The sequence below is a fragment of the Electrona antarctica genome, assembly GCF_951216825.1.
Source record: "Electrona antarctica genome assembly, chromosome: 12".
NCBI lineage: Eukaryota > Metazoa > Chordata > Actinopteri > Myctophiformes > Myctophidae > Electrona > Electrona antarctica.
The window spans coordinates 24,039,162-24,100,109 of NC_136793.1; the positions used below are offsets into that span (position 1 = coordinate 24,039,162).

General features: G+C 44.2%; 2 protein-coding genes across 12 annotated transcripts in view; one reads left to right on the plus strand and one right to left on the minus strand.

The window, feature by feature from the left end:
• Window positions 1–13,736, plus strand: part of sh2b3 (SH2B adaptor protein 3) — a 71,317-nt gene extending 57,581 nt beyond the window's left edge. Inside the window, exons 4-8 of the mRNA XM_079515382.1 lie at window positions 2,868–2,962; window positions 9,002–9,093; window positions 9,931–10,145; window positions 11,246–11,423; window positions 12,347–13,736. Of these exons, the coding sequence (XP_079371508.1) occupies window positions 2,868–2,962; window positions 9,002–9,093; window positions 9,931–10,145; window positions 11,246–11,423; window positions 12,347–12,750 (984 nt within the window). The 3' untranslated portion in view covers window positions 12,751–13,736. The remainder of the gene's footprint in view (window positions 1–2,867; window positions 2,963–9,001; window positions 9,094–9,930; window positions 10,146–11,245; window positions 11,424–12,346) is intronic.
• Window positions 13,737–18,108: 4,372 nt separating this feature from the next.
• atxn2 (ataxin 2) lies at window positions 18,109–55,781 on the minus strand. 11 transcript variants are annotated; one of them, XM_079515220.1, is made up of 26 exons: window positions 55,156–55,780; window positions 53,614–53,644; window positions 51,937–51,996; window positions 51,423–51,494; window positions 48,682–48,832; window positions 47,860–47,883; window positions 47,252–47,379; window positions 45,512–45,603; window positions 42,413–42,610; window positions 41,239–41,411; window positions 40,660–40,905; window positions 38,321–38,506; window positions 36,668–36,841; window positions 36,319–36,426; window positions 36,059–36,129; window positions 35,350–35,714; window positions 35,176–35,239; window positions 33,343–33,489; window positions 31,954–31,971; window positions 30,989–31,058; window positions 29,329–29,525; window positions 28,672–28,795; window positions 27,171–27,371; window positions 26,638–26,849; window positions 21,216–21,393; window positions 18,109–19,043 (listed from the first exon to the last, which is right to left on the minus strand). In XM_079515220.1, exons 1-26 carry the CDS (start codon window positions 55,275–55,277, stop codon window positions 19,015–19,017), a joined length of 3,441 nt encoding a protein of 1,146 aa, XP_079371346.1. In that variant the 5' UTR covers window positions 55,278–55,780; the 3' UTR covers window positions 18,109–19,014. The 11 variants fall into 11 exon arrangements, with proteins under 11 accessions (XP_079371346.1, XP_079371348.1, XP_079371350.1 ...); XM_079515222.1 differs by having other exon boundaries at window positions 30,995–31,058; window positions 55,156–55,779; XM_079515224.1 differs by having other exon boundaries at window positions 35,350–35,675; window positions 47,237–47,379; window positions 55,156–55,779.
• Window positions 55,782–60,948: the final 5,167 nt, after the last annotated feature.

Below are 60,948 nucleotides of genomic sequence, written 5' to 3' on the forward strand. Positions count from 1 at the left end.
CGGCATGGTGGACTCTTAGTCGCGCAGGAAACAGCGTCTGGAACCTTGTGTCGTTTGTTTTTAGGACCCTCCGTGCCTCAGCATATTCTTTTCTTTTGGCCAATATTTCTGGTGCATAATCATGATCGAGGCTGATTTTACAGTTTTGCCATGTAAAGCCCTTCTTCTCCCAGGTCTGCTTAAGCACTTCCTCTTTCATGGTGAAGCTCAGGAACTTTACCACAATCGATCTGGGTTGGGCTCCATTTGGGGGCAGCGGTGCCAGGGCGCGATGCGCTCTTTGTATCTGTAGTGGCGTCGCTGCGGGGATATTCAGATTTTCTCTTAGCATCTTTGCCACAAAGGGGATAAGGGACCTAGCTGTCCCCTCTGTCCCCTCAGCTATGCCGTATATTCTCACGTTGTCCCTCCTGGATCGCCCCTGTAAATCAGTTATCTTCGTTTGGAGAGCCTCCTGGATCGTTATCATCTCTGCTAGTATCTCTTCCACGTTCCGTAGCCTTTCCTCGCTCCCTACGATCCTAGCTTCGGCCTGGTCCACCCTCGCGTTTGTTTTAGCTATTTCTCCTGTCAGGTCTTGCATCTGTTTCTTGTTGTCTTGCCTGAAACCGCGCAGTTCCCTCAGGATTATAGCCAGGTTTACCTCCTCCTCTTGGTCGGTTATGTCCCCGCCGTCGGAGCTGGGCGAGGGGGGGGCTGCGCTGCTAGCCACCGCGGCCGGAGACCCCACGCTGGCATGCAGTTGCTGCGTCTCTGAAGTGCTAGCGTTAGCATCATTGTTAGCTTCAGGTTGTTGTGCATCGTTTTCACCGCCGGCAAGCTTGCTCTCCCTTACTTTCTTTCTTTTCCCGGTAGCCACCATCCTCGCCCCTTCTTAAGAGTAAATAAAACTTAACTTCTTGAACTTTTAATTGACTTTGGGGCCGATATTATATATTTTGACCGAGCGAGCTTTCCTCAAGCTGTCATCCCCTCAAACCGGAAACCGGAACTCAAGAATGAAGTTTCATACAAGGATTTGGTGCTGTGACACCCCAAACAAAACACTGCGTCTGTATATTTATTCTATAAATGTATAGAACCCATGCACACAGTACTTCATGGTTGTTCATTTCACCCTCACTCAGGAAAACGTGCACGTTTAATGCTTAGCATGGGTAGCTAACTCACCTGCAGAATAAAAACAAATCGACCAAACAGTTTGTTATGAAGATGAATTAACTTCTCTTTCAAACTGACAGAACAGTTTTCACTTACTAACAACCTAGACTACTTCACTCAACTTCCATGAGGTCTAAAGTTACAATATAAGTTGTTTATTTCACTCTATTTACTACCAAACATAAGGAGCTTGTGTGTCTGTCTGTTTGCAGCAGTGGTGTGTGTGGACTGGAGGGGGGGGGGGGGGGGGGGGGGGGGGCGTGGCTACTGGAGGACTGCTCAGGGAGGGAGTGTCTACCAATTCACTGGAGTGTCTACTTTCTAGGGCAGTGGTTTTCAACCCTTTTCATGTCAAGGTCCATTAAATGTATTCTGCATTTAAGCCACGGACCACCATTTGATGGAATTATTTTAGCCTCTCAGACCCAAAACTTGTCTTAGAATATTTTGTTTGTCGTGGAATAAGATGTTGTCCACAATTCCATGCTTTATTGATGTAGTACCATAGGAGAGATAACAGACAAACGTTGATCAAAATAACAACTATTCTACATACTTTAATTGTGTACACTGAATTAAGTAATGCCGATGTTTAACAATAATTGAACTCTTGAGGGCGAAAAATGAAACCAAATGGGCCGGTAACAGTCCATTTGGTTTCATTTTACGCTCTCAAGAGTAAAGATCTATAAGGGTCCATTTGGATACCAACTCTCCATCATTTACGTTTAAATGGGGACCACCTGGAACCACTGGTTGAGTTTAAATGGGGACCACCTGGAACCGCTGGTTGAGTTTAAATGGGGACCACCTGGAACCGCTGGTTGAGTTTAAATGGGGACCACCTGGAACCGCTGGTTGAGTTTAAATGGGGACCACCTGGAACCACTGGTTGAGTTTAAATGGGGACCACCTGGAACCACTGGTTGAGTTTAAATGGGGACCACCTGGAACCACTGGTTGAGTTTAAATGGGGACCACCTGGAACCACTGGTTGAGTTTAAATGGGGACCACCTGGAACCACTGGTTGAGTTTAAATGGGGACCACCTGGAACCACTGGTTGAGTTTAAATGGGGACCACCTGGAACCACTGGTTGAGTTTAAATGGGGACCACCTGGAACCACTGGTTGAGTTTAAATGGGGACCACCTGGAACCACTGGTTGAGTTTAAATGGGGACCACCTGGAACCACTGGTTGAGTTTAAATGGGGACCACCTGGAACCACTGGTTGAGTTTAAATGGGGACCACCTGGAACCACTGGTTGAGAACCACTGTCATAGAAGGCAGGGAAGCACCACAGGAAGTAGTGATTGACCGATTATGGTTTTTCAGTGGCCAATGTCGATATTTAGAGAATAGGGAAGGCCGATTAAAAAACGATTATCGTGCATCAACAGAGAATGCCCTCCCAAGTTGGACTGATATTATATGATATGATATGATATTATTGAGAACATAGAGGGAGACAGTGGATGAAAGCACGTTATAATTTTGGCCTGCCTCCAAACATACAAGACCCCCCCCCCCTCCCTTTGATCTCCACTTAGGTTAAATAATTTGTGTCATCTCTCATTATGCGTACATGTAGTAGGTGTGGTGGTTTAAGTGTGGGTTTAACCCTATGGTAAGGTAAGGTTAGAGCACTATTATTATTGTGTATGCTAATGTTGAATGTGTCTTTGTTTTTTTGCTCTCTTGCAGGTTAATCACTATCCAGGTAGTCTAATATTTGAGACTGAGAATGACCAGCAGGTCAGCTCCTGGACCACAGAGCTTAAAGAATGTATCAGCAACAGGTGAGACCCTGTTTCTCTGTTTGTGTGTGCATCTATGTGTACGTTATGTATTATGTACAGTTTAACTGTGCACATAATATGTACACGTGTTCCCGTTTGTTTATTTGGTGTACATTTGGGACTGACTGGGTGGTTTTGCCATAAATGATACAGGACATTTCACCCATACTCCACTGATACAAGTAGAAAGGTGTGCTCAGTGGAGCACAACTCTTCCACCAGGCAGCACGCCGTAATAATAACACTAACACTGTCTGACACAGTAATGCCAAACTGCATCTCTCTCCCTCTCGCTGTCTCTCGCTGTCCAGTGCCATGCGCATGCGTGGCGTGGCGTGGCGCATGCGTGGCGTGGCGCATGCGTGGCGTGCACATTGTGTTGGCGCTGCAGCGCTGGGTATGTTGTCACATTTAGTATGGTGGTGTTCATCAGACGTGGGCTTTAGCTGAACAGCATCTCTCCCGTGTGTGTTCTGTCCACATGCGTGTGTGTGTGTGTGTGTGTGTGTGTGTGTGTGTGTGTGTGTGTGTGTGTGTGCGCCTCTCTCTCTCCTCTTGTGTCCATGTCACTGTACAGTATGTGGACCATGGACGGTGACATTGATCAATTCTTGATAAAAAGCTTCTAATATATTATTTAGGCCCCAAAATCTATAAATCCCACACTATTAAGGCAAACGACCGGTTCCACGCGTTGCCCAAGGTGCCCTTTTTTCACTTGAGCACCTGCCCCTGTAAATGTCTGTGCACGCCAACGCACGCACGCACGCACGCACGCACGCACGCACGCACGCACACACACACACACACACACGCACGCACGCACACACAAACATTCTATGTGCTCCATACATTACATAAAGTGCTCCATATTGAGGAAGAGAAAGCAGCATTGTCAGTGTTCAGACAATGTGTCTTCCTGTATTTCTTACAAGGCACCAGAGAACAAACTTATTTCAGCGTTTCATCATTAATCAATCTATTACTTATACTATTTACCATAAGTAAATACTTTGTGTGTGTGTGTGTGTGTGTGTGTGTGTGTGTGTTGAGAAGGCTATACAGTAAACCCCTCAGTGTTGATTTAGCTCTGAGAGTGTAAAATTTGACCCTGTGTTAATTTTAGCCTGGAAACCAGACAAAAAAATAAGTAAAAAAGAAAGAAGCCCTCGATAGATTCTGGTCCCGCTCGGTTGTGATTGGATACCCCTTGTGTCGCACCAATCAGGGCCCGGTATGCAAATATGGGGCGGGTTTATCACCAGAGGCATTTAGGACGGGGGTTTTACCCTTCAAGACGGGAACTCCTTTTGGGGCAATTGGTGCTATAGCAATACCATTCATTTGTATTTTTTGAATAAATATTTGAAGTTTTTATAGAAAACGTAAGAAAACTTAGCTCATGATTTAGAAGACGTTTTTAGAATCGGTGCCACAGTCGGGCATTAACCACGTGAACCCTGGCATCCATATTCCGCAATGAAAGCAATTGAATGTATTTCTGAAAAATGTTGACTAATGTTGATTAACAACAGATGATGATGATGAGGAGGAGGAGGAGGGGGGGGGGGGGGGGGTTCCAGTAAGTACAGAGGAAACAGCAGGCTGAAGGAACACAAAGAGACCAAGCCTAGACAGGAAGTCAGTCCTGAACTAAGCCTTACTGTTCTGCTATAATATCATACTCTCACTCCATCCAGTGTGTACTGTATGCAAACACAACACACACACACACACACACACACACACACACACACACACACACACACACACACACACACACACACACACACACACACACACACACACACACACACACACAGCTTTACAACTGCCTGACATTGCATAGCTCTAACAAACACAATTTTTATGAGCGGTGCTAACCGCTCACAATAAAGGGCTTTGTCTCTGTGTGTGTGTGTGTGTGTCTGTCTGTCTGTCTGTCTGTCTGTCTGTCTGTCTGGATCATTGAATGTGTTTGTAGCATGACCTATTGACCCCTGCCCATTGACACTGACAAGTCAGCTAATTGGGTGGCATTCGGGGCACGCACGCACGCACGCACGCACGCACGCACGCACGCACGCACGCACGCACGCACGCACGCAGCAATAAAAGTATAGTTGCACCACGCACAGTTTGCACAGCTGCGATTATTTTTATTACTATAGGCCTACTTATGGACATCAACATTGTAGAACAGCGACTTTATGAATGCCATTTAAAAAAAGACTAGACTGATGCCCGGCTGTAGAGCACCGAGTCGGTAACGATGGAAGTTGTACCCGTGTCAGAGTACCCGTTCCACCAATCTGTGTCCCTTTTATGCCCATATATGGAGATTTCTGTATCTGTCTCTCTGTGTCCCTTTATTCCTACTGTATATATGGAGTTCTGTGTCGGGCATACCCAAATATGGAGTGTTGTGATGTCAGAACAGGCCAGCTCCATATATGGAGGGGCCCTGTCCAGAGCCCAGGCAGAGGCCTTTTGTGGCGGTTCTGGACAACCGTGTGTCTGACCGACTCGACACCGGGCACTGCACTCCCTGTGGGGGTGTGGAACGAATATGAAGTCGGTGGGGCGAACGGTTGTCGTTACGTGCATTACAGACGTACACACGTACAGACATACATACAGTACAGACGGAGACGTGGTGCATTCATAGATAGATAGATAGATAGATAGATAGATAGATAGATAGATAGATAGATAGATAGATACCGTAGATCAGGGTTCCCCAATTCATTTTCCTCAAGGGCCATATTTTGACTAGGGTACCAGGCTGGGGGCCGAATCCGCACGCAGGAGGTTGAGGTCTTGCCCTGAAAATTCATTTTCAGGACAAGACCCCATTTGAAAAGGATGCCCAGTTTGACATGCATAGGCTACTGACCCCCATTTAATGCCATTTATATCTGGGAACCCTGCCGTAGATAGATAGAGATAGATACACGTAGATAGATATTTTTGAAATGTTTACCCCAATCTGCAAGCAAGTTAATTGTGAGCTTGTAGATTGGCTATTTTTGGTGCATGACACTGGCACGCAAGTGTCATTCTATGCCTGATATAGTTCAAATCAGGCATAGCTCCAAGATTAAGCCCTAAATCTAACCTCTAAATGTCTAATCCTAACCTAACCCAACCTGAAGTCTTTTTTAAGACTAATTCTGAATATCACTTTTAACCATAAAACTATTTATCTTGTGAGGACTGGAAACATGGTCTCCATAATATCTATTTCCAAAATGCTACTGTACTTGTGGGAACATTTGGCCCTCACAAGTACAGTAAAACACACACACACACACACACACACACACACACACACACACACACACACACACACACACACACACACACACACACACACACACACACACACACACACACACACACACACACACACAAATACACACAAATACACAGAGAGAGCATGAGGGTTAGAGAAGGAAGCCAGAACAAATCCTGCTGAAATGCTGACTTGAGTTCACAGAACTCTGAATAACAGGAAGACAAGCCTCCTTTCTCTTCACAGTACGTACGTGCGTGCGTGCGTGCGTGCGTGCGTGCGTGCGTGCGTGCGTGCGAGAGAGAGAGAGAGAGAGAGAGAGAGAGAGAGAGAGAGAGAGAGAGAGAGAGAGAGAGAGAGAGAGACCGGCAGGCAGGCAGGCAGGCAGTATATGGTAAAGACATTATTTGTAACCCATTTTATCACATGTTAGATTTGTTGAAAACACACATCATTGGTTCTGGTGACTGATATTGTCCCTGTGAGAGAGTGTTTTTTTAGTTTTTTTCATTAAAACAATATACAGTATATAAACATAACTTAAAGTAATATCATTCAGTCACCAGAACCAGGGACATGTGTTTTAATGAGTCTATCATGGTCTAAATTGAGCTACAATTGGTTTATATATGGGGGCGTGTCTGATAAAATGATTTTCAAATATCTAAATATTGAATCAAGCAACTTAAACACTGTCCGGAGTGCACACAAAAGACTGAGTAGACCAGAAGAGTTTTTCAATAAAATACCCCTTTAACCCATTTTGGGCGGGAACCCCTTTTGGTGTTTTAAACATTATGTTATAATTTAGCTATTGAAAAATAGCAGATCTACAAGCTCATAGTGCGCCACTCGTCTGCTATTTTTGAAAAATCGTTAAAATGTGCCTCAAATCTTTCCGAAATTGTCATTATTTAGAAGACTTTTTTTTTTTTTTTGACGTCAGGCCTGAATGGGTTAAGAGCATTAATAAAAGCCTTAAGTCTCTTAAAATTGTTTATAATATAATAACAAACATGTATTCAGTATCACTGACTTTCAATGTTCAACAATTACTAAGCTGTGTTGTTGCTTAACACATAGTTTATTATGCATTTATTAGCGGGTCACTATGCACTATAGAGTTTAAAGGAGTCGTTCACCCAAAAGATCTCTATTTTCTAAACTGAAAACAGACCAAAGCATAATCAAAAACTATGCATAATGTCAACATCTTGCATGTAAAATGTAATTACTACTGAAACTCACATTTACATACTTGCACAATAAATAAACAATTTGATAATTGGACTACCTGCCATAGGAAACAATAAATTCACATAATTTCAAAATAAAACACAAACGTGAAATAAACAACCGTAACAGATCAGTAGGAGACTAGAGCAACCACCCGTTCATCCAATTATTGCTGTAGAAAAGAATCTCCATGAATTCAAGGCTTCATAGGTTGTGTATAGAAAATAATTATTTTGGTGATGATTTTAGCATCTATCTGGTCTAAAGTGGGAATGAGGCCTTAGTTTATGAATCTTTTATAGGCTCTGTGAATAACTGTAATCCCAAGTTTCTGGAAGGTGGCACACCTATTTCCTGTTACTGTTCATTTCCCCGTAACTTTATTTGATTGGCTGATTTCATTGGTCAGTACCGTGGTCAGTATCATGGTCAATACCATGGTCAGTAAAAATATATAGTATAGATGCGCCATGTCCTCATCTTTAGAAACGTGTGTGTGTGTGCGTGCGTGCGTGCGTGCGTGCGTGCGTCCACGTAAACCGACACGAGTCACAACACAAAGCATTGTGAGCTTGTAAATCTGCTATTTGGGCAGATTGACTGCGTACTACATGCCCAGAATAGGCAGTTAGGCACGCTAGGCTGTGTGTGTGTATGTGTAAGAGCATTCCAGACATCTTAGAAATAAGAAAGGTCCTGAGATTCCCCCACAGAGTCTCAGTCCTCCCCCACACTTCCTTTCACAGGCCAGCACCATACACGTGTACATGCACAAATACGCACACAAAATGCATGAACGTAAGCAAGAAGTCGTATGTATGCCAAAGCAAATGCAGAGAACGTATTTTCAGTAAAGCACCCATAAAACCCACAAAGGATCAAATAGAATATCTGTATATTTGGAATGTACGATATTCATGTATCTGCTCATCACTTGTCTTAGATCATGTGTTCCGATCAAGTTCAGTACGGTTTGTGAATTTTCTCAAGCATGCACTCAGAAGCCAACAGTATCAGTTCTCCTTTTGGCTTCGGTTTGATGTGTACTTAGTGGTTGCTGTGCTGCAGATTTAACTTTCATATGGATTTTATTGCTTCTGTAGGATTATATGACAGTTGCACAAACGTGTTACTTTGTGCTCTGCAGGGCTTCAATTGAGTGCAACAATGAGGCTCCTTTCATTTATTCTTTGTTTTTTTAAGACACTTAGTTTTTTGGGGGAGTCCAATATGGTTTCTGAATTTTCTCAAGCATGCACTCAGAAGTTAACAGTATCACTTCTCCATTTGGAAGTGTTTATACATCTGTAAAATGGTTGACTAATGTTGATTAACTCTTTACTGATGGTTAATTTATACCTATTCGTATAACTGTGTAGGCCTACCTGTAACTGATTTTTAACATATTATTTTTGACGAGCAACTCCATTGTAAGTCGCAATTCAATGAAATTGTATTACAGCCAAATCACAAGTTGTCTCAAGTCAATGAACTCTCTGCTCTCTCAGGTCTGGCAGTGTGGATCTGGAGCCCCTCCCCCCACCAGCTGATATTTCTGTTCCAGCCAATCGCAGAGGGAGCTCAGAGTCAGGAAGTATGGGTAAGTGGTGAGATATACAGTGTTTCCACACCTGAGCCAAAAGCAGCGGACGTTTTCGGCGGTCTCCCAGCTTCTTTTAGGTAGGCCTACATAACTCCAACGGCGCTGAGTCGGCTCTAGCGGCCATCGCTCGCCTCAGGGCTCGCTCGGGGGTGCTTCTCGTTGCTCAAGCCGGCAGAGACCATCCTCTGTCATTGTAAAAAAAAATATCTCTTTTCTTTATTTTTTTTCATATTTTTTTTAAAAATACTTTTGGGGGCTGATTCTCCCTTTTACTGATAGATTAACAGTAGGCTGACAGGAAATGGGGAGAGAGATGGGGGCGACACGCAGCAAAGGTCGTTGGGATCGGAAATCACATATTTTTTTTAAAATGTTGTCAAATCTACAAGCTTGTAAATCGCTTATTTTCGAATAAACAAAGTACTGTATAAAATACGCTTATTTGGTTGATGTTGGTTTTGTATAATATAAATCTATAAATAACTAGTAACTATAATGTTTAAATAATAGTGAAAAATGCACATAACAAGTAAAATGCACATAACAAGATAACATAACAAGATGCACATAACAAGTAAAATGCACATAACAAGATAACATAACAAGATGCACATAACAAGTAAAATGCACATAACAAGATAACATAACAAGATGCACATAACAAGTAAAATGCACATAACAAGATAACATAACAAGATGCACATAACAAGATGCACATAACAAAATGCACATAACAAGTAAAAACAAGTCAAAACGTTACTTGAGTACAGTAATTCTATGTGGTTATTTCCCACCACTGCTCTTCACTCATGAGACCCATGTCCATTCCTCCAGGCTCGGTGACCTTTGCCCTGCCAGAGCAGACGTACCACAAGACGGACCACTTCTTGTGCTCCTACCCCTGGTTCCACGGGCCCATCTCCCGGGTCAAGGCAGCTCACCTGGTGCAGAACTCGGGTCTCCAGGGCCATGGAGTGTTCCTGGTTCGACAGAGTGAGACGCGGAGGGGAGACTATGTGCTGACCTTCAACTACCAGGGAAAAGCCAAAGTATGTTGCATCATGTAGACTATGGGTTCAACTATTGATCATCTTCTTAGTCTTAGATTAGTTCTTCTTATTCCATCGATTGCTTTTTAGATTAATTGAAAAAACAAGAAACGTGTTAAAAAATAAAATATATATACAGTATATATTTTAAAAGAGGACGTCTGTGGGAATGGAAGTCAGTGGAAACATATGATTTGAAGTCATGCTTATATATTATAGATAGTACTAGTACTTTACATTCTCAATGGATTTCTTTCTAGCTGGTGAAATTATAGTGAAATTGACCTATATCTAAGCCCCTCCCCAAACTGCTATGGTCCAATCATAGCTAAGCATAACATGGGTTAGACAAACCTCTCCACCAATAGTTTTCCTATATGATAAAACATTGTTTTATCATACGCACACGCACATATTTTTCCAGTGCATATGGCAGGCCTTGTTGACGGATTTGGTAGAGATTTTGAAGGTCTTGTTCCAAAAATGAGCCAGTATTTAATGTGTAAAATCCATGATATTCACATTGGAATGAATGTTTTACTTACATGTTTCTTTTTAATGAGACTGTCCTGACGTACCTGCAGGACATCCTATTATTCGCTCGCAGAGTCTATTTGAGCAAGGTTTCGCAGCCCCAAACACTTTTATTGGTTGAGATCTACACGCTACTATTTATTGGTTATTTGATTGGTTCAGGCTACGTCGCAAGGCAATGGCCGACGCTCCATATCAGGACAGTTTTTCCGTGCGATATCACCGTCAGAACGCTTGCTCCTTGCCTGTGCAGATGAGGTGTAACCTGGTGTCCCTATTTTGAGCATGTCATTAGCAAACATCTTAGAATGCGGCGAAAAGAGTCAATGTAAATGCTCACAACTTGTGAACTTGTTGATTGGCTTTTTCAGCATTTAAAAAAAATAGCGCTTAAGTGTTTAAACTGTTCCTCATTTATTTTGCTGTGGACCCCCTCGGAACCTCCTCAATGATCCCTGGAGGTCCAGGACCCCACTTTGAGAACCGCCTGTATAAGTATTAAGTAATGACTTATTGGAGAAAACAATCTCTGACCTGCTATTTTCTCTCTCTCTCTCTCTCTCCAGCATCTGCGCCTGTCCTTAACAGAGTGGGGTCAGTGCAGGGTGCAACACCTACGCTTCCCCTCTGTCATGGACATGCTCAGTCACTTCCGCCTGTACCCCATCCCATTGGAGTGTGGAGCAGCCTGTGTTGTCACCCTGTCCAGCTTCGTGGTGGCGGGTTCCAGCCCCGCATTGCAGGGTAAGGGTGTCACACTCACAACCAACGTTGTGTGGTCTGTTTGTCATACCTCTTCCGTATACCTCAATTTTATTCCTCCGATTGGCTACCGCAGATCACGTGATACGCGAGTCACGCAGTGAAATGCATGTTGGGAAGCATAACTCATTTAATGGGTCACAGTTTTTTGTGCAACATCGCTACACTACCTTCATGTCCTAACAACACCACAACTATGGACATCATTCACTAAGGACACGGACACACGTTATCCCTAACTACACTACAACAGCTCCATCATGGCCACAACCGCTCAACGAGCAGCGCCGGGTCGTGCGTGCGTGCACGCGTGTGTTGTGTCGACACATGTTAGCTATTGAGTGTGTGTTACTTGTTTTCTTTGGCAATGTAAAAACGTATGTTTTCTCATGCCAATAAAGCCTCACATCGACTCCATTATGGTAGTGCCAGCCGTTCTGGGGGCTTGGTGTGTGTATGTGTGTGTGTGTGTGTGTGTGTGTGTGTGTGTATGTGTGTATGTGTGTGTGTGTGCGTGTGTGCGCGTGTGTAAACGCAATGACGGGTCAAGCACGGGTCGTGTGTGGCATCCGCTGATGGGTCGTGCGCACGTGTGTGTGTGTGTGTGTGTGTGTGTGTGTGTGTGTGTGAGACAGAGAGAGAGATGTCTATGAGTCCGAGCGAGGAATACACAGACACCCCCACGGCATGCTTCACGGACCACCTGCCTAATAATATTAATTTTGTGCCCATCCCAACTTCCCAAGCTCATCCCAACTCCCCCCCGCATTATCCACACCCTGCCTCCTTCTCCAACATATGGGTTGGGACAGAATCCCATCAGGGCTCCAGAGAGTACATACAAAGTCATGGATGGCTCTGTTTGCAGCTGAGCTCATCTCTTCTCTTGTCTTTAACTTTCTCAGGTCAGCCTGCAGGAGTGGTCCTGGTCCCTTTCTCCCTGCACCGCTGGAGCTCCGAGCCCAGTTTGGCTCACTGCAGCCTGGCTAGCCGTCCCAGTCTGACACCCTCTTGCTCCGCGACCCTCACAGGCACCACATCAGTCACTGCCACCAACAACACCACCTCCACAGGCTCCCAGCTGACACACCACCTCCACCACCTGCCACCACGCACCAGCAACCCCCTCCCGGACCCCCCTGCATCAGCCCCTGTGCCGCTGCGTCGGAGCGAGTCCGTGGGGAGGAGGCCCCTCCTTCGACACCCCCACCCCCACCCACCCCTCATCCCACAGCGGGATTCAGACTACGAACTGGAGCCGGAGCGGGGGCGTAAGCGGGCCATAGACAACCAGTACATGTTCCTGTGACCTCACTGTTCACCACACACAACATACAGACATGCCTCTGTTCCCCATTCCCTGCTTTACATGGATGTGTGAGACTCACTGCACATGACGACGTGATGTCACAGGACCGTGCCGATGTCACTACGCGTGATTGCCCATTTACAACATTGGACAAATATTTCAGATAAATCTAGACCTCTATCCCTTCATTGCTTTGATTTTTTTTATCTCTCATATTTGAGAGCACTGTCAGCACTGTTATTGAGCCCGCCTTATGCCTAATCTGAGAGCATCTTGAATTTGTGCTGTACTGATAGACACTGAAGACAGTAGGATAAAATAGAGTAAAATGCCACCACAAATAAGTATTTGATATCAAAGCATGAATTTGAATGGCTTGTAAGTTGTTAGTGAAAGTAAACTGCAGCATAGTTTTTGGAGTATAGTTTTGAGATTGTGTTAGGCTGTTAGCACACCTTCTCAACATGAATGTTTAGTAATGTGTTGTACAGTATGTAAACATACAAAGAGAAGGAAGTTTGGGGGAAATTGTCTATTGTAAGATATGGACAATGTTGTAAATGGACAACAAGACGCATATGGCCTTAATGATGAAGCGCGGATGATTATGACGACGATGATTTTTATAACAGACTCATGAACTTGAACTTGCAAGTCTTTGTCTGATGAATGGGATTCTGTATGACCAAACACACACACACACACACCAACAAACTCATTTAGTGGTGGGCGAGAGCTCGTTGTGAGCGTCAGACCCCCGCACACTCCACTCGCAATGTCCACAATGAATGTATTTCTGGGGGACAATGTTCTAATAGTATTGAGTATGATTCATTATTATTCTCTTACCTTATGATTGGGAGGTTGTTCCACATGTGTAGCTGTCCTCCAGCCCTGGGCTACACCAAAACTGTTGCTTTTTGTTTTGTTTGTTGAAGAGGTGAAGAACTCCTGCAGGTGCGTTTCAATTATGTATCAATGGTGGGAAGATGCTAACCTGACTCCGCCAGATGGGGCAGCAGAGAGTACACTGGGTTCCCCCCTCCTGCTCCCATCTGGGAACTCTCAGGCATACTTGATGCTGGGGAACCCAGTGTACTCTCTGCTGCCCCATCTGGCGGAGTCAGGTTAGGAAGATGCTGCCTGTAAGACCATTTAAATCAAGCTTCTTTCAAATATTTGAAAATGAATTAATTGCTATTTCTGCCCAGGTCTGTTGGTGATTGGGGTGGGGGGGTCATCACTTCTCTCCTTGGGGTGGGGGGGTCATCACTTCTCTCCTTGGGGTGGGGGGGTCATCACTTCTCTCCTTGGCAAATAAAGATGCTTCAAGGAGGTTCTAATGTAGAGTGAATTCCCCTTTCCTCTCCTCCTCACACACCAACACATACGCAGTACAGACACATAGCATCCATGTCAATTTAAATAATAAGTGTTCCATGTATGGCCACACACAGAAAGCACATTGCCGTCTGTGTGTTTTCAACAAATCCATATTTTATTATCTTACTGATTATTTTATAGAAACACCTCCTCACCGAAAAACAAACAAACAAACATGTGAGTGAAGTTTCATTGTGGAGGAGTTGCTTCTAGAAACGGATCTGCCATCACTTTGGCTACTCCAAATCTAAGCTTCAGCCACTAAAGCAGAACGATGCAAAACTGATGTCAGTTTACCATTTAAAAGTAACTTCTTGATAATGCAACGGAAACTCATTGCTGTTTTTGTGGTATGCGTGTGGGTGTTTGAACCACGGCAATGGAACTCAAAAGACAGATTTGTGTACTGAAGCCAGCGTGAACTGGGTGAAACAGCAGGCCTGCATGCTAGCACTGGTCTCAGGCCTCAGCCTGTTGCACTGTTGAAAGTGCACCAGGCTCTCGTTACGCAGTGGTTCTCAAAGTGGGTTCCGGGGACCCCCAGAGGTCCTTGAGGGGGTTTCAGGGTGTTCCCAGCCAAATTGATAGTTAGGAAACAAATTTAACCTTATGTGTCTGTAATTATGTGTGTGCAAATGGAACCAAATGGACCCATTCCATTTGTACACTCTGAGTTAAATGAACAATGATGATACTACAGTGGCATATCAAGCTGGGGGTCCAAATATTTGAGAATCACTGCTATAGCCGTAAACATCTTCTCTTATGTCCGCGTGCTAATGTGTCTCAATTTGGGGGTCCTTAACATGAAAAGGTTTGAGAACCAGGTACTGGCCTGGATGAACTCAGAATATTGCAGTTGCCTGTCATAGCGCTCTTGAGAGTTCCATTTCCAGTTAACACCACTATAAAAGAGTGGAGTAGTGGAGTAGGAAGAGAGGCCATATTCTAGTGTCTAGGATAGTGGTTCTCATAATCAATATACCATGGCAAAATAGTAATTGATCACAGTTTAGATATTTGTAACAACACACACACAGAGAGAGAGAGAGAGAGAGAGAGAGAGAGAGAGAGAGAGAGAGAGAAATGTACTTAGGGCAAGGCAAGTCATTGTAGAACATGAACAACTTAATTTCCATCTCAGTGTGTAGTTCTCTACATCTTCACCAGAGCAACTCTGGAGAAAACCAAGGAGAAACAGAAAGTGTTACAATACTTTCAGTGGAACTGGAAGTGGGAGTGCTGATTTAGGGTCAGACCCATTCTTGCTTAGGGTCAAAAATGGACCTGAGATCAGTTGTCCTACATTGAAAATTGTCATTTATAACAGTGGGTTTCAACCAGTACACCACTGCCTAGAGATGTAGCACAAATAAAAGGTAAATCACAGCAATAATATTACAGCCCCACTTTGTTCCTCTATGCAATATGGGCTTGGATCAGCAACTATTTTAGCTGGTCCTTTTTTTATTGTCATACAAGTAAACAATTATTATCCAGTATGTGCCTTGGAATGTTGTGCCTTGAGATATCAAAAGGGTTGATAACCACTGAGTGTGGCAGGTTCATGAGCAGTTCCATTTAGCTCACGGTGTGAGGAAGTTCTGTTAATCTGTTGCCCTGAACTGACCTCGGTCTGCCTTCATCATTTGCATTCAATGTTCTGTAATCCTACACTTCAGTGAGAGAATGAATAAACCAACCAAATCAATATATCTGAAATAACCTCAAGATGGTGCTCACTTCCGTAGTTCCTATAGGAAAACAGTCCTATATGCTGAGCTCCATTACAACTAAATTACTATGTTCTTCCAAATCACTTGGTGTCCAGTTTTGTTGGATGGCAAATTGTTATGCTTCTTCTCTTCCAAACCAAGGCTGGGTTTCTCAAAAGGATCTGAAATCATTATTTTGGTTTGATTTTTGATCACCAGTGAAAGAAACACATTTCATACAGTATAAACATTAACCTATACATTAAAGAGGTAAGGATCCTCTACATTGGTTAAGAATCTTAATTGGTGCCGATTTGATCATTCTACCGTTCCATCACATGGCCAAAGATGGCCATTGTTCTTGGATACTTTTGAGAAACGGCAGTCCTATTCTAGTGCCTGACTGTTTTGTTTTCGGTTTGTCTTCTCATCTCGCTTAACACTAACTTAGTAGTTGCGTATTCACCATACAGTAAGCTAGCTTATTCAGAATTTATGATGTAGTTCTCTCTCTGTCTTGCCACTTGTAGTTGTAGTTTCCTGTTTTTTATTCCCGAGAAAAACAGAAAAGCAGGTTGATTTCCAGATGAACATGATCAAAGGAAATCCACTTTAGATTATTCCTCTCATAAATCAGCCAGTCTACCAAAGGAATATTTCACCTTCAATGGTTGTTTAGTTCATGTTATGTACCACAATCAAGAAGCTATTTTTTGACAAGGATGAGACATTTTCAGCAAAAGTACGGTTGGTCTTCCTCCCCTCACATGCTTGGTGTAACCCAACTGATCCCCAGCCCCTAGCCCCAACATTAGCAATTTTGCAAAAAGAAAGCAACGGTATCAGAAAATATCTAGACTATCGGCCTCTTCTCATCACTAATAGTTGGAAAGAAAGCTGCTGTTGCTTTTGCCCATTTCTGAAAGCTCAGGGCGTGATGTGGCGAAGAACTTTATAGTGCAATATGAGAGATGTCCATTGCTTAGCCCTCAAGTGTGGCACAATGAGAACATGACGACAGACACTTGACATGAATGACTGTAAAATCAGTCATTGCACTTATAGATGAAAGTAAAAAAATAAATAGAAGCACCAGCAAATTCCTAAAATGGCAAGTTCCCTGAATTCAACCTTGTTCAAATCAGGGCTTTTTTTTTTCAATAGGCTACTGCAGAATTGCTATTTTCTTTAATATTGCATAATCCAGTATCAAAAACAGCTCTGCACAAATCAAGTTTAATGCAGGTAAATATTCCCCCACAACCTTTGAATTTTATGCTTCGACTCTTTCCAGTCTCCCGGCAACGCCTTCTGTCTTAGTGTCTGTTTTAAAGAAAAACAAGTCTAGCTGGTGATTGTAATGGGTTCTTAATACTGTTGACTCCATGTTTGTTATTAAGCACTGTAAACATTCCAGTTCAATCTTCCCCTCTGAAGCCAATGACACCATGACAAAGCTTTTCCATCCATCATTGTTTGTGTTGTGATCCCGTTCAGTTATGATAAGCATTCTAAGTTATAAATATATATATATGAATATATCAACTGTATATTTGACATTTTGTAAAATAAAGCTAACCGAAACAAGCAACTTGTGACCCATGGTTTGTGTTCTCTCTAAAGTCCAGTGAGTTATGAGCATGTACTGTGGTCCTCATTTCTATAGCAACTATTTCTAACCCAGTCCTCCAGGCTGCCAGCGAACCAAAGACATGATCTTGCATGATACCACTACAAAGGTCTTCCTTGTTCAAATAAGTTAGGTTACCGGTATGTTCAGCACCACCTCAATTTTACCACACCTCCTATGCACATGGTATAAATACATGGTGTACCCACCCAACTCACATCAACTCTCATTGGCTTCATGCAAGAGCATGACAATAAATATATATATTATGTAACATTCTGGTCACCACCATAATTGAGGAGCATGACTAGATGGCCAGCCAAAAAAGGAGAGATGTCCCACATTAAGTTTAGAGATGGTTTAGTTAAATTTAGTTGTTTGACATGGGTTTTATGAACATTTTAAGGTAAGGTTAGGCATTGTTAGTATGGTTAATAATTATAGGCGTTGGTTAAGGTTAGGGTAAAGACCTGGAGGGGGGAGGGGGGGCAGATCTTCAGCCCTTTCAAGGGTGGCCATCTAGTGACAACTCATAATTGATGAAAAATATGTTCCTCACAGCAACACAATCCACATGGATCCTTGTGCGGTGACCCATTTCAAGAATGACAGAAGCACGCAGTTGTCCAGTTTTTAAAACTTTTTTATTGTTTTTAATTTTTTTTGCTCATTTTTTAAATTATTTATATTATCTACAAAGTAAAAGTTTCTTCTTTTTTTTAACTTAAAAGTTACACAATGGTCAGGTGAGAATTGGGATCTGATCACCTCAGCCATCAGTTTCATAAATAATGTTTTTTTACTCCTGTCCTCTGGCTGCCAAAATGTTGTGTTTGTTAATTCACAGGAAGCTTCTCGTCACTTTTGTTTTTAGTTTGGTTAGAAACCTGTTGTGTAGTTTGGAAACAAACGCAGCACATAGCAGCAGCAGCAATAGTTAAACAGTAAGGTTAATACTGTCTAAAACTTGGAAGAATTCTTTTTTTTTTCCATAACAAGGTGCAGACAAAATACAAGTTCCAGTTTTTTTCTCTCTTCTTCACTCACAATAATTTCCTCACTCTTTCATGCCTCTTAATTGGCAAGCTGACTCGTGTTGCTGTTACGGATCCCCTGAAGTGGTGTGTGTGTGTGTGTGTGTGTGTGGGTACTCTATCATGTATATGCATGTATGTATTATCTCTCCATGTGTGTGTGTGTGTGTGTGTGCGTGAGTGAACAGGGGCAGAATAAGGGTAGTCCTCTGTTAATATTAGAACGCTAGCTCGTTATAAACATGTCACTGCATCAGTCTGTTAACATTCTCTTATTGCCTGGTCTGGAAGAGGAGAGGAGGGGAGGGGAGGGGAGGGGGGATGGATTGATGGAGGGGGTGGGGGGGGGCAGAAAAGATGATGTGGTCGCATGTCTTGTGTGTATGACAATAGGGGAGGAGTAAGGGGGGGTCTGGTCAGGTGTCTTCATCATGTGGTCGTGGAGGTTCTGGTAGAGAAGCATGAGGCAGAGTGGGTCCCTCCGCTCACCAGCGCTGCCCTTCTACAGCTGCTGCTGATGGTGGGCTTGCACTGCAAGGGGAAGAAAAATACCATTTCGTTTAACCGCTTTCAACGTTTCACGTCCCTATTTCTGGCATGTCATTATATGGGGCGTCGCAACGGTCCATGTGTTGTGGGCTTGTAGATTATAGGCTATTTTTCACTACTCATTGTACAATCCTATAGACATTCGAGGTTGTCTGTACAACTGTGATGTACAGAAAACATCCACAGATTTTATTACGTTATGTGATGGTGTGCTGGAGCCATTTTTGAGTTGATTTTACAAGTGAAATATAATTTTTTGCAAGAATGGTTGTATATTCACTTTCGAAATGCCTAAATTGCTTTGTATCTTTGCTTTTATCTCTTCACTAGTCTACCCAAACCAAAAGTACCTGACAATGCCCGACACCCGTATGGGTACGGTTCTGTGTTCTATTATGTTCAGATTCTATTATCTCAGGTCCACGGTCTGTTCATTATGTGTAATATCCAAGTGGATCTGAAAAGACCCGTACTCTGTGTGAGAAAAACAAGTGATGTGGTTTACCTACGATCAGATTACTGGAGAATAAAACAAGGGGGGAAAACAAACGGTGAGCTGTGCATGTCTGGGTGACACATCAAACTATAATAACCTTCATGCATGTCTGGGTGAACACATCAAACTATAATAACCTTCATGCATGTCTGGGTGAACACATCAAACTATAATAACCTTAAAGCATGTCTGGGTGAACACATCAAACTATAATAACCTTCATGCATGTCTGGGTGACACGGTTTTGGGTGAACACATCAAACTATAATAACCTTCATGGCATCAAAGGTGCGATTCCTATTTCAGCCAAGTGAAAACATGCAATTTAATTTCAACGTCTTTGCTTGTAGGCTGCTATGTAGACTCCATTAAGGAGTAGCCCGTAAGTGGCACCTACTGGTAGAATGGCATTTTCAATAGCAATAGACTTGCAGATTTAAACCCGGAAACGTAAACACCTTTAAATGTGTTTACGTGTTTAAATGTGTTAAAGAAAAATAACATTTTCAATTGTTTTCCCCATATCATAATTTTTGCTCTGTGTGTGTGTGTACAGAATTCAAACTGTAGGATTGGTTATTGTCACGGACAGAAGTCATTCTTTCCCTTTGCATAACGCACCGGAGCGCACTCGCCTATTAGTTTGCATTGCACAGTGCGCCATTTCAGAACGCGTCCTTAATTAAGAACCTAACTGCAGTTGTGTGTGGCTCTCCGCGATGTCCCACTAATTGACTGGCTGAAGTTGAACTGTGTCAGAGAAGTAACAAGCGCGCAAACTTTATCCCCAAATTGTATCCCCCCCATCTCCGTGCTGACGCAGTGACTGCCCAGTTTCTGGTTTAACTTTACGCGCGGGACGCATGAATCTCTCCGTCTCTGGTCAGTGCGGGTTGTTGTTTATTTGCATGGCTCAGAAAAGAAGTAACATGAATACGTTATCGAGTGGTTGTCGGTGGAGGAGGAGAAGGAAGACATGTTCACGTTGTGAACGTGGAAGGTTCAAGGTAACAGCAGATTGTACTGAACTGCTGCTGGCTGCTATAATGTTAATATAGACCTATGTCTTCTATTGTGTTCTGAAGGTCGGGCTGCTGTACTGCCACTATTGTTAATGTTATATTTTGTATTGTGTTCTTATGGCTGCCTGGCCGGGCCGCTGTGCTGCACTGTGTGCCAATGCCCCCTCTCCTGTTGTGTTCCCCTTTCTGGTCTCTGTACCAGTGTGCGTGTCCCTGCACTGTTTAGTGTTTACTATTACATTTATATGTTTTGATAATCAGCGCTTTGCCATAGATACATACAGCCTAGCTACAGTATGTCTTTTCTAATGGGTTTCTGTGCCAGATTGGAGAGGCCACTGTGTGCGCAGTGCTCCATTTGACATGCTCCGTATTTGAGCGCGCACGCCACACCCCCACCCGGCACCCGCCCCCTGTTAAGGTCGTCCCCCCCCCCCCCCCCCCCCCACGTCATAAAACGACGAAAAATCACAACTCGTTAATGCCCTAGTGTTGGCTAGACCGCACTCTCGCATCGCATTCAATAGTTCATACGTTCATTTGATTAGCTGCTGAGCCAATCAAATGAATAATGAAACATAATACTCAATTTGTTACGGTGTAACAAAGTGTGCTGGTTTGGTCAAAGTAATGTACCTTGTGGGTGTGCCAGGTAGGAGAAGTGTGTGGTGGAAGAGACTGGGATGGGGTTGAGGGCCGTCTGTTGCATGGGGGGCTGGGGACCCCCTGGAGGACCCTGGGTAGCCATCAACATCATTGGGGGATGTTGGGGGGCCGCATGGTGAGATTGCACTAAACCAGACTGCATATGGGCCTGGAAGGGGCAAGAGAGAGAGGGAACACGTGGATATTGGAGTGTGCAAGGGAGCGAGAGCCAATCAGACTTGGATTAGGAGAAAAAAAAGAGAAGGGGATTAAAGAATGACATCAAAGTCAGTAAGTGATCTAGCTGACATTTCACCACACAGACATCCTGCCTACAGAATGCATACACAAATATCTCAATGCCATTAACAGGTGAAGCCACATGGCCGATCCAGCTCAAACAATCTTTTTACCAAGTAAAGAATGCCCTCTAGTGTCTCTTGGCTTTCTTGCAATTACCAACACGCTTATACGTTTCAACCACAACAGTAAAATGTTTTTTGGCATGTCATTCGTTATAGGTGAAAAACATTTTCATAGATAAAAAAAAATCTAAAAAACACAACGTGCTGTGAGCTTGTTGATTGGTTATTGTCTCCGGAAGGCGTGGCCGAGATTTAGGATTTCGAATCTTATGTTTCCGTCTGTTCGTCCGTCTGGGAGCAGCTAATCTCCGGCACCGTTGGACCGAACGCTGTGAAACTCCTTGGATCCAAGTAAATAAAAATAACTCACATCGGCCTGTTATAGCGTCACCAGGAGGCTGATATTTGCTAAACATTTGTTTTATATTACTTCTACATATTTTGTTCAAACATAACGATCGGTACACATAATCTCTACAATTGTGATCAAGACGAATCTGCCCGATTATGCATATTCCATCCTGATGGGCTAATTGGCTTCCAAAGTTTGCAGGAGTGGCTCGTTTTTAACAAAATGCCTCAAATCATGTGGCCATTGTTCCCCTGGCGGAGACCTGTGATTCGAGGAGTAAATCATTCTCATTTTTCACGCAACACCATCGTACGAGAAAGTATTACAATAAATAGAATAACAAAATAAACAAATAAAAGAAAGCAAAAGTAGAAAATAGGGCTTAAGTAGTCAAACACAACAAAGTTGATCCAAAGTGCTTCAAAGCGCGCGCACACACACCCCCACACCACAGCTTAAAACCAATTAGTAAAAGCTGTTGTCATCAAGGTCCTGCAAATGTACAATTTAGGCATTTTCCACAGATTGGGTGCGGAGTGGAGAAGAGTCCATGACACCTTGACGATGGCCAAGGTGCTAAGGAAAAAATCATTACTATGTTCTTGTTGACGAAAAATACAGTGAAACAAACAAAGAGCAGAAAGTAAATATTCCTGCTTTGTCCTCCTGCTGCTTTTTTATTGTGGAATATTATATGGAATAACAAGTCAGTATCGGGCAAGTAGGCACCCCCCCACACCCTCACTGTGAAGTGAGGAGCAAGTAGGCACCCCCCACACCCTCACTGTGAAGTGAGGAGCAAGTAGGCACCCCCCACACCCTCACTGTGAAGTGAGGAGCAAGTAGGCACCCCCCCACACCCTCACTGTGAAGTGAGGAGCAAGTAGGCACCCCCCCACACCCTCACTGTGAAGTGAGGAGCAAGTAGGCACCCCCCCACACCCTCACTGTGAAGTGAGGAGCAAGTAGGCACCCCCGCACACCCTCACTGTGAAGTAGGCACCCCCCCCACACTATCACTGTGAAGTGAGGAGCATGTAGGCACCCCCCCACACCCTCACTGTGAAGTGAGGAGCAAGTAGGCACCCCCCCACACCCTCACTGTGAAGTGAGGAGCAAGTAGGCACCCCCCCACACCCTCACTGTAGGCACCCCCCCACACCCTCACTGTGAAGTGAGGAGCAAGTAGGCACCCCCCCACACCCTCACTGTGAAGTGAGGAGCAAGTAGGCACCCCCCCACACCCTCACTGTGAAGTGAGGAGCAAGTAGGCACCCCCCCACACCCTCACTGTAGGCACCCCCCCACACCCTCACTGTGAAGTGAGGAGCAAGTAGGCACCCCCCCACACCCTCACTGTAGGCACCCCCCCCCACACCCTCACTGTGAAGTGAGGAGCAAGTAGGCACCCCCCCACACCCTTTACTGTGAAGTGAGGAGCAAGTAGGCACCCCCCACACCCTCACTGTGAAGTAGGCACCCCCCCCCACACCCTCACTGTGAAGTAGGCACCCCCCCACACCCTTTACTGTGAAGTGAGGAGCAAGTAGGCACCCCCCACACCCTCACTGTGAAGTAGGCACCCCCCCACACCCTTTACTGTGAAGTGAGGAGCAAGTAGGCACCCCCCCACACCCTCACTGTGAAGTAGGCACCCCCCCACACCCTTTACTGTGAAGTGAGGAGCAAGTAGGCACCCCCCCACACCCTCACTGTGAAGTAGGCACCCCCCCACACCCTTTACTGTGAAGTGAGGAGCAAGTAGGCACCCCCCCACACCCTCACTGTGAAGTAGGCACCCCCCCACACCCTTTACTGTGAAGTGAGGAGCAAGTAGGCACCCCCCCACACCCTTTACTGTGAAGTGAGGAGCAAGTAGGCACCCCCCCACACCCTCACTGTAGGCACCCCCCCCCACCCTTTACTGTGAAGTGAGGAGCAAGTAGGCACCCCCCCACACCCTCACTGTAGGCATCCCCCCCCACCCTTTACTGTGAAGTGAGGAGCAAGTAGGCACCCCCCCCACACCCTCACAAGTAGGCACCCCCCCACACCCTCACTGTGAAGTGAGGAGCATGTAGGCACCCCCCACACCCTCACTGTGAAGTGAGGAGTAGGCACCCCCCCACACCCTCACTGTAGGCACCCCCCCACACCCTCACAAGTAGGCACCCCCCCACACCCTCACTGTGAAGTGAGGAGCAAGTAGGCACCCCCCACACCCTCACTGTGAAGTAGGCACCCCCCCACACCCTCACTGTGAAGTAGACACCCCCCACACCCTCACTGTGAAGTAGGCAACCCCCTACACCCTCACTGTGAAGTAGGCACCCCCCCACACCCTCACTGTGAAGTAGACACCCCCCACACCCTCACTGTGAAGTAGGCACCCCCCCACACCCTCACTGTGAAGTAGGCACCCCCCCACACCCTCACTGTGAAGTAGGCACCCACCACACCCTCACTGTAGGCACCCCCCCACACCCTCACTGTGAAGTAGGCACCCCCCCACACCCTCACTGTAGGCACCCCCCCACACCCTCACTGTAGGCACCCCCCCACACCCTCACTGTGAAGTAGGCACCCCCCACACCCTCACTGTAGGCACCCCCCCCACACCCTCACTGTGAAGTAGGCACCCCCCCACACCCTCACTGTGAAGGCGCCCAGTAGGCACCCCCCCACACCCTCACTGTGAAGTAGGCACCCCCCCACACCCTCACTGTAGGCACCCCCCCACACCCTCACTGTGAAGTAGGCACCCCCCCACACCCTCACTGTGAAGTGAGGAGCGCCCAGTAGGCACCCCCCCACACCCTCACTGTGAAGTAGGCACCCCCCCACACCCTCACTGTAGGCACCCCCCCACACCCTCACTGTGAAGTAGGCACCCCCCCACACCCTCACTGTGAAGTGAGGAGCGCCCAGTAGGCACCCCCCCACACCCTCACTGTGAAGTAGGCACCCCCCCACACCCTCACTGTAGGCACCCCCCCACACCCTCACTGTGAAGTAGGCACCCCCCCACACCCTCACTGTGAAGTGAGGAGCGCCCAGTAGGCACCCCCCCACACCCTCACTGTGAAGTAGGCACCCCCCCACACCCTCACTGTAGGCACCCCCCCACACCCTCACTGTGAAGTAGGCACCCCCCCACACCCTCACTGTGAAGTGAGGGGCGCCCACTGTGGGTGCCACATGACTTCATGGGGGGCATTTACCTTCTCCTTTCTTGTGTCTTCTCTCTGTGTCTCCATCACTCGACTACTGCTCTGCTTCTGCATCCATTTATCCTTTCTCTCTTGTTTATGTGGATCTTCAATCAGCTGCCCTTTATGCTCCTTCATCTGTCTCCTTCCTCCCTTCTCTCTCCTCATCCCTTTATGCTCCTTCATCTGTCTCCTTCCTCCCTTCTCTCTCCTCATCTCATCTTCCACTGTCTACAATGCATACTGTTATAGTCTGACACAAACAATATATTTCTACTCGCATCAGCTTGGAGTCGATTAGCCTATAGCAATGCGATGATATTATTTTACCGTGGTATTTTAAAGTAAACCAAAAAGATCTGGTTCAAAAACCAGGTAATGGATCTGGAACAACACTGGCTTCACATTCAGGCTGATCACTGTCACTTGGCACAAATTTAGTGCTTGTTTCATATATTTGGGGTGCCTGGTGGACTCAACCAGTTAGTACACCAACCACATGCTCCTTGTGAGGACTTGTGGTCGAATCCAAGTCCTGGCACCTTATCTCATACTCCACGAGTAGATCATCAATTGCAGAGGAGCTTACATATTTCACCAATAGCCTACCCTTAGCTGTAAAATGGTAACCAACAGCTGTTCCACACAAGGCATTCGACTAACTAGTCAACCTTTCATCCTCATCCGTAACACATACCTGAAGAGCTAGCATAGCAATGTTACCATTATTTACAATGGGAATGTTTATAATCTAATGAGAAGATGGCGCTGCCATTTTAACCCATATTCTGCCACCTGCTGGACGCAGAGCCAACCGCAGACTGCCGAACCTATTTCAATGCAGCACACACTGGGACTCACATCCTGTTTGGAGCGTCCATCTTACTGCTAAATAAATAGAATCAATGCTAGCGAGCTAAAATTAAGCCATCCTAGACCTCCGAACATCGCGCATTTTATCCAAACCACGGAGAGCTCCGTAGATTAGGAGTTATTCAGCTTTTTAGTCAGCCTGTATAATGGGAGGTGGACGGTAGCGCGGTTGCGCAACCCGGTCTAGGATCGCTAAAGAAGGAAAGGCCAAGCCAAAAAAATTATAAAAAAATGGAAATCAGCGATCCAGTTTGATATCAATAATAAAGCTTATCAGACGGAGTATTACGCCAGAAGCAGTTGCCGGTTGGATTCCTTCTGGCGGAACGTTCTGTCAGAAGCAGTTAAACTGTTAAGATGTTCCATAGAGCAGTGGTCCTTGAAGGGATTCCAGGTGGTTCCCAGCTAAATGATATGGAACGTGGAAACCAAATGGTCCCTATATGGACAAAATCAACCGTCCAAATCAACCAAAGATAACAAAATATTCTAAGTCTTGGGTCTGAGAGCGTTCAGCGTCATCAAATGATGGTCCGTGGCTCAAATGCCGAATAAGTAATGGGCCTTGATGATCTGAAAAGGGCTGAAAAGCACCAGAGTGCTGGGTGACTCACCTGCTGCACATGTGCCATGTGGTTGGGGTTGTAACCGTGCTGCACCTGCTGGGGGTGGATGTAGACGGTCTGTTGGGCTGAGGGGAACGAGGCCTGGGGAGACTGGGGGTTGGGCCCTGGCGTCATGGAAGGAGGCGTGGGCGCCAGGGCCGAATACATCTGCTGCTGTGGCGGCTGGTTGGCCATGTGGAGGGCCTGGGCTGCTGCCGCCGCTGTCACACACGCACACACACACACACACACACACACACACACACACACAGCTTGTAGAGATTCTGCTAGTTTCAAAAGATCTGTATACATTTGAAAACTTGAAATGGCACATATTCTGCATTATGAGTACTTTTACTTTTCGTACTTTAAGTACATTTTGATGCCAAAACATTTTTAAGTACATTTTTAATTCCAGACTTTTATTTGTAGTTCTATATTGCAGTATTGATACTTTTACTTAAGTAAAACCCTTTGGGTACTTTTCCCACCACTGCGTTAACTCAGTAAGTGCCTTGTGGGCCATTTCTTCATGTATTCACCTGCCGCAGCCTGTTGGTGCTGTTGGTGCTGCACTGGGCTTTGGGCTGGGTGGTTGGGTGGGCCGCCGTGCTGCGGGGGCCCACCCTGCTGACCTTGGCCTGTGGGAGTGGCCGAGGGCTGGGGGTGCTGCGGGTGCTGTGGGTGGGCATGCAGCGTGGCACTGGGGTGTTGGTACTGCTGGGGCATCGGCCCTGCAGACACTGAAATGGAAAGGAGACAGGGTTGGAGAACAGACAAGCATTGTTTGCAGTTATGACATAGGAGCAATGCTGTTGTGCAGACTTTTGTTTTAAACGGTTATTCTTTGTCCAGCACCAGCAACGAACTGGATGTGTGCAACCCACTTCTGAACTAGTTATCCGGCAAGCAATTAACCATATTGTGGTGTCATATATAAATTGACATTGCTGTGCATATCATGAGCCTTCTCGGCCTTGGACATAGCAACTGTAGAGTCTGGGTCTGAACACAAGCCTGTGCAACTGTAGAGTCTGGGTCTGAACACAAGCCTGTGCAGCTGTAGAGTCTGGGTCTGAACACAAGCCTGTGCAGCTGTAGAGTCTGGGTCTGAACACAAGCCTGTGCAGCTGGATACTCAACTTCCTGATAGAGTCTGGGTCTGAACACAAGCCTGTGCAGCTGGATACTCAACTTCAGTCTGGGTCTGAACACAAGCCTGTGCAGCTGGATACTCAACTGTAGAGTCTGGGTCTGAACACAAGCCTGTGCAGCTGGATACTCAACTGTAGAGTCTGGGTCTGAACACAAGCCTGTGCAGCTGGATACTCAACTTCAGTCTGGGTCTGAACACAAGCCTGTGCAGCTGGATACTCAACTGTAGAGTCTGGGTCTGAACACAAGCCTGTGCAGCTGGATACTCAACTGTAGAGTCTGGGTCTGAACACAAGCCTGTGCAGCTGGATACTCAACTGTAGAGTCTGGGTCTGAACACAAGCCTGTGCAGCTGGATACTCAACTTCCTGATAGAGTCTGGGTCTGAACACAAGCCTGTGCAGCTGGATACTCAACTTCCTGATAGACAGACGTCAGGTGCCTGCACTGCCTGGTATGGCAGCTGCACAGACATCAACCGCAAAGCAATGCAGAGAGTTGTGCGGACAGTCGAACGCATCAGCGGATGTGATCCCCCCCCCCCCAATCGAAGCCCTGTATGACGATCGTTGCGTCAGCAAAGCTCATGGAATTATGAAGGACCCAAGCCATCCCAACCGCAGACTGTTTGAGATGCTGCCGCATGGAAAATGTCTCAAAGCCACTGGAAATAGACTGCAAAAAAAGCTTCTTTCCCCAAACAATCAGATGAATGAACTGATAAGAATCATAGTGAAACAGGGCAAAGGAAAAGGCTAGTGATTCATGTGCATTATGTTCACATTTAAATACATGTACCGGTACCGGCATTTTATTTTTGAGCAGTGGGCCTATACTGGATCCTCCTCTGTATGGCAGAGGAGGATCCACACACACACAGTGACCTACCATACATGGTGTGTGTCTGCTCTGGGTACTGTTGTGTAGAGGACGACACGAGGCCGGGCTGGCCGTGTTGTGGCGGGGCCATCATCCTACTGCCCTGCATCACTGGACTGAACACATGCTGTGCCTAAAGGAACACAAACCCACACACACAGGCATCAGTATAGTTAGACATGACCGCAATCCTGGTTCACGCTCTCATCACCCCCCATAATTGTGAGACAAAGGCACAAATTAAATCCGAAATGTGGATGGCAGAAAACCCACCAAGGACAGCGATTTTAGAAGAAGAGTTATGACTGTTATGACTCTTCCCTTCCACTGCTGTGCACTGAGAATATATATGCAATCCCATAGTTGGAACGGTGGGGCGTTGCTATGGAAACCGGACCAATGTTAAAGGCTTCCGTAGGCATCAACCATTATATAGACAGAGTCCACGTTGGGGTACGTATATATACGAACTTGGGATATGACGCCACCTAGCGTCGACGTACATACCGGTATATATATATACGGACTTGGGAAAGAAAGAATTAAAGGTGTTCCACTTCCCAGCAGTTGTAAAAAAGAAAAAAAAAGAAAATTATATATATATATATATATATATATATATATATATATATATATATATATATATATTAAAAAAAACTAAAATACCTGTGATTGGTAATGTGGCATCTGCTGGAGTTGCAGTTGCTGACTGGTGAACTGCTGTGGACTACAGGTGAAGTACTGGGTAGAATAAGCAGGGCTCTGTGCTACGATGGGAGGTCCTGCTGCCGAGGCCGGGTGCATCATGGTGGGAGCACCTTGGGGATGGTGCTGGTCTGATCTCTGCTGGGGCATGTTGGGCACTGTAGTTCACATGCAGGAGATGATGCCACGTTAATGAAGCAAAAAGACTCTTTCAACCCATTGACCCATTAAGACGGCGGTGGTGGCTCAGGGGTAGAGTGCCTGGATGGTAACCGTAAAGTTGCCAGTTCGAACCCGGGCTCCCCCAGAGTTAGTGTCGAAGTGTCCTTGAGCAAGACACTGAACCCCTAATTGCTCCCGATGTGCTAGTTGGTGCCTTGCATGGTTTCCGCTGCCATCGGTGTATGAATGCGTGTGTGAATGGGTGAATGTAATGCACAATCTCTGTAAAGCGCCTTGGATAAAGGCGCTATATAAATGCACCATTTACCATTTTACCTGAGACCAAGTTCTACAAATGTATTCTGAATCAGGACAGTTTTCTGTCATCTGTTATGTTTCAGTTGTCGTTTCAGTTGTTGACCCCAAAAAAATATGTGAAATTGGCCACGGACCGCGTCTCAAAATATGTTGTTTCAGGGACCTCCCAGAAGCAAAGATTTGATTAAAAATGTTCACTGTGAAAGAATACCATGTTAAAAAATGTGCACCCGTTTTCACGATTTGTCAAAAATAGCTGATCTACTAGCTCGTAGTGCAGCACTCGGTGCCATGCTATGAGCTTGTAGACTTTTTACAGCTAGAGTTTAAAATGATGGTTAAAGTGGTTCACAGATATAAGGCGACACAGATGCATTCAGGTTCAAATGGGTTAATGAAGCAAAAAGAGTAACGCATTAAGTCAAGACCTGAGGCCGATTCTACAAATGCCTTTGAAAACAGCAGTTTGCACTCTTTCAAGATTTTTTCAAAAATGTATAGCCAATGCTAAAATTACAGATGCTTTCCCGGTTTTAATGGGTTAAAGAAAAAAAAGAGAACTGGAATAGAGGTAGAGACAAGGTTTCAGAAATAGAATGAGCAAGAATGAGCAAGAATGATCAGTAGAGAAAGAAAATATATCGTTGCTGTCGGGAGGAAACAAACTACGGTAACTCCATTTTTGAGGTCTTTGATTTTTTTGTTTTGCATAAATCAGTGCTGAATTCGACACCCTTTACGTCTGTGTGTCGTTTTGAAAATATTGAACCAGTGAAAAGTATTAAAAAGCATTCAACTCCATTGGACCCTTAAACTGTCTGCGAAAACAACTCCACCACCTCTCCCCCTCTCATGCAAGTAATTGACAATATATAAAGTCACAACACCAACTTTGATGAGGCAGTATTGCATAATTTTAATAATATAAAGTTTTCTTCATTTCCTGGAAATGAGTTAGGTGGTTTCTTCCCAACAGCAGAGATATACAAGATCGAATTGTAAAGCTCACAATTGCGTCACATTGTGACGCTTTGTGAGCTTGTAGATTTGGCGTTTTCGATGTGTGACACCTGTGTACAATTAACTGTAAATCAGGCTTAAGGGAGAGACAGGAAGCAGAGAGGTTAGTAGCCGTTCTCACCTTTACCTGGTCTGTAGGGTTTAGACTGGCTGACAGTCATATGAGGCATCTGAACGTGGTACATCGGAGACTGGAGGGCGACGGTGGACCACAGAGGAAATAAAACAGGAGCAACATTTAAGTGTCATTGAACGCTTATTCCTCCTGCCAGTCAGAGTCACACCGAGCTCTAGGACCCCATTTCAGATGCATGAATTGAGCTTATCCTTGAATAAAGTTCAGTTTATGTTCAATCCGTGCGTGTGAAACTAGCCTTTTGAGCCCTGCCTTGGTAGTGGACCACCTGGCATCCCAAATGACACACACACACACACACACACTAATAACAGCATGCCTCGTGGACTAGGATAATGATCCCACCAATGTGTGAGACAGTGAGAAAGTTGAACTGCTCCGTTAGCGGACGCCTCATGCATTCTGGGATATGTAGTTTGACTAGGTACCACCGCTTGAAAGATGGTCTCCATCATTCATTCCTGTGATTTATAAACTTGCGCCATGCGAGTCTAAACATACAAAATAAACATGAACCTAATAATTTAAAACAGCATAGAACAACAACAACAATAGCAAAGGGCCTCCAAGTCTCCATTAGCTGGGGAAAAAAAGAAAGTTATCCTCTAAACAATAGCATTAAAGGTCCTAACCATGAAGACAGTTGTAAAGGAATTGCAATAAGAAGTTGGCAAACCAACATCTGATGAGCATTTAAGCCTGATTTATCATTGGTTACACATCCTATATCTCGCACAGAAAATAGCAGATCTATATTAAGTTCACAAGCGTAGACACGCTGTGAGCTTGTAAATTGGCTATTTTCCGTGTGACTCTGGTGTACAACGAAGTATAAATCAGGCATTGCTCATCAAGCAAGCAGAAACATTTCAGTACTGTTTGAGAGAAAAAGTATAATAGTAAAACAAAAAAAAGAAAGAAAAATAGAAATCTTAGAAAATGTCACAAACCTTCCAGATTATGCTTTTCTAATGGAGAGAGAGAGGGGAGGAGAGGGAGAAAGGGGAAAAAAAGAACCATTCTTTAGTTGGTCAACAAATTCTTTTTTTTTCTTCCTTCCTTTTTTTTTTCTTGGCGAGTGATGTTGGATCACCAAGTACTTCTTAAAGCAACTTGTAAAAGTGTATAAAAATATTTGAAACGTGTTATCTGACTGCATAATATTATGAATTGACATACAGTATCATATTATAAAAAATAAATAAAAAAAATACAGTATAAACATTACGTTCAAAATATTTTGTCTTTGGTGTAACATATGGTGTTTAGACCCGTCTCATCTAGTGATGTCTGACAGAACAAAGAGGAGGAAGGAATGGAAAGGCATGATAGATGTGCATGGCCTGACACACGTTTATCTGAGAGCACACACACACACACACAAGTTTATCTGTACGCATATATGAGAGCACACACACACACACAAGTTTATCTGTACGCATATATGAGAGCACACACACACACACACACACACACACACACACACACACACACACACACACACACACACACACACACACACACACACACACACACACACACACACACACACACACACACACACACACACACACACACACACACACACACACACACACACACACACACACAGTTATCTGTACGCATATATGAGAGCACACACACACACACACACAAGTTTATCTGTACGCATATATGAGAGCACACACACACACACACACACACACGCACGCACGCACGCACTCCGCAGAGAGAGAACATAATGGGGACTGAACAGAGAGAATAATGGATCAATGAGAGAATAATCTAGTAATGGAGAGATTAAAATGACTGACAAAGACAGAAATGATTAATAATAAGTAATGAGAGAATCAACAGGAACAATGTATTTCAATGTTCAGAATGTTGACAGGTGAGCTCCTTCCACAGTAGATCAACCAAGTTTCAATCAATTTGGACCCAAATTGAAGGCAACAATAATATGTTTCTATTTACAATTAATAATGACCATGGCCTCTGACCTTGAACTCTGGCTATCAGTGCAGAATGCTTAAACACTATACAGCTATGTTGGTACTAAACCATTGTGTGAAGTTAGTCATTCGACTGGAAGGGTCCCGAATGAAGGCAGTACAGCAATGAAAAGAAGAGGTTAATGGTTGGATGAAGGACATAGCATAATACGAGCTGTTGGTGTGAATAAAAAAAGAAGAACAAGAGGACAGACATGGAAGCATGCTGGGAGACTGCACAGCAGCAGGTAGAGTTTGTCATGAATATCGTCGCTGTCAGAGAGAAACCTTGTGTCGCCATATTTCATATTTTTATGCAATTCAGCATACTGTGTGTGTGTGTCTCACCTGTACTCCTGGGCTGACTGGTGTTAGAGGGTACATCTGTGGGAAGCACACTGTCTGGCCATAGACAGTCTGGGGCTGTTGGACCACGATGGAGGGGCTGGGCTGGCCCTGGGGCCTCGGGGGAGTAGGGGTGTTAGCTGGCTTCGGCTAGTGAGGGAACCCCAAACATAAGAGTCAAACACAAGTCATCAGTCAAACACAAACAGCCACTTAACCCCAATACAGTATACTTAGGTTATTGTCTCCACCAGGCCGAAGGCATGGGGAGAGAGTATGTTTTGCACTCCGTCCGTGTGTGTGTGTCCGTCCGTGTGTCCTTCAATCCCCGGCCGGGTCATACCAAAGACTCTAAAAATGGGACCCAGTGCCTCCCTGCTTGACACTCAGCATCAAGGGTTGGATTGGGGGTAAATCCCTGCGACATACTAGCGTCATGTCCAGGGGGTGTACTTGTACGTCAAGCTGCCTCACGCTACAGAAACAGGAGATAGGCTCCTGCCCTATGGGCCTCATGGCTCGGCAAGGCTACTTACTACTACTCTATGGTCATGTGCTCAAGTCGGATCTGTCCGATATTTCATATTCCATCCTAATTGGCTATAATTAGCTTTCACAGTTTGCAAGATTGCCCCGTTTTGAACAAAAGCCTCAAATCTTGAACGCAGCATGCAATTTACGTGAAATCTTTCACACATTTTCTTACTAGGCTGAGGAATATATCCCACCCATTTCACATTGGCCTGTTATAGCGCCACCAACAGCTTGATTTTTGCAAAACACATTTTTGGAACAAAATGCCTCAAAAACATGTTTATATTAATCCTAAACATTTTGCCAAACATCTCACACAGTCCTATCCTCCTGGTGGAGACCTGTGCCCAGAAGGGCACTTTTCTAGTTGATAAATAGATCTACAAGCTCTACAATGCATTGGGAGCTTCAACTATCAACTATTTTGTTAAATATTAAATAAATGTTGAAATTATTTTAAAAGCAATGTATGACACTAGAATTTCGCGGGCCTTCGGCCCGCTCATCCCAGAGTTGCGTTGCCCCGCGTTGCGATACAGAAGTCCACAGATACAGAAGTCCACAGTGACACGCGTTTTATGCAGCTGTTTTGTGTTGCAGCGCGTGCGCGCGCGTGTAGTGTTGTTATCCATATATGCGCCTCGGTTCGTCCCGTTTGTTCCACGCCAGGTGTCGATGCAGTCGTTTGCGCAATTTGCGTGTTTGCATTATTTTAAGTGTGTAGGCATACCATATTGTGAATGAGCAAAAAGAGGCCACATGCGCGCGTGCATGTGGATGTGGACATGCGCGTGCACGTCGTGCATGTGCATGTGTTGTGCGTGGGCGGTTCTGTTAAATGCAGATGTCAAAATAATCTATAGCCTAACATTAAGTTGTTGAAATATGCTCTATATTAGTTATGTATTTATTGAAAGCAGTGGCTCTCAAAGGTGTGATCCAGGGACCCTCATGGTTCCTTGAGGGGGTTCCAAATGGACCCATTATAGGTCTGTAACTCTGAGAGTGTACAAATGGAACCAAGTGGACCCTACAGGTCTGTAACTGTGAGAGTGTACAAATGGAACCAAATGGACTGTTTTATAACTTTTAACTCTGATACTGTACAAATGGAATCAAATGGGACTCTTATGGGTCCATTTGGTTTTACTGTCAGAGTTATGGGGGTCCTTAAAGCAATGTATGACATACATGACATGCCCATAATAGAAACACCAGTGTTTTTAAATCATTTCGATTAAACTTGGTAACGTTGTCTCTTGTTTTGAAATGGCGTAGCGGTGGCGGCAGGGTCAGACTGACCTGTGCGTTGAATCTGGGCTTGAACTCGTTGGCGTTGGGGTTCAAGGTCGACTTCCTCACTTGACTGCAGGAGGGGAGAAAGAGACAGACAGATGGTGGAACGTTAACGTGTTGATAACATCCACAGCCTATTCTCCCTGCCTGGTCCCATCTGTCATCCATTCTTTAACTCACTCTTGCACAGGCTCCTTCTTCTCGTCCTTGTCCTCGGGGGGCTTGGGGCCACCGAACATGGGCGTGGCCGTTGTCTGGGAGCCTTGTGACGTCACGTCTGGGCCCGGCCTCTTCTGGTCCGCCCCCGCGGGAGAAGGGGAGGGCGCTGCGGGGCTGCCCGGTTTACTGCCGTTGGCCGCCGCAGGGGTGGTGGCCGGGGTGGTGGCACCCGCTGGCACCGCCGCTACGACCCCCTCCTCACCGCCCTCCGGCCCCGTGGCAGAGGCCTTGTCCAGGGGAAGGTCCTTGGGCTTGTCTCCGGGATCTCTGGGAGGCTTGGTCATCATCTGGTCAAAGACAGGGTCTGGGTTGGAGCTTGACTGCAACTGAACGGAGGGAGACGGGAGGAGGAGAGCTTGTATTCCCTTACTTATGAGATTACTAATAGAAAGATCACAAGATCTTCTGCAAAATAACATGCTTCAAATGAGCCATTAACCTTTTAAACCCCATATACTTTCTCGATACCCCCCCAGGGTTCTGTACTCGGTCCCCTCCTCTTTTCCCTCTTCCCTCAATACCAAGTCGCTGAAAAAAGTCTATCTACAAGCTCAGAAATGTTGCAAGCTTGTAGATCTGCAATTTTCATCAAATGTTCACCTATTATATGTCCAGAGTGTAGGGATGCTAGAGTTCATATGATTAAAGAAAATGGGAGCATTCAACTTACCCTAAAATCTACACTAAATTTCTTTAAATTGTCTATTTGTTTTCTGTGGTCGGGCGCCATGGAAGGAGGTCCTGCAAAGTGGGAGAGAAGAAGCCATGTCTTAAACAATATCACATTGAGTTTATTGTAAAATTGAAGGTTAAAGTACAATCATGCGAGTAATGGATAAAACATATGTGCCACACAGAAGGCTACTTCTCCAGAATCATAACGATGAAGCTCTCCCACCGAGGCATGGCTGTAAGAGACAAAACCGTTACCTTTGCAAGCTGGTCTAGCGATACTAGCGGAGCTGTCCAGGGGCTTGACATTCTCCTTGTTGGCTGTAGGAGATGTCTGCCTTGTCTCCTGGATGCGACACTCTTTCGCTGTAGGGACCGGAATAAAAACAAAGAAGAGAATTGGGTCACTCTGGATATTGTCCAAAGAGACATTGTACTCTATGTGTATAGCTTTGATGGGTGCATTTATGGAGCCACAACGCATGTTCCCCGTTCCCTATGTGAACAGATAGAAACTGTTCACAGAGTTTACATCTATCACAGACAAATGGAAACCCTTCGAGGACAGATTCCACGGGGTCCACATTATAGCCAACAACAAAGCTACCTTCAGCTGAACTAGTGGCAACCATGTTGGGGCTAGCAGCAGTGGGCGAGGAGGCTGACGTCGGCGAGGTAAGCACTTCCACAGGAGCCGTCCCCGTCTGAGGGGGCGGAATGGAAGAGGTGCTAGGAGAGGCTCCACCCATGCTGTTCTGACGAGGGGAGCGAGGTCTGTGTGCTGCAGAGGGATAGGGAGAAGGAAGACTTTACTGATGACTGGCATGGCTACTTACTCACATACCTAACCCATTAAGACCTGAGGCAGATTCTAAAAATGTCTTCTAAAAAAAATGTCTTCCCGAAAAACACATGTTGCTATATCAGTGGTGGTGCTAAAAAAAAGCAAAGTTCTTTGTTTACCCAGGGTAAGTGGACTAAACTCGAGATGCTTGTTTACAGCCACGCCCTGCTCATAGAACATTTCATGGTTGGGGTTCAATGCCTTGCTCAAGGGCACTTCAGCGGTGGTAATTTTAACGTGCCGGTCCGGGGATTCGAACTGGCGACCTTCCGGTATCAAGACCGCTCCGCAAACCGTTCGGCCACCGCTGCCTCAAAACCTTTCTATGTCAATGGCCCCTAAAATTATATGAATTTGGCCACGGACCCCCATCTACAAATAGTTTGTTCCAGGGACCCCCAGATGCAAATATATATTTCAGTTAAAAATAACACTCCTTCACACATGCATAACAACCCATCTTGAAAGGGGCTGTGTCCACAGAAAATGTAATTTGGAGCAGGAGCGCTTTGGATACGACATCCTTACTAAGCAAGTTGAACAATGCCATGCTCGGACGACGTAACACTCCGACATAGAAGATGGCAACATTCCCCTGAACGTGAATCATCTGGTTGAGAAAGGGAGCTTGGGATAATATTCTAGTTGTCTATTGGAAGCTGTGGTAAGGTTGTGAAAGGGAGCTTGGGATAATATTCTAGTTGTCTATTGGAAGCTGTGGTAAGGTTGAGAAAGGGAGCTTGGGATAATATTCTAGTTGTCTATTGGAAGCTGTGGTAAGGTTGAGAAAGGGAGCTTGGGATAATATTCTAGTTGTCTATTGGAAGCTGTGGTAAGGTTGTGAAAGGGAGCTTGGGATAATATTCTAGTTGTCTATTGGAAGCTGTGGTAAGGTTGTGAAAGGGAGCTTGGGATAATATTCTAGTTGTCTATTGGAAGCTGTGGTAAGGTTGAGAAAGGGAGCTTGGGATAATATTCTAGTTGTCTATTGGAAGCTGTGGTAAGGTTGTGAAAGGGAGCTTGGGATAATATTCTAGTTGTCTATTGGAAGCTGTGGTAAGGTTGTGAAAGGGAGCTTGGGATAATATTCTAGTTGTCTATTGGAAGCTGTGGTAAGGTTGAGAAAGGGAGCTTGGGATAATATTCTAGTTGTCTATTGGAAGCTGTGGTAAGGTTGTGAAAGGGAGCTTGGGATAATATTCTAGTTGTCTATTGGAAGCTGTGGTAAGGTTGTGCTGAGCTATGCTTCCAACCACATCATGAGCACACCGATGGGTCAAACCTGTCTCATAAACTGTATCACTCATCACCGCCTGCTACTCACCACTGTATACACCATTATAAACCCATAAGTCAATGAAAACAAACGGGGGTGGGGTGGAGATGAAGGGAAGAAATTGTGATCCTAACGTGTACCTCCACTAACTACTGATGACCATGTTCCTCCAGAGGAGCTATTCCTGGTCGGCGGATTGACCGGAACCTCTCCTGGGGCATTGTGGGAGATGAAGTCCACTCCTGGAGGGACTCCTGTGGTCCGGCACGGGGGCACTCTGTGGGCGCGGGGTGTCCGCTGGGACTTTGGGGACATTCTGGGGGGACCTGCAGAGGAGGAAGACGAAGAGAGAGAAAGCCAGAAAGACCCGCGGGGAGGGAGAGACATTAATATACTGATGGCAGGTAGAATAACTTCTATTATTCATTGCCATCCTTCCACCTTTGGGGTGTTTCCTTGTGTCTTACAAACTGCTGCCAGAGATGTGAAGCTCTGAGCCATCTACAGCTCACATGAGCTGCTCCATCTGGCTTTAGAGGGCTCACCGTGAAGCAGTGCCAACGGTGACAAGCATGTGAGTGGAACACACTACAGACGACCCCATAGTACTACACACAACACTGGTTCACACCACAAGCAGGGGGACAAGGAGGTGAGGGATGAGAAAGAAAGACATGAGCGAGAGAGGCAGAGAGACAGATGGACAGAGAGAGATGAGAGAGAAATTGTTGGTGGGAGAAAGAGCCATGGCAGATGTGAAAGTCCAAATTTAAAGCGTTGCCAGTGTTAAGTGAAGTCTGTGCCAGTAAAGCTTAGCAGTGTCTGTTTGACAGCCCAGTGCAAAACTGATGTGTGGCAAAGAACTAGTTGAGTAGGTTCAAATATTTGGGGAGATCTGTGAGGAGCCATTCATTAAAACATAGAAATGTTAAGTTCACTTTTGAAGACGCATTCAGGCCTCTGCTAAATCAAAGTGAAAACAGCTCATACCATAAAGCATTAGTCATCTCTTTGGGTAAACCTCAACCAGATCTTTTGCAAACACTGATAAACCTGCTCCAGTCAAAACAGTGTAAATTATCTCACTGTGTTCCATTCTGATTTCTCAGAAAGGTTTCTACATTTCTACATTCCTTTTGAGGCCAAATACAACACAGGGATCCTTGCTACCGTTATTGTGAGAACTCTGCTTATTTCCTAACGTTCACGTTGTCTTGACCAAATCATCTCATTGAACATTCTACTTGGCATGAGTTGCAAACTTGCAACTACTAGGACTGCCTTTCTTTCAATGGAATAAATATTTTTAGACAGATGGTACCGAATGCTCTCATTTAAACTCATGCTTTATTGCCACAAATTCCTCACTATAACTCAAGGGTGTCACTACCAGAGGGGTCCAATCTGGCCAATGGGATGATTTGGAGGGGAAAATAAATAAGTATTCATTCATTAAAATATTCATACCCAATTATTTATCTGTGCGTGGCCTGTCACTGCTAAGCTGGCAAAGCTGCCATTGTGTGAATGTGGAAAACGGGGTCAGCACCACCCAATGTGTATAAGCATCTACCGAGAGCACCCCACTGAAATAGTCTCACCTCTGTGCGCGAGTGCTGCACTGCACTGAAGAACCAGGGACCTTGCAGAAGATTTTATTAATTTATTGCCTTCTCTATAACAACTGACATGACTCATGAATCTCAATTGGGAAAATGCATTTGTGTACTGATGCATCTTTGCTTGTATCGAGGCCCTATGTAGCAAAAGCCATGGACAATGCCAGTGTAGCCATCAAAACGGTTCATTTATTACAGACAATGGACTAAACCCATATAATATGACGCTCTTTTGTCTGTAAATATTTTACCAGGCTTACCCTGCCACTCTGGTTGAGCAGGGGGCCTGTACTCAACTGTTACTTCCAATTAGACTACATCTGGAAATTGAGCCTTTCGTGTCGTTAGAGACAGTGGTTGAATAGGGCAGGTACTCACTGGTACCAGTTCTGCTGACTTTTGATGTTTCAACAGTGTGGGTGGAATTACACACCTGACAAAGTATGAAATGAAAATAAAATATATAGTAAAAGACATTCCTGTTCAGTTCTAGACCTGAAATCAGAAGCCTAAGAATGTTTCTAACTTTATTTTTGTTTGAGGGAGCCATTAGCAAAGTAATCTGGACTGCAAAAAGTCGCAAGACGACCAATCCTGCCTACAAACTAAATTTAGTTTCGACACCCCTGCTTTAACCTATAGTGGCAACTTCAGCTTAATATGTGCTGTTGCACACCAAACAAACAAGAATATACCATATATATATACTGTATATGAAAATTTTCAATTCAACTTAAGCCAACTCAAAGAATCTTAAACCATTTCAGATAAATATAGGGCTCATCGTGATCTTTTCAAATATTACAACATGTCTTCAACTAGTGCTTTTGTCCGCGTCTACTCCACACTCTCGTGGGTACCTTCCGAGGACATGCGTTTGGGCAGGGTGGAGGCTGGCGACGTGGGCCCGTGGTGGGCCGCAGAAGACGAGGAGGGGTAGGAGGGGTAGGAAGGATGGGAGGGAGGTCTGGAAGGTCGAGAGGGGGGTCTGGAGGGGGGCTTGGTGGGCGTGGCCGCCCTGGGAGGCAAGGAGGAGGGGCCAGACTGGTAGCGAGAGGGGGGTCGGGAGGAGGGAGATGGACAGGGCGAGGGCCAGTGGGATGAACCTATGAGGAGGGTACAAAATGATAAAGGATAACAGACAGAAAATGAGAAAAAACAAATCAAATCAAGGCCATAATTAAAAGAAGAAATGAGAAGAGGGCTAAACAGAAGAGAAAGACATGGCAGGTATGAAATAATGATATATGTAAGGAAACAATATATACATAAAATGACATGGAATCAGCAACAACAATAAATCTCCTTGAATTTCCACCAAAGCTCAATTCTGTTATGACATTCTGTTGATATCGTCTAACAATGAGATGTGAGGTTGACCACACAATGACACATGAAAACATTAGAACGGTTTCGGTTGCACATGTAAAACCCCCTACCTCCATTCACTACCCTCTGGTCGGCCCCAGAGCTGGGGCTGTAGTCATGAGGTCCTGGTCGGGGAGTTTGTGGTCCGGTGGAACTCTGAACCAGACGGGGTGAATTCTGACGTCCCGCCCCCCATGACATAGCTTCTCTGTTCCTCTGGCTCGGGGGAATGTACTTGTTTTCTCTATATACATAAACAAAGACCACAGGGAAAACTGGTTAGATAACTATGTACACGTCACCACTCCTCTTAATTAAGGGGTTGGATTTGATTTGGTTCAAGAATGTTCAGAGACTGTTCAGAGCAATATTATATAAAAATCTGCGTCTATTGTTTTTAAATGTGAAGCACGATGAGTTGTGGAGAACGGTATTTGCTCCCCTGTATGCCCATTGCCCAGTGTGTATTGTGGAAGTGAAAATAAAACCGATTCTGAAAAGGACTAAGGAGAGATTTTATAGCAAACACATATCCTCCTTGACAAACAAATGTAATTCCTGTGCACAGGTACAGTGTTCGAATGATACTCCATGTTGTTACTTAGGCACAACCTGGTCCCTGGTAACCACCAGCCACCACTTTCCAAACATCACGTGACATTCCTCTCTGTTCATATACAATACTTACTGAGCAAGGCCAGCTTGAAATGAAAATCAAATAAAATGTGGAATTACAATATTTATGGCCCAAACAGCAAAATATTGTATGCCCGAAGGGCATGCATTACCAATACCAACGGACATCGATAAAAGTGTCTTTGGGGAGTTTGACAGAATCAGAAATACAATTTCCTGTTATTTCTGATCATATAAAGTGCCAATTAATGCTTGAGAAAATGAAACCCCAATTAACAAAATAAAAAAAATAAAACGAGGCAGTCACCTACCCACCTGGCATGCACACTACAGCATGTATTTGTATTTTTATAGATTAACAGTAGACTGACAGGACATGGGGAGAGAGTAGGGGGGATTACACGCAGCAAAGGTCGTCGGGAACAGGAGTCGAACCCGCGACACGCTGATTAGCAGCCTAGGTGCCTTGGCGGCTACGATTTCTCTACAGACCGTTGTCGTCTAAACTTGGCCTCGGTCTTGTGTATATGTTTGTGTGAGACTGTGTGTATGATCTGCTGTCAAGTGTGTGTGTGTGTGTGTGTGTGTGTGTGTGTGTGCTGGTCTCACCTGCTGAGCGTGTGCGTGTCCCTGTCCCCCCTCTCTCCCCGCACCACGGCTGTGTATTTGTCCTCCTCGGAGCGCTCGTCGTTCTCCAGCGCCACGCGGGCCTTGTAGGTGGCGCTGGCCTCAATCTCCTCTGCCAGCTGGGCAGCACGTGCCTCTCTCTTCAGGAACTCTTCAGAGTTGTCCCGCTCCAATGGAACTCTGAGAAAAGAAGCGCAAAGTAGATTTAAAAAGAGGGGGGGTGGGGGTGGTTGATAGTCTAAATACAGCAATCATGGGAAAACAAGAAAATAAATTATCTTGAGGACGGTGACCCACAGGAAGGGGCCCCTGATTCATAGTTTAAGAAACCAAACTACTTCCTGTGCATACTAGGCATACTTCCATGAATTCTGACCCAGTGATCTTTAATACAGACATTTAGACTGTGCTCTGACTCATCTATCCAACTATAAATGCACCATGTCTCTGTCTGTATGTCGTGTGTACGTCTGTAATGCACATAACTCGGGAACCGTTCGCCCCACCGACCTCAAATTCGACACACGCGTTCCACACACGCACAGGGAGTGCACAGGTCGGACCCACGGTTGTCCAGAACCGCCACAAATGGTCTCTGCCCAGGCTCTGGACAGGGCCCCTGCCCAGGCTCTGGACAGGGCCCCTGCCCAAGGTCCATATATGGAGCTGGCCTGTTCTGACATCACAACACTCCATATTTGGGCATGCCTGACAAAGAACTCTATAAGCTGGCCTGTTCTGACATCACAACACTCCATATTTGGGCATGCCTGACAAAGAACTCTATAAACTGGCCTGTTCTGACATCACAATACTCCATATTTGGGAATGCCTGACAAAGAACTCTATAAGCTGGCCTGTTCTGACATCACAACACTCCATAAATAGGAATAAAGGGACACAGAGAAACACAAAGAAATCTCCATATATGGGTTTAAAAGGTACACAGACAGATGGGTGGAACGGGTACACTGCATTTCTGGTTGTCCAGAACCAGCACAAAAGCCTCATTTGGCATGCCTGACAAAGAACTCCATATATGGGGATAAAAGAGACACATACATAAGAACTGGGTGGGGCATGCATTTGACGCACGTGTTCACACCATCACAATGATGCGTGACCTTGCCCTTTATTAGCCAATTGATCACAACTGATCATCCCCCTAAGGGCACTGTTCTAGTATCTATAAACGCACCAAGTCTCTCTGTGTAATGTGTACGTATGTCTGTAATCCACGTTACTCGAGAACCATTCACGTCATCGACTTCAAAGTCGACACATGCGTTCCACACCCCCACAGGGAGTGCAGTGCCCGGTGTAGAGTCTGTCGGATAACCAGAACCAGTACAAAAGCCTCTTCCCGGGCTCTGGACCTGATTACCCCTATATCTCCATATATGGAGCTGGCCGACATCAAAATGAGGTTCCGACATCTGCATAGACTCCATATTTGGGCATGCCTGACAAAGAACTCCATATATGAGCATAAAAGGGACACAGACATAACTAGAACTGCACTCTGTCGAGTGCCTACTTGCTTGTTGCACACAAGTAGGCCGTGCACAAGCAGAGCGTACTGCTGACCGCTACAAACTGTCAAATCTATATCTCGATCAATGTCGGGTGGATTACAAGAAATGCCTCTATGTATATGTATATGTAATTTGTAAGTTGATTAGTGGTATACTGTGGTTACTTTTGATGCGTATGCACCGTCCCAGCATATGACGTCAGGGTATAACTGGCGTCATATGCTAGCTCTCAATGATGACTAGCTCTCAATGATGACGTAATAAAGATGTGGATTAAAGGTCCCAATGCCAGAGTGTAATTGGTTTTCGATGGTGACGTAATGACGATATGTTTTAGTGTCGGGAGGATTAGAGGTAATGCTCCTATGTATACATGTATGTAGTCTGGCACCACTGCCGTATCAGGCACAAGTAGTCATTACGTCATTTGCTGGGACGGTGAATATGCATCAACGGGCGAAACTAGTACTTGCGCGCTCTGCTTGCGCAAGTAATAACTGGGTGGGGGATGCATGCAAGTAGGCCAGTGCCCAACAGGCACCGCTCTAGTTGTTATAAACTGCAAACTGGCTTAAAACAGTGACAAATTGATTATGAACAGAGGACTAAAGAATATTATACTGTAAATATGCATGAAATTCACAATTATTTTTCTTGCTAGCACTTTATATGTAATTCTTGAATCTGATTTGTTTTTTAAACAACAGCACGGTTATCAAGCTTCACCAACTCAGTGGCCTTGTGGTTAGAGTGTCCGCAGGGTTCGATCCCCGGACGGGTCATACCCAAGACTCAATTGGACCCGGTGCCTCCCTGCTTGGCTCTCAGCAGCAAGGGTTGGATAGGGGTCCCTGCAACATACTAGTGTCATGTCCAGGGGGTGTACTTGTATATCATGTCAGGACATAGACTCCTGCCCTATGGGCCTCATGGCTCGGCAAGGCTTACTTAAGGTTTTCAAGTAAATTAAAATGCACAAGCATTTCAAATATGGTCTCCTTGCTCTCCCTCTATCTTTTCAATGAGTTATCAGTGATGCAGGAGCTAGTTACATCACTGAGAACTAGCCCAAAAACGTTATGTGCACCCCTGGCCATAAGCTTAATTCCTCAACACAATGTAGGCATTGGTAGAATAAATGCTGAGCTTCTGTGCAAACAAAGAACAAACATCAGAGCAAACAGAAAGTAACTGTAGAAACATTATGAGAAAAGAGGATACACGTTACCATTATATTGGCCAATGGATAGAATGTAGCTATTCACAACTCACTTCTAATGTGCGCAACAAGTTTTGTCAAATATAACATTTTTAATAGGTGATTCTGAAACTTTTAATCAATGTTCAATTGTCTCACTATTCCAGCTGTACGTCCTCCTTTGATTGTTTTGTCGTCTCTGCCTAGAGATACAAGGGCTAGGCTACACAAACACAGGTGCTCACACATGGACTGAACAGCCCAATATCTAAGCAATCAAATCGTCTCATTAAGTTGAAAACACAGGACTTGGTGACAAAAATATATCACATGGTTACTCAGACTTACGTATATGTAGACAAGCTGCTGTCATATGTAGACAGGACTCCGTACTTCTCCTCGTTGTATTTGAACATATCATTGGGGTCCCACCCGTTAGACTAATGTGAGAGAGAGAGAGGAAGAAAGAGTCAGAGACTGTGAAATGATGCATAGGTGATACATGAGCATGAGTAGCATGCTGTGTGTGTTAAGGTTGGGCTGTTTTGCTAAATTTAAAACCCCGGTTTACTATGACCAAAACACAGCAGTTTCCGGTTTTTACCGTCTAATTCATTTTAACGTGGCCATGCGTTGACTGCTATTACTGCGTTGCCTGGCTGCCTGCTCCGAGTCTGACAGTCTGATCTATCATCTACTCGTAGATCTCAGTGATTATTTTACCCATTACATTAGTATCTTACAATGCGCGACGACTCGACGACACGCTGTAAGCTTGTAGATCGGCTATTTTCTGCACGCGCTCCACAGTACGGCGACGTATAATTAATTCTAGATTGGAAGTGGAGGCGCAGCTGTACAACTCGCATCCGATTATTTCAGCATGATCCACTGAGTTTAGTTTATGCCTGACAGAGAGTGGGCCAGTTGCTGATAGGAATATTTTGGCAATGCTGAGAACAAATCTGTTCTGTGACTGTCCACAGCATAGCTCTGTTTCATAGCGATTCACAGCAATGATTCCGCTGCACATGATTTTGTGACTTGACGTCACGTAAACCACACAGCATACAGCACACAGCGCACACACACACACACACACACACACACACACACACAGCTAGCTTAATATTTAGCGCTTGTTGTGTGTGTGCCGCTTGGCTTCAGCGTTGCCTGTCATGGTGCACGTTAATTTGATGCTGCCATTCTCTAATGGCCGTAAACAATAACCATGGCCACCCAACGCTCATGTCAGGTGAAACGGTTTGTGCTGTTTTGACGGACGAAACCTTAATGATATAATTTAACCGTATCAAACCGCGAAACCGAAATACCGCCCAACCTTAGTGTGTGTGTGTGTCAACTGATTCCTGTGACATCTGTGTGACCTATGTGCACCTCAAGCACCTGTATTTGCAAAATGGGAATAGCAATTTTTATAGACATTTCTCCCATTAAATTACCTTGGGGGTGTGGCTAAGCATTAAGCAAGACGTCTTGGACTACAATCGGTGTGCCTGATGTCTGCTCCTCGTTTCCGAGTGGAATTTGAGGGTGCATTCTTACGTGTAAACTTGACCTAGTTATTGTTAACAGAGGGCTGGTAAAACTTGTGCTAGCCACCATGGTCATACGAGTGTTAGCCCACGCAGATGACGTAAAGCAGAGGTTCCCCAACCACTGGTACGTGTACCTGTGCTGGTACGTGGTACATGTCCCACTGGTATGCGAGAAGGGAATCCCAAGTTTTCCCGACTGTGAATCTATAACTGTGCATCACCAGGATCAATGATATGGTCAATGACAATAGTATAACTTTATGTTGTGATATAATAATATAGCAGTGGGTAGGCTACTTGAGGCCAGTCTTCCGTGTTTTGGTACGATGATGCGCGACCACGACACACCACAACGAATTAATTGGTTACCTAACCCTATAAATCTAATATTATTATTATTACAGAGAAGCTTGCAACTTCAGTTTACAATGGGAAAATGAAAATACATAGGCAAGACTACATGTGTACACTTGAATTTTGCAGTGTTGGAGTGTTGGGTTAGGATTTTGCATACATTGTTTGTTCCTACCACGTCTGTATCCAGTGACTCCAGACTGTCTCCAGAGGTGTGGGTCTCTCCTCCATCCCAGGGTTCCAGATCCTTCTCCTTGTGTTCGCCATTGATCCGACCAGTCACTGCCGCATCTGTAAAGTTGTCTGTGGGCACAAACACACAAGAAATGTACAGCAACGTTTGCAAGTGGTACACAAGCACTGTAAGCAGACATGGTTTGCTGTGACACAGCCTCAAAATTGAGTATGCAATCTGGTTGTTGATAGAGGCAAGTGCATCTCAGGCCTTGAGAGCTTCTCCAAACGCTCTGATCACAAGGCCTAGAAAGCATATCGGTGGCTGATTAACACCGATTAACAACTGATGCCAACACAATGGTGTATCTGATGAAAAACATGTGAAGAGTCAGATACTTGACTCTTAACTTGGGGTTTATGGAAGCTGTGTCACTTCTCCTGGATTAAGCCTTGATGTGGACATGAAGGTTATTTAATTTAAGTAACTTGTTAAAAGCTTAGGCTTAAGCCAAGCCTGGAATTTGCCACATCATGCTTTCATCTTTCAACAAATCTAATCTCTCTGTGTGTGTGTAGATGTGAGATTAGAAAACATTCATATATTACCTGCCACTCCTGCATCAGATGCGACTACACCATTGGAGTGCAGAGACAGACAGACAGACAAAAGAGAGGGTCAGAAGACGGATGGAATTGACTGACTAAGAAACTGACTAATTGGCAGGCAGGAAATTTCCAATTTATCAAAAGAAATCTCAACTCGGTACATAATTTCATCTGAAGTGACCGGGTTACAAGGTCTGATCTGATTATTCAATATTTCTGTAATAAAAACGTCAAATCAAATCTGGTAAACCTGCAATCTTAGTAGGGTGATGAACTGATCAGCTTAATGGGGCAATCACTCGTTAGGTCTAATGTATACAGGACCCAATAGAAATCCCTCACACATATCAGCAGCTCATATTTATATCTTATATCATATTTATAACACTTTCCCACACAGCCTAGAGACTATTCTGGTTTAAAAGAACTGTGTGGAATCAAAACGAATTAGATGAAGGAGGCTCAATCAGGCTTTTTATTGAGTGTCCTAGCTGTGCCAGGGAGACCTTCAGACCAATCAATATTTCACATTATTCTACAATGGCTGGCCTCTCAGCGCAGACGCATACATGCGACTTGATCTCTACGACTTCACCACAGTAAAATAACGACTGAATGAGCTGAGTATATCATCCTAAATTGGACATTGAAAATTCACACTTGTAAATGCAAACACAGCTATACCGTCTACAGGTTGAAATACCCAAATATTTGGGTAGTATGAACAATAGTTGTGTGTGTGTGTGTGTGTGTGTGTGTGTGTGTGTGTGTGTGTGTGTGTGTGTATATATATATATATCCCTTCTCTACAAGCTTCTGTACCTTTCCTGGCAAAATTGAGGTCCACATCTTTGAAGGTCAACACTACAACATCAGAAGCCTTGAAAATGATGCTTTCTACGATATCCTCTTTCCTGGGGCCCGCACTAGGCTCAGGGCTCTTTCTGTGAGCTGCATCCAACACCAGGTCACACTGAGGGACACATTAGTACAACATGGTCAGAGAAATGTGTATTAATAATAGTTTGTTCTGCCAACAGAGATGCATAATTTAACTCCTAAAATTACTTGCGTTAAATGTCTGATTCTTGCCAGCTAAAATTTCCCCCATGAGAGAAAGAGAGGGAAATAGGCTTCCTCTCTCATCCTAAAAGGGAAGGATAAGGACCCACTCCTCCTCGGTAAAAAGGAGAGATTAGACAGAGTGCAAACTTTGTGTAAGCCACCTTTGGGGTGAAGCAGAGTGCTGACTAGGCATCATCTTTCTGTACCCTTAACCACGAGAGAGAAATTGACAGAACTGACTCCATATCTGCAACTAGGCACACAAGTTCTAGTGCTGGCAGAATACCTTATTTTTAGCTATACCAGTTTGAAATCACACAAAGTTACTGTATGAGGGTTTTGCATACGGTATAGTATTGTTTTTCTTCCGCGTGTGATGTAGGGGCGTCCAGGTGGCAAACACACAACACTCGCCCACCTCCACAGTTATGAGTTCTCATAACTGCAATTATACAGCGCCATAAGTAGCCTCAGGGACCGAATGGAGGAAAAAAACATGTATGAGATCTGGCATACAAGCGGAGTGAATCTTGTATTTCGCTAACCAATATTAAAGAGTGCAAAGGGGCATCACTCCAAATGTGGTGACGTCAGTGTTCTCCACTGTGTGGAGTCTGTAGCAGAGGGGGCGGTCACATAGGTTGGTGAACCAATAGGAATCCCCGGCTGTCTCAGACGGGAGATGGTCCGCCCGTCTATGCCCAGAAAATCATAGGTCTCTTTCAGGCTACGCAATAAGCAGATCACAGTGCAATACAGGAAGACCTTTTAAGTAGTTTTAAATTGTATAAGGTGATTACAATTTATAAGTATGTTCATAATGCCTTATAGACATGGACTGTATAGGAACTGTTACGGAGAAGTTTGTGGAAAACATGATGGCGTTGGAGCCAAAACGTGGCATTGGTGGAAGAATCTCTCAGCCTCCTCCTACCCAGTGAATCAATAGCACAGACAAGGTTTGGTTTCAGAAAAAAACCTCACTGAAAAGTTATGATGTATAGGTGCGAAAACAACTTGCCTGAATTCCCTGGACCCTCCGTTTACATCAGAAATTCACTTTTTAATTAAGTAAAACAAAACATTCTATATTATGTTGAATTGCTTTGCATTTCTTCCAAATTATATTACTTTGAGTTCCAATCCAAGTACTGTTGGTAAAATAGTCCCTAGTAAAACAGTAAGGCTATCACGATTCTCGATACGTATCGAAACGAAATTGACGTTTGATACATAGTATCGAAATCACAAGCCGACTCACAAGCCGACGTTCCTGTCCGAGTAAAAGTCTGACTCCATCCAGCGGGGGGAGACAATACGCACGCACGCACGCACGCACGCACGCACAAGCGCGCGCACACACACGCGCACACACACTCCGCAGAGAGAGGAGTGAAGTTAAGTCTTAACTCCACTAGTAGTGTCGTGTTGCACGTCTCTTTGCTTTACTATCGATTTAGTGTGGACATATTTTGGTTTTCCGCTGTCCAGTGGCAGTGAGTTATGAGGGCACACGCATCGTTAACAAAACGCTACCGTTTGTCGAGTAGCCTATGATCCGCCTCCACAAGTGCCATATCCCACAGCCTGGCAAAACGACAAATATGACATTATATGAGCCAGCTGAGCATATTAGCATGGCATTAGCAGGCATCAAAAAGTCAAAGAGATCTGTCCAAAGATGACACAGCCAACAATTCCAGGCTCATTTAGAGCAAACTCCCACATAATTTGACCCATGCTAAAGAAATTTCCACAGTGATGTTGTTGAACAAAGCTTGTCGTGCCTCTTGGGAATTGTTGATGTTTCAATTGTGCCTTTACACATTCTATATTAGCAAGAGACATGCGTCCCGTTTCAGTGGTGGAAAACGCTGGGCTTAAACAAGCGTTCTTGAACCACATTACCAAATGCCAAGCAGATTGCATATGACCACAACAGTGTTACTTATTTAGCATATTTAGTTACTTTAGAGTAGAGCTTAACAATAATGTTGTCATCTCATCTGAAAGCATCTGAAAATGATGTTGGGGCATAAAACCCAAAGGTCATTCTCATTCTAATTTGTTATTACATTTATTAGTAAAATAAAAGTGACTTGCAGAGAACCAAGTGTTTTTCTTTACAAATCAAAACATTAGCCTAAATTAATAATCATATAACGCCCTGTGCTGAAAATAGGAGGTTTTACAAAATTTCGATTGAATCATATCGAATCGTGACCTTAAAATCGAAAGTTGAATCGAATCGTGGATTAGGCGATTTTTTTTTTTTTAATTTATGAATTTTTTTTGTGGCTTTCGTCTTTATTTTATTTTTTTATAGGAGGGATTTTTTTATAGGCTGACAGGAAATGGGGGAGAGAGATGGGGGAGTGACATGCAGTAAAGGCCGTCAGGATCGGGAGTCGAACCCGCGGCACACTGCCAGACTCGGACTACCGGCCAAGGTGCCTGGACCGCTGAGCCACGGCCCAGGCTGACCTGGTGATCCTTACCTCTGGGCTGTATGTCTTAAACACTCCTTCATAGACTGTGCCATTCTTCACTTTCAGCTCACACTTGCTCCCCTGTAAACAAATAAAGGAAAATCAATCACTTTTATTGTGTGCAATATTCAGTCATACATTGTAGTATCAATTTACCCCCCCTGACAATCTGCTGCAAAACTGAAATATACAAATGATTGATCAATCTCTGCATTGTTACTGCAACCAGCTGTCTCTTATAATTACACAGGCTTGGTTTATTGCAGCGTGGACATTTTGGAGACAACAGCATGTGGTGAATGACAGCCTGCAAGGCATGCTGTTGTAACCAATTCGTTTACAGTAGGCAGGACTTGCATGGCTGATTCACACAAGGTTTTCTTTGACAGTTTATATTCTGCTTTACTTGCCTCCTTCTCAGCATCACACATACAGTAGGACAAATTCCAAAAGCATACTGCACATGAGTCATGACATTCTGTGAATGGAGCCAAATCTCCCAGACAGCACAGAGCAAACATACCACCACTGATGTCAAGACGTGGACCATCCTCATATTTGCATATACACCATTGAAAGCAACCTGAGGAAAACAAAATAAAAAAACAATTCAGTTACAACGTTGAGCAGTCACTGAGCCCATTTGTTTATATTGTAAAGTACTGCATCATGGTCAGTAAAATGAAGGCCTTCTAGGCCTTCTAGAAAACATCTAGAAGAAAACATATCTGTGCAGGAGTTAAGATGAATTTCCTTTTCCCTGCCATTGAGTGTGAAACTAGTTGGTAGGTAATCTACATTATATTAAAAATAAATATAGATATATATATTTTTCAAGCAAAACTTTAGTTTAAAAAAATATCATTGAGCAGTTTTTACTTGTATGTGTATTATAAACCTACATGTATAGAGGGTATTATAAACCTACATACATATGTATAGAGGGTATGCACATGCATAAAGTGAGTGGCAAATCAAGTGGCAAAGTGAGTTTAACCCATTTAGGACAGGAACCCCTTTTTGTGTTTTTACCCTTCAAGGCAAACCCCTTTTGGGGTTTGTGTTGCTATGTACAGTATACTAAATAGCAACATACTTTTAATAATTTGTGAATACATATTTGAAGATTTTCAGAAAACTTAGGTCAGTTTTTAGAATCGGCCTCAGTCCTAAATTGGTTAATGTCAGTTAACGTCATTAGTGCAATCAGATAGGACCTTTCTGTTTGGATGTATGGGCTGTCAAGGCCAGAAAGTAGTTTTTTGCTACTCAGTCAGTAGGTGTTCTCACATAACTTCCAAGTATGATGATGTCACGTGCATTCCCTCTATAAAACAACATTATTTCAATTCCATTTGACCAAGGAGACAAGCCTGTAAACCATGGAGACTGGCCTACTCAAGAGTGTATCTCATCTTTTGAAACCAAAATGCCAAATTTCTACTAACTACATTTCTTCTAACTGTCTAAAAAGAAAAGTAAGTGACTTAAGTACTACATTTTAAAGACTGTTGATTGCAACAGTGTTTATGAATGCTAGCTGCAGATAGAAAGAATGATACATTAATTTATACAAGGATATGGATGAATATAACTCTACTCCAAAGACGATGATTATACAGACTGCCTATTTCTCTTTAAAGAAGCGCCAATGTGCAAATTATTGAAGACAATTGAGACTACAAAACAGGAATTGCACTGGGACAACTATTAACCCCGTTTAAATATACAATGTTGTGTGTGTGTGTGTGTGTTGCACATATTCAACACTGACTGGACTAGATTGTTGATGTCTTTATGAAGATGCTGTACCTATTGTAGTTTACACTGTGCAACTCATTGGACCAAATGTGACTGACATAAACATTGTATTTTAGGTGAATGAATGTTTAGTAATTGATTAATTACAGTATACAACTTCTTTGTCATCACAATATACAGGATTGTGATTATTATTTATTTAGCCAAGACGGTCCGAGATACCATAGTTCTTATTCCAGCAAATGTACATTTAAAAAGAGAATTGTAGGTGCCAAGGGGCATAAAACCCAAAGTTTATGTTGATGTCATTCTCATTCTAATTTGTTATTCAATTTATTAGTAAAATAAAAGTGACATAATATTGCAGAGAATCAGCCTTTAGGTTATAAAGCTTTATGAAAAAGCAGTAATTAAACGACTGAAATAGGCTACTACTTACTGATGCAGGACCTTTGCCACTGTGTCGTCCTCTGAAAGAAATAAGGACATCATTGTCAAATATTACATTGTCATTCGGGTTTTTCTACCGGGATTGTGTAACACGGTACTGCTCTGGAGCCCTAAACAACAACATGAAATGATATGCTGTTATGGAGGATGTAGGACTGCCCCGTTAAAAATTCAGTGGGGTTAAATGGGGAGAACCCGGGTTATCATAACCACCATGGACTGATCTACAACTGCATGGGCTGATGATCCTTGTATACTCATGTTCAAGTGGCTGTCAGCCAAACACTGTGGGCTTTCTCTAGCGTGTCCTAAAATGCACCTTGTATGGCACCTGGCACAGTGCCCTAAACACACAATTCTCCTCTTCTTCCTCCGAGTCGAGTGAAAGTAGGAAATTCCACCTTTCATAACTGAACAGCAAGTTTCATTCATTTCCAACAATATTAGCCTCCAAGCTACTACTGAACATGAGCAGCAGCACAATAAACACTCATATTCTTTGATGACTACATCAAAATACCAACATTATTATTAAGATAGGCTAGTGCACGCCACAGTTACAAGGGGTGTCTTAACTATAGTCCAACCTAATTTTACAACATCTTAGGCTTGACCCCATTGAATAAAGCCTATGCATTGAAAGGGACAAGCTGTCCTAGTGGCTCTCCAAATAATCAAGTAAAACGCAGATATGCAAACACCTATCTACTGCATTGGTGATCTAGAGTATTTCATAAATGTCATGTTTCAAGGACACTATTTCACACAAGCAGCAACGTCAAGGTTGAAAGCCTGTAATTCCTATCTCCTCTCCTCCTCACCCCTTCACCACCCCGCCCCTTTCTCTCATGCATGCGCCCACACATTTTGTATCAATTTCTTGGCAAACCCATTGCAGCATTGTTGCGGAAACATTCCAGACCCGTGTCAATCATGTCAAAACAAAACCTGTATCTTCTTACAGTCGATTGCAGATCAAAGTTGCCATGGTGCATTCCACTAAACAGACATTAACACTGAATGAGGCTCAGGCAAGCGCACTTGATTAAAAGCACGGGCTGTCAAACGGCTAATCAGCTAACTGTTAGCGGCTACGTACCCAGCTATGAACTTCAGACAGGGCTGGATTATGTCTAGTGGACGTTAACATCAGCAGACAAGCAACTGACAATACAACCACGAGCTCTGGTGAAAATATGGTGCTCATTCAAAATAAGCCCAAATATACGGGCAGATGCCGTGTGCTGTGCATGATTGTCTCTCATGGATGATGAAGGGGTAACGTTAGGTCGAAGTTCCAACGCCGGAGCAGACAGGCCTCACGTTAAGCTAGGGGGACCAGCACGTCACAAGGCCCAAATACGTTCACAGAACACACACAAAAGACACGTTTTTCCACAGCTTAACAAAAATGTCACTCCCTACAATTAACACCGTGGGGACTCACTGGCATTGTGACACGGAAAACAGTAAACATCATCATCAGATACTGTGTAATAATTTAGCCACGGGGTGTTTTCTTTTCACCGACCTGCCTACATTCTGCCGTCCCCCTCCGCCGCCGCCGCCGCTTCCCCCAGCACCAGAGGCAGCGGCACCGCCGGCGCTGCTGCCACCGCCGGGCTTGCGATTTCCACCGGCCTTCATTGACATGGTGATCCCATAAACGACAACGTTTGCAAGTGTTTTCTAATGGTTTAAAACGACCAGCTGCACGCTGACGACGGAGACACCTTTCAGCTGCGTGACAGCCAGCTAGCAGTCACTCTGATGATACAAGCTAGCTAGCAGAGCAGACTGGCTGGGCTAGTCTGGCTGGCTGTAAAGGAAGATGCTATGCTAATCAGCTAGCTAAATTAGCAATATGTACAATATCTATTAAAACAGGGAAAAAAGCTATCTTAAAAAAAGACAATATTTGCCAAATGATTTTAGGCAATAAACGTATCTAGTACACCTCTTGTCAATTGATTATTCAATTCTAAATGTTATTTTCGATTATGTCAAACGGGGTTTCCAGCTCTCTTGGATTCTGTCCGTTGCTAACAGCGAAAAGACCAAAACAGTCTGAAAGGGGACAAAAAACAGCGGAGGGATATTATGACAGCCGCGGCACGGCACGTTCACGACCAACCAAAAATATGTCTGCTCTGTTTTGACAGTAATAAAGCTGAGATGTGTTTTATTATTAGAACAATATTATGTGCATTAGACCACGAGAAATGGAAGGACGTTTCTCATCTTTGGAGATATCATACGTTACTACATGGCACTATTTACAGGAAGTCCATGAGACCTGAGTGTGGCACGAATCGGAGGATCCACGTGAGCCGGTGAACGTGCGCGCGTGCCAACACACTCACACACGACACACATGTCAGTCAGACTCAGCACGGTTTGCACCATTTACATACAGTCAACTCAGTTAGAACGGAGGACTTCAAACTCCTTTCCATAATGAAACTTTACTTGACCAGTTCAAAGTTCACGATCAATTGCTGATCGTAGTGTTTTGAAATAATTAAATCATTTCATTTCGGGATATCCTGCAAGCAGAGTATGCTATGCAATATGCACCCGTCCCTACCCTAGATCGGGTGGCGTGAAGGACGGGAGGAAATTCTTTAATTTTTATATCCACATAAACAATGACATAAATACACTGATTACTATATTTACCCAGGGTATCTGGGCTAAGCTCAAGAACTTGTTTCCAGCCAGGCCCTGCTCATAGAACATTTCATCGTAGTGGTTCAATGCCTTGTTCAAGGGCACTTCAGCGGTGGTAATTTTAACGTGTCGGGCCGCTGATTCGAACTGGCGACCTTCCGGTATCAAGACCGCTCCGCAATCCGTTCGGCCACCGCTGACACAACCTTAAGGCCTAAGTTCGTGCAATACTGATATTTCCCTAGTAGTTCACTTGAAATTAATACAGGAAAGGTGGGCACTAGGAAAATCTGGGCACCATATTTTTGGGAAGATTGGGCAATGGGCACTTTACTGTAGCTATAGGGAAGAGTGGGCCCAAGGAAAGGTGGGCACTTTGGATTGGAGAAGCAGTGATGGAAGTAGTCAAATTCTTCACTTAAATAAAAAAAGTATCAATAGGCCTACGAGATTGTAGAAATACTCTGTTAAGTAAAAGTCTGGTATACAAAATTTACTTGAGTAAAAGTACAAATGTATTGGCATAAAAAGCTTAAAACACCTTTCAAAAGTAAGTATTACTAAGTAAATAGCTGTAGACAGCTATGTAAGGCTAATGTATGTTTTGTAATAATCATCAACATCTGCAAAGTAACTAGTAACTAACGTTTTCAAATAATTGTAGTGGCATGGGATGTAGTGTAGAGTAAAAGTATTGAATATCTGAAATACTCCAGTAAGCTAGGTTAAAAAAAAAGAAGCTCAGAAATAAGGCAATGAATACACACCTGAACGTAACAAAAATGATGAGCAGTTATCTGTAATAATTCAGCTCAAACATTTAATGTTTAAAATTCAAAGAATTCCTTTATTACAAAGTCAGCATATTGATGATGACATTCCAAAGAAGGCAAAGGGCTAAACAATGATACATTGACGGAAGTTAAGCAAGTCTCCGTGATGGCGTTCAGGTACATGCTACATTACTACCAAACCAGAGAAAAACATCTGAATGGTGGAGAAAGGTTTTCTTACTAAGACTTGTATCCTTGACGGTTCTACATAGCCAGGGGAGGTAAATCAGTTTCAACTTTCAAGTCAAATATTTACTTCACATTTCACACGCTCATCTGATACTGTGTCCCAAAAGGCTAGCAATGCATCAAACCCCAGGCAAAACCATCTCTCCCCCCTACTGTCTAGTAAGTCATTAGTGCTGATAGTAGGGAGATAAGGAGACACACTTCTGGAGATGCACCATGGTCTGGTGCTGCCCTAGGACCAGCTCAAATAAGAGGATGGTGTTAAAGGGGTACAGACATTGTTCCAAGATCAGCATTGTTTACATGGATGGGACCCTGAATAAATACAGCATCTCGGCTCTTTCTACTCTGTGCACATAGGGGGAAGGAGAGGAGGAACTTAATTAAAATGATGAAATGTGACCGTAGTTAGATTGAGATAAGAGTCATGAGTTAGTCTAGGCTTGAACAGTCTTACCAAGCCTAAATGTCAGTCCAACAACATCCTGGAGTAGCATCTACTTACCAACTATACTGAGGATGTGGGGAGGGGAGGTAGCATTTTCAAATCGGTTTACCATTTTGTGAGTTTAATAACACTGAGCTGAACTGTGCAGAAAGCAGCTACGTGGTATCCAGCAAGAGCATGCAATTCTCATGGCATATTCAAAAGTAGATGTTTTAATATCAAGTTTGATATACAGTATGCCTTGCATCTACACAACATAAATAAATACAGCGCCCTTCAATGATATTCCAAGGTACTTCTTTAGGTGGCTATGACTTAAATGTGTTGGTGGGAGAACAGGAAGCAGCTTTGATTCATTGATATTTGATAGGCCTCCAGAAATACATAATCAAGTATATTCTCAGCATGAGCATACATAAACCCCCCCTCCCACACACATACACACACACACACACAGGGTATGGTCAAAATACAAGAAAACACCAATATCAAGTTCCACTAAAGTGCACAGGTCTGCTGATTCAGTACCAGAATGCATTTCTTGGCATTATAATCTAATGATTAGGTAAAGCCAATTATCCCCAACAGATGAATTAAATACTAACCATTGCCATGCCAACATGATTCTGATTGATCCCCTTCATCCCATAATTAATTTGTATGGATGGGGTAGTACTAACGTTTAAGGATGGCAGTGCCCCTAATCAACAAGGCACAATGGCTGGGTGAGCATAACAAGGCTGTCCCCACAAATACATCTAATCCTTTCTGAGCACAGGCCTTGAACTCTAGGAACAATTAGTGGAAAATCACCAACACTGCATTGTGTCATAATTATAGTGCTAGTGTTTTGTTAAATGTCTTAACCATATCCTGTAAACACAAACATACAAACGAAGGCTTACACTTTGTTCCTGATGTAAATTGCCTTAAATGTTTTAGTACATCGCACCAACTTTTGTGATTTTCAATCTAAAAAAGGATATACGTATTTGAAGGCCAAAAATAACGAGTCAAAACATTAATCTACACGTCAATCAAAAGTAGTATAGAGGGATCCCATTTTTTGTCGTTTCTGCTTCTTTCGTATAAAGGCTAAGACTTCAGCAATAGGGGGAATCTCCAAACAAACACATTTGAAAGGAATCTTTTAAAAAGAAAATACATAACATAAATAATGATTACAATAAAAATAAAAGTACTGAACAAGAGACCATGCACCCTCTTGGGTGTTTGTGTTCTAACTTCACTGAACTGTGGACTCAACATGGTCCCATTCAAATACCTGGACAATCCCTTCTGAGAACCACTCTGACGAAATAACTCATTTTGTATGACTGAACTGGGACAAAACAGTGCAGTGGTAAGTGTGCTTTGGCAGATCAATCACATATTCATCATTACCTGTACGTCATGTGTAAGCAAAGAGGATGGATAAATTAACCACTTTTGTCTATTTTGGGCTTATAGGGAACAATTTTCAAAGTATAAAATAGAGCTTTAGTGGTTAATTGTATTCAATGGGACCATTCTTTGATTGCATCCAATGAAGTGGGGAGAGAGGCGAGTGTGGAAGATCCGTTAGCCAATAATACTGACAACACAGATACATAACATAAAACATGTACCATACATGCATACACTGTTAACAATGTGACATTTGAATAAAATTAACAAATAAACAAAATGAATGTCTTAAGTCACTATTGCACAATCTGTAACACAGCAAGTTATGTTTCAATTCCAGCTGATCTGATGTAAAATTATTACTTCTGGGTTCGACTGATCCTGTCTGGTACAAGAGCCAACTGAACTGCCGAAAAGGGGTTAACACTTCTAAAGGTGGCTGAAATGCAGGACTTGGTTACACTCCTGTATTGTACATTACCCATCAAAAGAATCACGGTAAGGCATGTATTCATCATTGGTACACTGTGGAACCGGTTCCCTGGTAGAGGACTGAAGTAGACCGATGTACTGTATATGAAGCCTGCTAATGCCTGCTGCTTAATGTCTGCACACATTCAAATCAGTCTGAGCTGTGCCCGGCAGTAGAGCTCAGTCAGAGAGAATGGTTGCCTCCTGGAAGAGATTTGTGCTCTACAGAGCCCACCTTTCTAGTTTCTTAGGGATGAAGTTGTTCACCAAGACAAACCAGGACTCTATAACCACCTGCCGGCCATGACCCATCTGATAGCCTCTCAGTCTGCAGCTGCTCATCCCCATAGGACTACAGGTATGATGCCACTGGACTGCTGCTCATCCCCATAGGACTACAGGTATGATGCTCATCCCCATAGGACTACAGGTATGATGCCACTGGACTGCTGCTCATCCCCATAGGACTACAGGTATGATGCTCATCCCCATAGGACTACAGGTATGATGCTACTGGACTGCTGCTCATCCCCATAGGACTACAGGTATGATGCCACTAGGACTACAGGTCCCATAGGACTACAGGTATGATGCTCATCCCCATAGGACTACAGGTATGATGCCACTGGACTGCTGCTCATCCCCATAGGACTACAGGTATGATGCTCATCCCCATAGGACTACAGGTATGATGCCACTGGACTGCTGCTCATCCCCATAGGACTACAGGTATGATGTCCCATAGGACTACAGGTATGATGCCACTGGACTATTCTGCCTGTGTGTGAGCCAGCTGCTGATATTGCAAAAGACCAGCTTTACCACGGTTTGGCTGATGTCTCTCCAAGACAAAACTCTGACAAAATGTGGGGCATGCTATTATCTCTATCAGAACGTTGCCATTGAATTCGTTGCCAAGTAAAAGTGAGGCATTTTAGACAATTGTGGGAACGTTGGTAACCTAATACAAAGTATCTTTTGCATTGTGACTACGAGCTGTGTGACCTCTCCTTTCTATTTTGAATTGTGGGAACCAGCAAATGTCAAATTCTACCAGTCTTACAGGGCCACCGACACCAGGGGAATACTTACAAGATATGAACTTTGCATTATCAGTCATTGGTAGATTACCTCTGATACAGAAAATGTCAGAAGTGTGCCTAAATCAGGAGCCGTCTCTGAGCCAGTAACAGGATGTCAAAGAGTTCTCTGATCTGCCAGGCGGTGGTGATGGTGGTAGACCATGAGAGCCCATGAGATTTGTTAGCAGCCGTACCGGATGATAAAGGCTTGCTGCTGTGATACC

Bases quoted from the DNA above. Each gene is read 5' to 3' on its own strand.
- atxn2 (XM_079515216.1), bottom strand. From the start codon at position 55,277: ATGTCAATGAAGGCCGGTGGAAATCGCAAGCCCGGCGGTGGCAGCAGC. The intron at 36,427-36,667 runs GTAGCTTTGTTG...CGGTCCCTACAG, and splicing joins TGCCACTAGTTCAGCTGAAG to CGAAAGAGTGTCGCATCCAG. The intron at 36,130-36,318 runs GTAACGGTTTTG...CCCACTTTGCAG, and splicing joins CGCTAGACCAGCTTGCAAAG to GACCTCCTTCCATGGCGCCC.